Here is a 72,089-nt window from a genome sequence, read left to right as displayed (position 1 = left end):
GAGAGAGAAAGAACAGACACTGGACATTACTGAACACATTCTGCGGAAATTTACAATGGATCGGTTTTCATCTGAAGATCAGGAGTGCTAGGGTTTGTGAACCGTTGCTAATCCAACATCAGACAAGGGTCACACTGTCTCTAACTTGCCCTCTTCAATGTGGAGTTAAGACGCTGTATTCGGACCGAGATTCTTCGTCTGGACTAAGCGGGGCCCCGATTCCCGACGGGTCTCAGAGGGAAAGCAGAAACAAGCTAGTAACCTGAGGCTGAGTTAATGGATTAATTTTACAGCACAGTTCAGTTCGATATCACACGTTAGCAGATCCGTGAACACTGGTTCAGGTGATCAGACCCAATCACTGACCAACAGACAGTAGGATCGGACTATGACAGACTTCGTAACGAGACGTAAAACACATGACCAGGGGTTCTCTCTGATCAATAACTCAGGAACTGGGAACTGCACCATGTAAAACCCTCCGAGGTACAACTTCCCTGGAAGGTGCTGCCCCCAGCACTGGGAAAAATTCCATTTAAACCCACCCTGTCACACCTTTCTATGGAGCTGCCTGGACCCAGCAATGGGACTGCTCTGGAAAAGGCTCCACTGATATCCTCCCCGTCACACCCTCCCGGAGAGCTGCTTGTCCCCAGCACTGGAGAAACTCTGTACAACGTCCCGTTAAAGGCAGGAACAACGTTCGAGTCGGTACCGTGAATGAGAGGAGAGGCAGCGGTTTAGTTCCGCTTGTCGTTAAATATAAAATATCAAAATGTTGAACTGACAGGATAGACACCTCTGACGGAGGTGTACTCAATGATCATCGTTAAAAGCTTGTTAAATGATCAGAAACAGCATCACACCAGTAAACACTCAGAGATACCGAACATGAATTGCTCTGCTCACTCACCAGGAACTCCAATGACGGCAATCAACACGAACAGTATTTTCTGCACACTCAGGTACCTATGGACAATTGAGGACATTGTATCTGCCCAGTAATCCGTCTGTGCCACAGGTGATCTCTCGGAATGACATGTCGAGGCAGCACTTGCCTGGGGTTTTTAAAACCATTTAGCGACTCCACAGGGACAGATTTCGACAGATTTAGAAATAAACATGTTGTAATTATTTACAAACCATTTACGTCAGACACGTGAAATCCCCGCGGTGACAGAATGTGATTAAATTAAAGATTTAATATTTAGATAGGTTGTTTTACGCAGAGAGTGGTGAGAGAGTGGAATAGGTTACCGGCGACGGTGGTGGAGGCGGAAACGATAGGGTCTCATAAAATTGTTCTGCTTGCGTCATAGAGCTTAGAAGAATAGAGGACTATGTGTATCCCTAGGTAGTTTCTTTGATAAGGACATGTTCGGCACAGCTTTGTGGTCCGAAGTGCCTGTATTGTGCTCTAGGGTTTTCTATGTTTCTTTTCCATGTTCTCTGGACGGTGAAGACAGTGTAGTTGTGTGTGAGTGTGTGTGTGTGAGTGTGTGTGTGTGTGTGTGTGTGTGTGTGTGTGTGCGTGCGTGCGTGCGTGCGTGTGTGTGTGTGTGTGTGTGTGTGTGTGTGTGTGTGTGTGTGTGTGTGTGTGTGTGTGTCTATCTACCTGTGTGAATGTGGGTGTCCGTGTCTGTTTGCTCCTCAACAACATTAAAATCCCTGGCTCTGATCACCACACTTTGTGTGGTTATGTGTTACTGTGCTTCTGACGCTATGTGTGGGTAACCCATTGTCTCCGCCTGACCCTGCCTGAATGAACATTTGTCCGTAGACTTCGAGATCACTTTATAACCTTGTTTCGGTCCCTTCGCATCTGTGTCCGCAAACTGCGCATGCTCTGGAACTCTGATTTCAAACACTTCACAAAATGGCTGCCTGAACCATTAAAAAAAAGCAGAGGTAAAAATTCAAATTAATTTCATGATCAATATATGAACAAATGAGACAATCTTGAGAATCGGTACGGCTCCAACTCAGCAGACACCCCCACATGCACATTGGATTATCCCAGAGCAAGTATCATTTCAAATAGTTCACAGAACGGCTGCGTCCGCTTGAGTTAACAGCAAGAAGTAATTTCATTCCAAACTGCATTTATTATTGAAGTAACAATGATTAATATAACTAATACAACTGCGTAGGGAGTTCCGGGAGTTAGGTGCGAAGCTGAAGAGCATGGCCTCCAGGGTAACAATCTCAGGATTGCTACCTGTGCCACGTGCGAGTGAGGCAAGGAACAGAAGGATTATACAGATGAATACGTTACTGAAAGGATGGTGCAGGAGGGAGGGCTTCAGGTTTTTATGATAATTGGGCTTTGTTCCAGGGAAGGCGGGATCAGTTCCGAAGGGAAGGTTTACACCTGAACTGGAGCGGTACTAACATTCTTGCAGGGAAGTTTGCTAGTGCTTCTTGGGGGGGGGGGGGGTTAAACTAAATTTGCAGGTGGCGGGGATCCAGAATGTGAGACAGGATAGCGAGATGAAGAATAAAGGACAGGTGGGGACTACACGGTTCCGGAATATTAAGTGAATAGTAGAGAAAGGTGAGGCGGAATAAGTGTTAAGGAGGACACATGTACAGAGGGATGGTCTAACGGAACATGGAGTTAAATGTGCAGAAAGAATAAGTAAATTTAGGAAGGACAACAAAATTCTAGGGGCGTATAGCCCGATGGGAGTTCGGGGAGCTGGGTTAAACACAATAGGCAGCGATTCAAACTGAGAGAGGAGAAATGGGGTAAAAATTCTATATCTGAATGCATAAAGTGTCAGAAATAAGGCGGATGAGCTTGAAGCCCAGGTGCGAATGGGTAACTATGATGTTGTTGGAATAACGGAGACATGACTGCAGGGAGATCAGACCTGGGAAATGAATGTACAAGGGTATACGTGCTGTCGTAGGGACAGAAATGTGGGCGGAGGGGGTGGGGTGGCCCTGTTGGTGAGGAATGAGATTCAGTCCTTTGCAAGGGGGGACATAGAATGAGGAGAAGTGGAGACTGTGTGGATAGAACTGAGGAAAAGTAAGGGCAAAAGGACCCTAATGGGTGTTGTCTACAGTCCACCAAACAGTAGCATGGATATTGGGTGCAAGTTGAATAGGGAGTTAACATTGGCATGTGGCAAAGGTAATGTCGCAGTAGTTATGGGGGATTTCAAGATGCAGGTGAACTGGTAGAATCAGGTTGGTGCTGAACCCCAGGATAGGGAGTTTGTACAGTGCCTATAGGATGCATTCTTGGAACAGCTTGTACGAGAGCCGACCAGGGACAAGGCTATTCTGGATTTAGTGTTATGTAATGAACAGGATTTGAGAAGCGATCTTGAAGTAAAGGAGCCATGAGGAGGTAGTGACCATAATATAAGTTTTTAATTTGAGAACGATAAGGGCAGCTTGCAAGTGTCTGTGTTGCAGTTGAACAAAGAAGACTATGGAGACATGAGGGAGGAGCTGGCCAAAGTTAACTGCACGGATATCCTAGCAGAAAAGACAGTGGAGCAGCAATGGCAGGTATTCTTGGGAATAATGCACAAGGTGCAAAATCAGTTCATCCCCCGGAGAAGGAAAGATTCAAAGGGGGGAAAGGGGCCACAGTGCTTGACAATGGACGTCAGAGATTGCATAGCATTAAAAAAGGAAGTATGACAGAGCTAAGGTGAGTGGGAGGACAGATGATTGGGACCTTTTTAATGAACAACAGAACTTAACTAAAAAGGCAATACGGGGAGAAAAAATGAGGTACGAACACAAGCTAGCCATGAATATAAAGGAGGATAGCAAAAGCTTTTTTAGGTATGTGAAGAGAAAGAAGATAGTTATGAACAATGTTGGGCCCTTGAAGAATGAATTGGGTGAAATTGTTATGGGAAACAGAGAAATAGTAGATGAATTTAATAAGTACTTTAGATCTGTCTTCACTAAGGAAGACACAAGCAATCTCCCAGATGTATGGATGGGCCAAGGACATAGAGTAACTGAGGAAATGAAACAGATTGACATTAGGAAGGTAACGGTGATGAGTAGACTGATGGGACTGAAGGCTGACAAATCCCCAGGTCCAGATGGTCTGCATCCTAGGGTACTAAAGGAGGTGGCCCTGGAAATTGCGGATGCATTTGTAATCATTTTCCAATGTTCCTTAGATTCAGGATCAGTTCCTGAGCATTGGAGAATGGCTAATGTTATCCCACTTTTTAAGAAAGGAGGGAGGGAGAAATAATCACACATCTCTATTGTCTGATATTCCGGTGTTCATGTGTTCTGCTGCTGTCTTCCATGTTGAAGACTAACGCAAAATAACATTGACTTGATCTGCTATTTTTTGTTCAGCTTTGCTCCCTCTCCAGCATCATTTTACAGTTGTCTGGTATCCACTTTACCTCTCTTGTACGTTTTGTGAGGAATATCTGAAAAAAGGGATTTCTGGTTTCCTCTTTCATGTTACTGCCTAGATTACCCTGATATTATATCATCGTCTCTGTTCTCACTGCTCTGTTTTCTTTGCATTCCGCATTGAGATGGGGGAGAGCGTCATGACGCGGCAGGGCCAGAACCAGAGGCGTGGAATGACCTGGGATTCAGGAGGTTGAAGTACGAGGGCAGACTGAAAATGTCAGGGTGTGGGGGCTGGAGGACAGGACAGGTAAGTTCAGATCACAGCACTGCGGGGTTTACTTGTCTCTGCGCTGGTCTGCAATAAACGGGCTCCTGAATCGGCTACAGTGATGCCTGGTTCGGTGGCTTTTAACTCACTATCGAGAACTTCAGTTCAATATGTTATGTGCTGACTTTTGTTGTCTACAAGATCTGTTTCTTTTTTCTGCACATCGGGTGTTTGACGGTCTTCTTTCTTTAATAAGTTCTATGTGATTTCTTTGTTTTGTGGCTGCCGGTATGGAGACGAGTCTCAAGGTTGTATGCAGTATATATACATTGATAATAAGTGTACTTTGAACTTCTGAACGTCGATACTGTCGAGTTATAAAAGCTTTCCATTCCTCGAGCTTTCTACAAATAGTTGCTATATTCTATGCCCCTTCTTTTGTTTTGCCTCATCCTCCCTTTAAAATACTTCTTCTTCGGGTTGTATCTATCCTGCGCCTTCTGAATTTCTTGCAGAAGGCGTAGCATTGACGCAGAGGTACAACGGTACCTAAAGGTGTTGAGACAGGTAAATAGAATGAAGGCATCCAGTGGGATACCTGTCGATATTAGGAAAGTACTGAACAGAACTCTTGGAAGGACTTCTTAAAACATGAATTGTTTGAAAAGCTTGAAAAGTGTAAACTTCTGGTGTCATGTTTAATTGCTCTGGAGATTCATCAGAATGTATGGGGTGGGCTGAGGTAAAAGGAGAGACCGCATTGGTGGGAACAATGTTCTCCTGGAGCATCCAACGTTGAGAGGTGATCTTAAAGAAGACAAGGAACAGGAGGTGCATCGATAATATAAATGTAGACCGCCTTTTCAAGCACAAGGGGACTCAAGGGGATAGATTTTACGTAAGAGAAGAAAGACTAAAAGGGTCATTTTATCCACAGACAATGATGGGGATGTGGAAGGAGCGACTATAGAAAGTGGTATGGTTGAGTTCAGCTAGAGGGTTTAAAGGATATCTTTACAGGCTAATGGATAGTACCTGATCGCAGGGTTATGGGCTAGACGCAGGCAAATGGAGCGAATTCAAGTGGGCATGGACCATCTGGAAGGAACCACACTTTCTGTTCATTGGTACTCTGTGATTCCAGACAGAGGCCTGAATAACAAGGAGAGTTTTAAGAAGAGTGTGAGGTTTAGAGGGGATCTGAGGAATAATTGCCTCATAAGGTTACCATCAGGAACATAATGACGGAGGACATGTTGCAGGCAGGTATGTAAAAACCATCTCTTTGAACATTTGAATCACCAAAGCAGAGAAGGCAATAGACCAAACGCTGAATTGGAGAAGGCAGATAACTGGGATATAATAATGAGCTGAAATCCCTGTTTCACTACTTATATGCCGGTTTCTTAGCTCTTACACAGGCCTTTTAATCATAGTTAAAGTCTGTAAAGTTTTATGAGCTTTTTTTTCATTTCGACGCCTTGTGCAGGTGCCGGTGGGCAAGTTATACACGGGTTTCTGAGATAGAGATTGGGATCCCGCAAGACAGTATTTCTTATTTCTTATTATAATTAATACTATTTTCTCTAAGATAGGTACAGGGGTGGGGAAATCACTACTTAGATGATGGAGTTTTATGGATTGGAGTTAGAAATGTCAATTTAACTGTATATAGGATGCCATTAGCAATTAATCAGTTGGCTAATCGATGGGACTTAAGCTCTCAGTGGCAAAAAAATAAAGTCGAGTGTTTTATAAACAGGATTAATAGAAGACGTGTCAGTGGTGAGAAGTGGCAGGTGGATGCACAATGAGCTGACATGGAAGCACCGTATCAGTAAACTAATTGATAAATATAAAGGAGCAATAAATATTCTCGGTGTCTCTGTGGATATTCTTCGGGTGCGACATGAAAATCTCTGCTGACCATTTACATTTGTTTCATTAGATCATGTCTTGATTCTGTGGTACATGGATCAGCTTCATCTCCAACTTTCAAATGTTTGGCTGTGATACAAGCACAGGCTTTAAGATTCTGTTGTGGTGCAGTAAGGCCGTCTCCTGTTTCAGGTTTACTGATTGATTTTGCGGAGATTGACTTTAATGTCAATGTACTGGATTAATTTGAAGGAGCAAATAAATGATCATCCTGTTGGAGGTGTGTCGGAGGACAGTTGGGAACATCACAAGAAGAGTGTTATAGTTTTGTGTGCTTGGGTTCTTCTTACACTGGGAATGTGGGTTCGTTGAATTATGCAATATGTTCCACTGTGGCATTCCCGGTAACCCCAACTTGTTTGTTTTTTAATGCCTTTATTGATTTTGGGGCACCCGATTTAATAAAGTCTCAGGATTTTGTTATGCCTGAGAATCTGTTAGTTCATTGGTATATTAAGGAAATTTATTGTGATATGTTAACCATTTTACAGAAGGATCAAAATATAATTTAACTGGACTGTTGGTGTGGCTGTTTTTGTGCCCAGATTACAGGTAACGATAAAGAAACAAGATTGACCGATTTCTGGAGAACAACATTCTCGATGTCCACAGGGAACAGGGAGAACCCAAAGGGTTCGATGGCGTGGTCCGGTGTCTCCTCCATCAACCAGGGATCCACAAAGCACAAAACGTTACTTTATTTTGTTTCCCGCAGGTGAGAGATTCTGGCTGTCAGTTCACACAGCTTGTTCTAATCACGCTGGGAATATGGGTTTGTTGGATTATGCAATGTGTCCCACTGTCGCGTTCTTGGTAACCCCACATACTTTTTCTCAAACTTTTAGTTTATTTTAGGTTACACAACTTAATGAGGGCTCAGGATACTGTTCTGCTTGACAATCTTAGTTCGGCAGTATATTGTGGAAAATTATTATGATATGTTAAACATTGCTGCAGAAGAATCAAAAGATAACTTAACCGGGATGATGGTGTGGCCGTTTTTTGTTCATGAATTACAAGTAACGATAAAGAAACAATTTACCAACCATTTATCAGTATATATAGTAGAATTTGTTTCCATCATTTGAGGCTTTTGTTCATGTAAGTTGCCATTTGTTCAGATGCCTGTTCGGTTTTGATGAGTCTTAAAACAGGTAGTTCTTGCAGTAGGACAGATTTACTGTTGGAATCTAATCAAACATTATTTCAGACGCAGAGTATTGGTTTATATTTCCACTTTTTATGGGTCCCTGCACACTGCGGATCAGTAACAAAAGCTGTTAAAATTCCAAATAGCACATCAGAAATTGAGGGGTTGTTGGATTAATAATTAAATCAAGATTGGTGGGATAAAGGGCATCAATGGAGACACCTTTACAGAATACATACTTGTTTATGGAAGTTTGTGGATGACACAAGAAGGTAAGGAATTACATTGACACGCCTTAGAATTTGACACACTATGCTTAATTACTGTATGCCTTTGTTCGTGTTGGGAAGCATCATTCTGGGTATGTAGATCTCATTTTAAAAATGTCAATAATTTTAATTTAACTCACTCTATCGTGTTTTGTTACGTACAATCTATAGGACTTTTCGGGGGGTAACTTAGGTTTCATTTGAAAAAGGAAGCAGTGAGGGTTTTCTGTCCCAATTCTCTACACCACACTCCAGTCCAGTTCGTGTCCGGAATGCAGCTTTAAATTGGAGTGTCCGCCGTTGTTTATACAAACCCCGCCCTCGTTCTCCACGTCAGCCAATTATTCAAAGAGAAGGCGGAGACTGGTGATTGACAATGGATTAGCCAACCAGCATCCGGCTAGACCGTCGTCATCAAAGTGGTCCTGACGAAGGGTCTCGCACTGAAATGTTGCTTCCCGACTTGCTGAGTTCCTCCATCTTGTTTGTACGTGTCGACTAGATCTCCGCCACTTTCTGGCAACGTCGGGCTGCGAGTTCGGTGGGCGGGAACGGGAATTGATGGGCATATCTGCAGACCAATGGTCGAGCGGTATTCACGAGTAATTCTGTGACTGCCATTTGACAGATCCAATGAGATACCGAGTTTCCAGGCTGGTGTTCTGCCGCGTCCCACACACACACACTCGTATCCTCCCGCAACTGCCGGTCGGTGGGACAATCCGCCCGGGAATAAACATAGAAACCTCCGGCACAAAACAGGAGGTTGCTGTGCCGAACATGTCCTCACCTTGGAAACACCTGGGAGATGAGGCGGTGAATGTGAGGAGCTGGAGCCCGGACCGGAGACACTGCGGCCGCCTCTGCCGTGTGCTCAGGACGCGGCTTTATTAATGAACTGAAGCCCCGAGGTGACCGGATATTTCACCGGCTCATCACCTGATAACGTCTGACCGGCGCAATGCCCACGGTGAGAGATTGTGATTACATTAATGAGTTAATATTTAGACCATATGTGGTCTGTCCGAACAAAGGTGACTGATCAATTGAATATGCTGCCACTGTAAATCTGCTTTGAGACTCTTCACAGCTCCAAATTAACAGACTCTCCCACATGCACATTAGATGCACCCAGAGCAAGAATCATTCATTTCAACCGGTTCTCAAAATATCTGCCTCCAACTTGAAAAAAAATGGCAAGAACAGAGGTCGAAGTTAAGGTTGCATTTATTATTAAACAATATGCCAATGAAACAACCTCGAGATTCAAAACACATCAAAATCCAACGGGATTCCCATATCTGCAAATCTGTGTGCACTGCCACATCTGTGCACTTCCGCAAACCCCAACTCAGGGTCCGTCCCCCCCCCCCAATCAGTGTGCATCGACAAATCCATGCTGATCCCAAACCTGCCGGCACCCCGAAATCCACGCACATACACATATCTGTGCGCACCCGAAAATCGCTGACTTCCCACATGCACATTAGATGATCATAGAGCAAGAATGATTTCAAACACTTCTCAAAACAGCTGCCTCCACCTCAAACCTAATGGCAAGAACAAAGTTGAAATTTCAAAGTGCATTTGTTCTTGAAGTTTCTATAACTGATAAGGCCTTAAGATTCATTACACCCCTAAATCGAAGGATTCCCCAAATCCGTGTGCAACCCCAAATCCGCTGAGACACCCAAATCTGTGCACAGCCCTAAATACTCCCAAATCCCCGTACACCCTCAAATGCCCAGAGCAGTGTGCACCCCCAAATTCACCGACACTCCAAAATCCATATTCACCAACATGCCCTGAAACCTTCGTACATTTGCAAATCAAAGTGCAGACCCATGTCCATGTGAACCCCCAAACCCGCTGACATCCCCACAAGCACACCAGATTATCCCAGAGCAAGAATCATTTCAAACAGTTCACAAAATAGCTGCCTCCATCTTAAAACGTTGAAAATGCAAACTGCATTCATTTTTAAAGTATTTCTGTATGTCTGAATCTCTGTGTGTTCATATGTGTCCGTCTATGTGTCTGTCTGTCTCTTTGTGCGTCTGTGTGTGTTTGTGTCAGAGACCAGTTCGCAGACGGCGCTCGGTCTTTGTCGTGACGGCGTAGCTACTGAGAACACACGGCTATCCCATCTACTCCACTTTCCCTCCCACCCCCCCCCCCGCCTATTTTGTAGCACACAAAAAGGGAACAAACTGGCCTCTCCCGGAAACCACACCCCTTCGTCTTCTGAGAGAACATTGCTGCTTTCCAAACAATGAAGAATTACACAACATCTATAATTCACTGTGTAAGTCAACCGTCATCACAGTGCGGGGTGGGGGATGTGGGGACGGGGGGGGGGGGTGGTGAGGAAACAGGCGACAGAAAAGGGGGAGGGGAGTGTGGAGGAAAGAGATTGAGGCTATATATATTTAGTCTCTCTCTCTCTCTCCTCCACACTCCCCTCCCCCGCCTCTTCTGTAGCACACAAAAAGGGAACAAACTGGCCTCTCCCGGAAACCACACCCCTTCGTCTTCTGAGAGAACATTGCTGCTTTCCAAACAATGAAGAATTACACAACATCTATAATTCACTGTGTAAGTCAACCGTCATCACAGTGCGGGGTGGGGGATGTGGGGACGGTGGGGGGGGTGGTGAGGAAACAGGCGACAGAAAAGGGGGAAGATTACGGAGGAATGTGTGGAGGAAAGAGTGGGGCAGTGTGGATGAGAATGGATGAAGAGAGGAGGACAGGGAGAAAGAGATTGAGGCTATATATATTTAGTCTCTCCCTCTCTCCTCCACACTCCCCTCCCCCGCCTCTTCTGTAGCACACGAAAAGGGAACAAACTGGCCTCTCCCGGAAACCACACCCCTTCGTCTTCTGAGAGAACATTGCTGCTTTCCAAACAACGAAGAATTACACAACATTTATAATTCACTGTGCGAGTCAACCGTCATCACAGTGCGGGTTGGTGGATGTGCGGATGGGTGTGTGGCGGGGAAACGGGTGACAGAAAAGGGGGAAGATTACGGAGGAATGTGTGGAGGAAACAGTGGGGCAGTGTGGCTGAGAATGGATGAAGAGAGGAGGACAGGGAGAAAGAGATTGAGGCTATATATATTTAGTCTCTCCCTCTCTCCTCCACACTCCCCTCCCCCGCCTCTTCTGTAGCACACAAAAAGGGAACAAACTGGCCTCTCCCGGAAACCACACCCCTTCGTCTTCTGAGAAAACATTGTCACTGTCCAAACAACGAAGAATTGCACAACATCAGACAATTCACTGTGCGAGTCAATCGTCATCACAGTGCGGGGTGGGGGACGTGGGGACGGGTGGGTGCTCGGGAAAACGAGCTGCAGTAAAGGAGGAATTGGGGTGAGGGTGAGAGGTAGGGGAAGCGTTCGGTAGAAAGGGTGAAAGAGATTATAAGGGGAGAAGAAGGGGAGTGAGTGAATGAGTGGGTAGGGTAGGGAGGAATGTGCTGAGAACAAGGGTGTGTCAGTGGGGAAGGGAACAGATGAAGAGAGGAGAGAGAGTGTGTGTGGAAGAGAAGGAAATAGGTGAGGTGGGAGGAGGAAGAGAGAATGAGGGAGTGGGAGACAAGAGATGGAGAGAAAGAGACAGTGAGGAAATGGGGAAGCAGAGGTGGCAAAAGTGGGAAGGGGTGAAAATGGGGGCAGGAAAGTGGGGAGAGTTTGAGCCAAAGAGGAGGAAAAAGATATTTTACAACTTTACAATCCCTGGCTCTGATTGCCACACTTTGACCATGGATGTCCAGTATCAATTTACTTTTGTCCCCAGCAGGAAATCCTGAAAGCACATCGTTTGCTTCCCGACAACAGCCCCCACCAATTCCCTTTCATCGACACTTTAAATGGAGTCAGAGAGCACTTTTACAAACAAACAAACACTTTTTCCCACTTAGTCCGTACCGAATTATTATTTTGCCGAGTCCCATAACCGCAGCTGGACCATCGCACTCAATACCCCTGATCCAAACTTTTCTACAATGAAATCCATAACTTCTACTGGCAGCTGTTCCTCATCCTCACCACCCTCTGAGTTAAGGAGATCCCACTCAGGTTCCTCTTAAATATTTCACCTTTCACCCTTAAACTGCAACTTCCAGTTCCCATCTCACCCAACCTCAGAGGAAAAATCCTGCCTCCATTTACCCTGTGAACAACACTCATAACGTTATATAAATCTGCAAAATCCCCCTTCATTTTCCAAAACTAAAGGCAATAAAGTCCTTACCTTTTACTAAAGCTCAAGTCCTCAAGTCCCAGCAAACGTATTGTAAATTTCTCTGCACTCTTTGTATTTTGTTGATAATTTTCCTTCAGGCCGGTAACAAAAACTACACACAATACTCCAGATTAGGCCTGACCAACGTCTTATACAACTTCAACATAACATCTCATCTCCTGTAGTCAGTACTTTGATTTATGAAGTCCAATGTGCCAAAAGCTCTCATTTCGACTCTATCTACCTGTGACGCCACTTTCAAGTCATTATGTATCTGTGTTCCCAGATCCCTCTCTTCTACCGACTCCTCAGGACCCGACTGCTCACCGTGTCTTCATGCACCCGAAATCAATGCACACCGCAAATCCAGTCCTTTGAATATGAAACAATGTTTGATGAGTTTCCAGCAGTAAATCTGACCTACTGCGAGAATGACCTGTTTTAAGACTCTTGAAAACCGAAAGGGAATCTGAACAAATTACAACTTTGCATGGAAAAAATTCCTCACCCACTGTAAGCACGAATTGATGACAAGCGATTCTGTTGTAAATCCTGATAAATAGCTTGTAGGTCGTTTCTTTATCGTTACCAATAATTCACGCATAAGACAGCAACATCTACAATCCCAGTGAAATTATATTTTGATCCTCTGGAAAATGGTTAAACTTTGGCAATAATTTCCTTAATGTACACTGAACCAACAAATTCTCAGACTTCATTAAATCGTGTATTCTATAATCAAATAAAGGCATTGACAGAAACAAGGTGGGGTTACCAAGAACACGACAGTGGGATGTTTTGCATAACCCAACAAGCACATATTTCAAGCATGATAAGAACCCAGGCAACGAAAACTAAAAACAAACTAACCTGTCAAGCCAAACGACAAAATAATCCTGCACAGGAATAAAACTTAAAATGTGCAGGTTTCCTGAACAGATATAACATCGGAAGAATCTGACAAACCAGAAATAAACTGCTGAAAGTGTTGACCATGTAAAATCAGGCTTCTTGCATTTCACTTCAATATTTCAATCCCATTACATATCTTCACAAGTAGACTGGGATGCAGAAACCCCCACAACTCAGAGCTTCATTTACAGCTTCCCACAGAACACCAGTTACACCAAGATACCTTTCTGCAGCTTTCACAACAATTTTAATTTCCTCAGTAGGGTGAGATGCCTTAGCAGTACAATTCACCACATTAGTCATAAACATCACAAACTTCATTTTATCAAGCAGTGAGGTGTCTTTCATGAGAGAACTGTGATGCCGGCATATATCCACTGACGTCACAGTCTGTTCTCTGAGTGGGATCACTTTATCCAGTTTACCTGCTCTGCTTGCTGTACTTGCCCTTGAACAGGCCCTTCTGCTCACTGTGTTGTTCTGAACCAATTGACCTGGTCACTTAACGCAAATCTTTTTTAAACATTCTGAGTCAAGTTTTTAACATCATTGTCTTTTCTAATTGTTTTTTTTTCCCAACAGCAGCTATGCAGAGAAAAGACAAAATTACACTAAATCGCAAAATACCTCAATACTGCAAAAAGTTCCAATGAGGATGTGTTCCCCCTTTCTCCTGAAGTGCATGCCCACTGGCCTTGGACATTTCCTCCTTAGAGAAAAAATCCCGGCTCTCCACTCTGTCTGTGCCTCTCACATTCCTGTAAACGTCTGTCAGACCTCCCTCAGCCTCTGCCACTCCGGAGAAAATTCCCCGAGATTGTCCGGTCTCACTTTATCCAGGCAGCATCCTGTTAAGCCTCTCCCTCTCACCATCCAAAACCTCCGCATTATTCCTGTCTTCAAATGCAATTCTCCAGATGTGGATAAACTAGAGATTTATACAACTGCAACATAACTGCCTGACAATGGAACCACTATCTGGGAGTTATGATCTCGGATTCCAAGATCCCCCTGTAGATCAACACAGTCCAATCTCGCCCCATGAATATAACAGCAACGAGATAATGCTGAGGCTTTATAAGACTCTAGTCAGGCCACACTTGCAGTATTGTCAACAGTGTTGGGCCCCACATCTCAGACATGATGTGTTGGACAGAGTCCAGAGGAAGTTCAGAAAGATGATTAAGGGAATGAAGGGGTTAAAATATGAGGAGCACTTGGCAGCTTTGACCCTGTGCTCACTGGAACTCAGAAAAATGCGGGGCATCTCATTGAAACCTACCGAATGTTGAAAGGACTGGATAAGGTGGATGTGGAGAAGGTATTTCCTGTGGTGGGGCACAGCCACAAAGTTAAGGGGCCACCTTTTCAAACAGAGGTAAGCAGCTTATTTTTTTAATTAGCCAAGAGTATTGGATCTGTGGAATGCTCTGCCACAGACTGCGGTGGAGACCGAGTGTGTGGGTATATTCAAGGTGGAAGTTGATCGTTTCCTGATTGGTCAGGGGATCAAAGGATATGGCGGGAGGTCAAATATCTGGAATTGAGTGCGATCTGGGATCAGTCATGATGGAAAGGTGGCTGACTCAATGGGCTGAATGGCCTAACTCTGTTCCTATGCCTTATGGACTTATGAACAGAAGCCCCCTCAATCATGATGAATCTCCTCTGCACTCTTCCAGCACAAAACAACCTTTGTACGGAGTGCTAAGCGGAACTGAATGCAACTTTTCAAGAACGTTATCATGTCAGGCAGCATCTGTTGAGGGGATTAGAGTCGATGGTTGGGACAGAACCCGTCACTTACGGCACTAACACAGGCCTTTCGGCCCAACCTTTTCATGCTGTCCTCCTGTCCATTTAAACTAATCCCTCTGCCTGTCTTTGACACAGAACACAGAAATCTACAGCACATTACAGGCTCTTCAGCCCACAATGTTGTACCGACCATGTAACCTACTCTAGAGGCTGCCTAGGATTTCCCGATCATATAGCCCTCTGTGTTTCTAACCTCCATGACGCTATCTAAGAGTCTATTAAAATATCCTGTTGTATCCACCTCCACCATCGCTGCCGGCAGTGCATTCCACGCACCCACCACTCTGTGTGTAAGAAACTTACCCCTGACATTCCCTCAGTACCGACTTCTAAGCAGCTAAAACTACGTCCCCACGTGTTAGGCACTTCAAGCCTTGGAAAATGCCTCTGGCTATCCACATGGTCAAAGCCTCTCATCATCTTATACACCTATATTAGGTCACCTCTCATCCTCCGTCGCTCCAAGGAGGAAAGGCTAAGTTCACTCAATCTATTCTCATAAGGCATGCTCTCCAATCCAAGAGCAACATCCTTGTAAATCTACTCTACACTCTCTATAGTACCCACATCCTTCCTTTAGTGAGGCCACCAGAACTGAACACAGGTCTCCCAAGTGGGGTCCAACTAACCCCATAGCCCTGCCGTGTTGGGGTACAATTACTTATGTACAGGTTTGGAGAAATATAGCTTCAACATCACCTCACAGCTCTTGAACTCAATCCCACGGTTGATGAAGGGCATCACACCAGACCCCTTCCTAACAACACTGCCAACCTCCACAGCAGCTTTGAGTGTCGCATGGACATGGACCCCAAGATCTCTCTGACCGTCCACACTGCCAAGAGTCTTACCATTAATATTATATTCTTTGTTCAAATTTGACCTGCAGAAATGAACCTCTTTATCTGTGTTGAACTCCATCTGCGCTTCCCAGTTCTGCATCCAAGGCAAGGAAATAGATTGCTGAGCCTCTGGCGAAGATCATTATGTCCTCATTGTCCACGGAAATTGTACCGGAGTATTGGAGGGAGGCGAATGTTGTCCCCTTGTTCAAAAAGGGTAGTAGGGATAGTCCCGATAATTATAGACTATTGAGCCTTACATCTGTGGTGGGAAAGCTGTTGGAAAAGATTCAGAAAGATAGGATTTATTGGCATTTAAAGAATCATGGTCTGATCAGTGACAGTCAGCATGGCTTTCTGAAGGACAGATCGTGTCTAAAAAGCCTGATGGAGTTCTTTTAAGAGGTGACCAGGCATATAGATGAGGGTAGTGCAGTGGATGTGATCTACATGGATTTTAGTAATGCATTTGATTAAGTTACACACGGTAGGCTTATTCATAAAGTCAGGAGGAATGGGAACCAGGGATGTTTGACCAGGTGGATTCAGAATTGGCTTGCCTGCAGAAAGCAGAGAGTTCTGGTGGAGGGAGTACATTTGGATTGGAGGGTTGTGACTAGTGGTATCCCACAAGGGTCAGTTCTGGGACCCCTACTTTTTGTGATTTTTATTAACGACCTGGTTGTGGGGGTAGAAGAATGGATTGGCAAGTTTGCAGAAGACACAAAGATTGGTGGTGTTGTGGATAATGAAGAGGATTGTCAAAGATTGCTGAGAGACATTGATAGGATGCAGGAGTGGGCTGAGAATTGGCAGATGGAGCTCGACCCAGAGAAGTGTGAGGTGGTACACTTGGGAAGGACAAACTCCAAGGCAGAGTACAAAGTAAATGGCAGGATACTTCGCAGTGCAGCGGAGCAGAGGGATCTGGGGCTACATGTACACAGATCCCTGAAAGTTGCCTCACAGGTAGACAGAGTAGTTAAGAAATCTTATGCGTTGTTAGCTTTCATAACTCGAGGGATAGAGTTTACGAGTTGCGATGTAATGATGCAGCTCTATAAAACTCTGGTTGGGCCACAGGGAGTACTCTGTCCAGTTCTGGTCACCTCACTATAAGAAGGATGTGGAAGCACTGGAAAGGGTACAGAGGAGACTTACCAGAATGCTGCTTGGTTTAGAGAGTATGGATTATGATCAGAGATTAAGGGAGCTAGGGCTTTACTCTCTGGAGAGAAGGAGGATGAGAGGAGAAATGATAGAGGTATAGTTGATATTAAGGGGAATAGATAGAGTGGACAGCCAGCGCCTCTTCCCCAGGGCACCACTGCTCAATACAAGAGGACATGGCTTTCAGGTAAGGGGAGGAAATTCAAGGAGGATATGAGAGCATGATTTTATACTCAGAGAGTGGTTGGTGCGTGGAATGCACTGCCCGAGTCACTGGTGGAGGCAGATACACTGGTGAAGTTTAAGAGACTACTAGACAGATATATGGAGGAATTTAAGATTAGGGAGGCAGAGTTTAAGGGTCGGCACAACATTGTGGGCCGAAGGGCCTGTACTGTGCTGTATTATTCTGTTTTCTATCTATTTCTCGCTGGAATCTCTCTTTTAGTTTAATTGTTTATTGAAGGCACGACGCAGTACAGAAAACGTAATGCATTACATTTTCCTCCATTTTGCTTTGATACCTTACCCCAAAACACCACCACAACGTCATCAGTGGGAGTTGTGGTCATTGTCCTCGCTCGCTCCCTGTCAAAGCATGTTTCGTCAGCCACCACCGACGTCACCGAAACAGACCCACCGAGGCGCGAAGGAGAATCACACCCGTCCTTGTGGGCGCCGAGGCCGGCGACACCGACAGAAGCGACTCGCTGATCTCCGGCATGGCGATGGAGCGGAAGAGGAGGGGCTGGTCATGGGCCGATTTCCTTCAGCCTATCGCAGCTCAAACTTAATACTAACCCCTGCTGTCATTGGCTGCAGTGCCTGTCGCTCAAGTGGGAACTCAGAGGGTGATTAGTTTATGTGAACGTCAGTCAGCCTTCCAGTCTTTATGAGTTTGGATTTGGATTTATAACGGGACAGGAAGCAAATTGGGAGAAATGTGAGTTTTTATGTGATGGTGCATCAGTCTCCGAGCGACATTATCAACAATAAAAGGGCAAAGGCCGTGGTGAGGAAGTAGGTGATTTACTGGAGGTTATATGGAGATAATATTGGAAGGGATATCAAACTTGGAATTGTTTGGGATATGATTTAGAAAATGGGGGGATTTGTGGGGATCATAATATTCCAGTGTTGATTATTGAGGGCAAAATGATTGTTACTGAAACAGGGAAGGTTGTGTTACTGGCTGGGTCATTTGCTGAGATTCATAATCAGGATAATTTAAGTGAAGAAATTAAACAATGTAGGGATATGTTTTTCAGTGAATACTCTGATGTGCTGGAAGTCAGCTGCAGCAATGATAGTATCACTGATGGAGAGATTTCTTTGTATGAATTTAAGAAGTGTATTAATAATGCAGGTCTGCTGTCTCCAGGAAAGAGTGATATTTGAAATTGTAATTGTATATAATTTGCATTTGTAAAATATTAAATATTTGAATTGTGCATCTACGTTCCTCATGGAAAATGGAAATAGTAGTGCCTGAAAACCTGGCAGATCCCCATTTGATCCTTCTAGTTAAGGGCCTATATCGTAAAAGTCTCATTTATGTAACCTTATGGAATGTATAGTAATCAAGCGCTTGAGTTATATTTTGGAAAGAGTGGTGATAAAGTGTTTTATTGGAGTGGATTTTGGAAGTGTGAAATGACATTAGATTCAATTTTAGGTTTGGAAGATGATATTCGGAAAGCACAATTAAATAAAGATGTTGTAATAGCAATATTTCTTGAGACTGAAAAGGGAAATGATATGGAAGAAAGGTCTTTTGATTAAATTAGGAGTAAGGGGGACATTGTATAATTTTTCTGAGTTTTTGTTTTGTATAGACTGTCCAAGTAACGGTTGGCATGTTTGTGTCTATGAGATAGAGAATGGAATCCCACAAGGCAGTATTTGTAGCCCTTCATTATTTAATATTATGATTAATGATATTTTCTCTGAGATGGGAAAATGGGATTCCCTGGGTAAATCACAATATACAGATGACTTAGCTTTATGGATTAGAGGTATTAACTGCAATTTACAATTAATAGATCAAACAGTGGGCAGATTGATGAGGATTGCAAGCTTTCAGTCGTTAAAACACCCTACGTGGTTTACAAACAGCATTAATAGACTTGCGCTTGATTTTAACTTATAGGATTAATGTCTCGAGGAAGTGTCAGTGGTAAGATTTCTCAGTATGTGGATGGATAATAAGCTGACGGGGAAGCACCCATCAGTAAAATAATTGATAAATGTAAAGGAGCTTTAAATCCCCTCAGATATCTATGTGGGTATTCTTGGGTGCAGAACGAAAATCTTTGTTGACAAATTATATTTGTTTAATTTGATCTGTTCTTGATTATGTCTGTGTGGCTTGTGGATCACCTTCATCTTCAAATTAAAAGTGTTTGTATGTGATACAATTACAGACTTTTAGATTGTCTTCTGGTGCGGTAATGTTGTCTCCTGTTTTGGCGTTACTGATTGCAATGGGACAATTGCCCTCAAAGTAACAGAGGTTCAAGTTGTTGTCAACATACTGGATTAATTTGCGGGTCAAGGAAATGATCATCCTGTTAAAGGTGCGCTGGAGGACGGTTGGGGACATCACTAGAAGAGTGTTTTTTGTTTTGGGTGGCTGGGTTCTTACCACGCTGCGAATATGGGTGTATTTGATGATACAACATGTCCCACTGTAGCGTACTCTGTAACCCCACATTGCTTTTTCCAATGACTTCAGTTGATTTTAGTTTTTACACGATCAGATTCGGTTCTGCCTGAGAGTCTGTTGGTCATCAGTATATTAATGAAAGTTATTATCATACAGTAACCATTTTTACAGATGAATCAAAAGATAATTTAATTGGGGATGTTGGTGTGGCTGTTTTTGTGTGCCTGAATTGCAGGTAATGATAAAGAAATTACTTATAGCCATTTATCAGCATAGAAGGCTGAATTCTTTGCCAACAGTTTAGGCTTACAGTGGATGGAAGAAATTGGTCCTTATAATTTGCTCAGAATATATTTTGGTTTTGATGAGTCTTAAACAGGTCATTCTGGCAGTAGGTCAGATTGACTGTTGGAAACTTGTCAAACGGTATTTCATATATAAAGTTTGATTTATATGTCTGCACATGATGGGCCCTTCATATCACACTGTTGAGGGAAATGATGATGTTGACTGTTTAGCTCCAAAAGCTGTTAAATGTTAAGCTGTGGATATAGACCTTCCACATAGCAAATTAGAAGCTAAAAGGTTGGTAGTGTTAAGAATTAGGGGCTTATGGCAAGACGTAGGATAATGGACGTAAAGACAGACACCTTTCCAGAATACATAAACCTGTTGGGTTTATAGAAGAAGGGCTTAAAACAAGTGAAGGAATGATATTCACATGACAGAAATATCCACACTATGCTTACTTATGCCTTGTAACTAATTGGAAAACTTCATTCTGTGTCGTGTACATTTTGTCATTATGAAACCGTCGAAACACATACTATTTCAATGTGAAGCGTACAAGGCTGAAGAAAAATCTAATGCAGTCTTCAGTACAATCTTTGCGAGGGTAGATAGTTTTCAAATAAAAGCTATTAAATTATGGGACTGACTTTAAATCAATTCACAGTTTGAGCTGGAAAAGGCACGTAATAATTGTGTTAAACGTAAGGAAATAACATAAAGGGTAGCAAAGGTGAGTGGGCTGTTGGATTACTGAGATGCTCTTTTTATTTATTTATTATTTTTTTAGAAAATTACAAAGAATAAACGTAATGAAAAATTAGTAAGTAAAAGAAAAATAATATTAATCCTCCCCCTCCCCACCTTAACCCTTATCTAAAGAAAGAAATAAAGAAGAAAATTGTCTCGATATTGGAGGATACCCTCATGATCCATGGAGTTCAAAATAATTTTAATATTTATTCTTACTTTCCCCAATTGCATTATAATTTTATCTTCAAAGGACCTATATATTTAATCCCATCTTTTGTAAATATGGGAGCCAAATTTTGAAAAATATATCATATTCATTTCTTAGATTATATGTAATTTTTTCAAGTGGAATACAACTATATTTCATTATTCCAATAATCCATAGTTAAATATAACTCAGATTTCCAAGCAATTGCGATAACTTTTTTAGCTACTGCCAATGCAATATTTATAAACTTTTTCTGATACTTATTCAATTTAATTTTCGGTATTGTCCCTTCAATATCTCCTAATAAAAATAATATTGGACTATTTGGGAGTTGAACTCCAGTACTTTGTTCCAATAAAAGTCAGATATATCGAAAATGGTTGAATTTTAAAACAAGACCAAGTAGAATGTAAAAAAGTACCAATTTCTTGATTACATCGAAAGCATTGGTCAGACATATTTGAATTTAATCTATTTATTTTCTGTGGTGTTATATATAATTGATGTAAAAATTATATTGTATTAATCTAATTAGAACATTTATTGTATTTATCATACTATCAGAACATAATCTTGACCATCTTTTTCCAACAATTTTAACATTCAAATCGGTTTCCCATTTTTGTCTTGATTTATGAATTCCAGATTCAGTCTGTTTTTGAATCAAATTGTACATACAAGATGTAATTTTTAAAATTTTTCCTTTTTGAATTAATATTTCTATTTCACTTGGTTTTGGCATCAACATTGTTTGACCCAGCTTTTCTCGTAAATTGACCTTTAATTGAAAATAAGAGAAAAGAGTGTTGTTTGATATTTTATATTTATTTTTTCATTGATCAAACGACATCAATATACCTCCTTCAAAACAATTACGTATATATTTAATCCCCTTTTGGAACCAATTATGTAAAAGTTTATTATCCATTGTAAAAGGAATAAGCCTATTTTAAATTAAAGTTTGTTTTTGCTAATAAAGATCTCTTTATCTTATCATCCATATTTACCTTATTCCATAAATCAATCAAGTGTCTTAATATAGGAGATTCTTTTTTTTTCCCGTATCAATTTGGATTCCCATTTATATGTAAAATCTTCTGGTATGTTTTCTCCTATCTTATCTAATTTTATTCTAATCCATGCCAGTTTTTTTTTCATCAAAAAAAGATGCAATAAATCTAAGTTCATTTGCTTTATCATAATTCCTAAAATTTGGAAGTTGTAACCCTCCTAAATCAAATTTACATCTCAATTTTTCCAATGATATTCTTGACATCTTTCCTTTCCAAAGAAATTTCCTTACATATTTATTTAGTTCTTGAAAAAACTTCTGCGGTAATTGTATTGGTTAGGTTTGGAATAAATATTGCAATCTATGGAATATATTCATTTTTAAAGCATTAGCTCTACCTATTAATGTTATTGGTAACATCATCCATTTATCAAGATCCTCTTTTATTTTTTTTAATAAGGGCAAATAATGTTATTTATATAAATTTTTTACATCATTGTCAACTCTGATACCTAAATATTTTATCCCATTTATTGAGCATCGAAATTGAGTTACTAATCGACATTGATTATAATTTCCTTTGGTAAGGGGTAAAATTTCACTTTTATCCCAATTTAATTTATACCCTGATACTTTCCCGTATTCTTCCAATTTAAAAGATAATCTTTGCAAAGATTGTAATGGGTTTGTTAAATAAATCAAAACATCATCAGCAAATAAATTAATCTTATATACTTCTTGATTAACTCTAAAACCGCCAATATCTGAATCTGTTCTAATTAATTCAGCTAATGGTTCTTTTGCCAATACAAATAAAGCAGGTGATAACGGGCAGCCTTGTCTAGTTGACCTCGTTAAGCAAAATGGTGTTGAAATCTGAGCATTTGTAACTACTTTAGCTTGAGGATTAGTATTTAAGGTTTTAATCCATTGTATAAAAGATTTTCCCAGCTCATATTTTTCCAATACCTTAAACAAAAAATCCCATTCCAATTTATCAAATGCTTTTTCTGCATCCAAAGCAAATGCCACACTCATTTCCTCTCTTTTTTGTGCCAGATGAATTATACTAAGTAAGCAGGTTAGATTATCCATTGATTGTCTGTTTTTAATAAAATCTGTTTGATCCATATGTATTAATTTTGGTAAACATTTAGATATTCTATTAGATAAAATTTTTGCTATTATCTTATAATCTGTATTCAACAAAGAAATAGGCCTATATGATGTTGGTTTTAGAGGATCTCTTTTTTTGGCAATACAGTTATGATCGCTGTTAAAAAAGATTGTGGGAGTTTATGCATTCTTTCCACTTGGTAGATTAATTCCATAAAGGGAGGAATTAATATATCTTTAAATTTTTTTTATAAAATTCAGGAGGAAAACCATCTTCTTCTGGGGATTTGTTACTCTGAAGTGATCCTAAAGCTTCTTCAACCTCTTTTAATGTAAGGGGCATATCTAATCCTTTCTGTTCTTCCAAATTAAATTTTGGAAGGGTTATTTGTGATAAAAATTTATCTATCTCAGTAATCTTATTTTGTGATTCTGATTGATATAGTTCAGTATAAAAAAAATTAAAGTTTCATTAATTTCTAAAGGTTTATCAGCAACCTTATTTACACTTGTTCTAATTGCATTTATTGTTTTAAAAGCCTGTTCTGTTTTCAACTGCAAAGCAAGAATTTTATGTGATCTTTCACCTAATTCGTAATATTTCTGTTTAGTTCTCATAATTACATTTTTGTACGATACGTCTGGAGGGTATTATATTGTAGTTTTTTATTAACAAGTTGTCTTTGTTTTTCTTCTGTCATATATCTTTGAGATTCTTTTTCTAACTTTATGATATCTTTTCCCAATTTTCCTTCTTAATTTTAGATGTATAACTTATAATCTGACCCCTTAAATATGCTTTCATCGCTTCCTATAATACAATTTTATCCTCAACTGAATGTAAATTTGTATCCAAAAAAAATTGAATCTGTTTTTTCATAAAATCACAAAAATCTTGACGTTTTAATAAAATTGTATTAAATCTCCATCTAAGTTTTATGTCTATTTGAATAAAATGAATAATCTCTTTCTCTTGGATTAATTTTTCTCCATATATCAATCAGGTTTAAATCTTTCATTAATGATAAAGTTAGTTTTATTACTTTTAATTTTGTAACATCTGTAGTTGACCTTTCCAAAACTGGATCTTAACAAAAATTAAAATCTCCGCCTATTAATATTTTATCATTTGCGTCAGCCAAGTTCAAAAAATCTTCTTGTATGAATTTTGCATCATTTTCATTTGGTGCATCAATATTCATAAAAGTCCATAATTCTGAAAAAAATTCACAATGTAAAATCACATATCTCCCCACAGAATCAATTATTACATTTTGTATTTTAATTGGTAAAGATTTATTAACCGAAATTGCAACTCCTCTCGATTTTGAATTAAATGAAGTTGCTATAACATTTCCAACCCAATCTCTATTTAATTTCTTATGCCTGTGAACTTACTGAACACATCCTTGCCAGAAAAAAAACTTATCCCAATCCACTCTTCCTGGATCCTTTTTCATTTCCACAAAATTGGCCGTTCTCCAATTTTACCAGAACATTAAGCTGCCAGTTCTGCCCCTCACTAATAGCAGTAATGACGTTATCCCACGTGTCAACCCAAGCCCTAAACTCATCTGTTTTACCGACAATACTCCGTGCATTGAAATAGATGTACCTGAGAATATGTATATCATCCGCTTTTTTTTCATTTCCGTTTATACATGCAGTCCTCTCATGTTCCTTATCCTCCTGCACCTCACTATCTGCTCTAACACTCTGGTTCCCCTCCCTCTGCAAATCTAGATTAAATTCCCCGGAGCAGCACTGGCAAATCTACCCGCAAGAATGTTATTACCCCCCCCCCCCCCCCCGCCCAGTTTAGGGGCAAACCGTCCCGTCTGAACAGGCCCCACCTTCCCGGGAACAAAGCCCAATTGTCCTCCTGCACCATCCCCTTAGCCACGTATTTAGCTGCACTCTCCGCACATTTATATTTACAGGGACTTTACTCCTGGCGCCGGTCCCGGGACCCGACCCGTTTACAGACCTGGAGCGGAACCGGAGCAGATTCTCAGCCACTGATTTACACCCCAGGTCCGGAAGAAAGGATAAAGTTTCCCCGTGAATTTATTCCCAGTGAATGTGTGGAGATGGGACTTGGTCTCCGCGTTGTAAAATGAAACTGTCCCGTACTCGTAACTGAGATAAACTCCCACCCTCCCGGGGATGGGACCGGCAGCGAGACGGGACTCGGGGGAGGGGGGACCACCGAACACGTCACAATCCCGATATAACACGTCATAATCCCGCCCGATAACCCAGAATCCGGTCTCCGGTCTCAGTCTGACCGGTCCCTTCCTCTCCACAGACTCTGCGGCGACTCCCAGACACCAGCGCCGAATCCCCGTCACCTCCACCTCCCAGTAATGTCTCCCCGATGTGAATCCCTCCGATCCCAGCACACAAGGCCAGTCTGTGAATCTCTTCCCGGTGTCAGGGAGATCCCTCCGGTTCCGGGTCCGTCTCACACTCTTCCGATCCTCAGACACCTCGAGCCGAGGATTCGCCGTTTCCACATCCAGGGTGACAGAGACTGGGGGGGGGGGGAGAAGCAGAGAATTAGAGAGACCCCGGGGATCGGGGGGAGAAGCAAAGAATTAGAGATTCCCCGGGGATCGGGGGGAGACTCGGACAGCGCGGCCCCGGGGATCGGGGGGAGACTGGGACAGCGCGACCCCGGGGATCGGGGGAGACTCGGACAGCGCGGTCCCGGGGATCGGGGGAGACTCGGACAGCGCGGTCCCGGGGATCGGGGGAGACTCGGACAGCGCGGTCCCGGGGATCGGGGGAGACTCGGACAGCGCGGTCCCGGGGATCGGGGGAGACTCGGACAGCGCGGTCCCGGGGATCGGGGGGAGACTCGGACAGTGCGGTCCCGGGGATCGGGGGGAGACTCGGGCAGCGGGGCCCCGGGGATCAGGGGAGACTCGGACAGCGCGACACCGGGGAGCGGGGGGAGACTCGGACAGCGCGTCCCCGGGGATCGGGGGTGGGGGCGGACTCGGACAGCGCGGCCCCGGGGATCGGGGGGAGACTCGGACAGCGCGACCCCGGGGATCGGGGGGAGACTCGGACCGCGCGGCCCCGGGGATCAGGGGAGACTCGGACAGCGCGACACCGGGGAGCGGGGGGAGACTCGGACAGCGCGGCCCCGGGGATCGGGGGAGACTCGGACAGCGCGTCCCCGGGGATCGGGGGTGGGGGCGGACTCGGACAGCGCGGCCCCGGGGATCGGGGGGAGACTCGGACAGCGCGACCCCGGGGATCGGGGGGAGACTCGGACCGCGCGGCCCCGGGGATCAGGGGAGACTCAGACAGCGCGACACCGGGGAGCGGGGGGAGACTCGGACAGCGCGGCCCCGGGGATCGGGGGAGACTCGGACAGCGCGACCCCGGGGATCGGGGGGAGACTCGGGCAGCGCGGCCTCGGGGATCAGGGGGAGACTCGGGCAGCGCGGCCCCGGGGATCGGGGGGAGACTCGGACTGCGGGGCCCCGGGGATCCGGTGGAGACTCGGGCAGCGCGGTCCCCGGGGATCGGGGGGAGAGTCGGATAGCGCGGTCCCGGGGATCGGGGGGAGACTTGGACAGCGCGGCCACGGGGATCAGGGGGAGACTCGGGCAGCGCGGCCCCGGGGATCGGGGGGAGACTCGGACAGCGCGGCCCCGGGGATCGGGGGGAGACTCGGACAGCGCTGCCCCGGGGATCGGGTGAGACTCGGACAGCGCGGCCCCGGGGATCGGGGGGAGACTCGGAAAGCGCGGCCACGGGGATCGGGGGGAGACTCGGACAGCGGGGTCCCGGGGATCGGGGGGAGACTCGGACAGAGGGGTCGCGGGGATCGGGGGGAGACTCGGACAGCGGGGCCCCGGGGATCGGGGGAGTCTCGGACAGCGGGGCCCCGGGGATCGGGGGGGGGGGAGACGCGGACAGCGCGGCCCCGGGGATCGGGGGGAGACTCGGTCAGCGCGGCCCCGGGGATCGGTGGTAGACTCGGACAGCGCGGCCCCGGGGATCGGGGGGAGACTCGGACAGCGCGACCCCAGGGTTCGGGGGGAGACTCGGACAGCGCTGCCCCGGGGATCGGGGGAGACTCGGACAGAGGGGCCCCGGGGATCGGGGGGAGACTCGGACAGCGCGTCCCCGGGGATCGGGGGTGGGGGCGGACTCGGACAGCGCGGCCCCGGGGATCGGGGGGAGACTCGGACAGCGCGACCCCGGGGATCGGGGGGAGACTCGGACCGCGCGGCCCCGGGGATCGGGTGGAGACTCGGACAGCGCGGCCCCGGTGATCGGGGGGGGAGACTCGGACAGCGCGGTCCCGGGGATCGGGGGGAGACTCGGACAGCGCGGTCCCGGGGATCGGGGGGAGACTCGGGCAGCGGGGCCCCGGGGATCAGGGGAGACTCGGACAGCGCGACACCGGGGAGCGGGGGGAGACTCGGGCAGCGCGGTCCCCGGGGATCGGGGGGAGAGTCGGACAGCGCGGTCCCGGGGATCGGGGGGAGACTCAGACAGCGCGACAACGGGGATCAGGGGGAGACTCGGGCAGCGCGGCCCCGGGGATCGGGGGGAGACTCGGACATCGGGGCCCCGGGGATCGGGGGGAGACACGGACAGCGCGGCCCCGGGGGGTCGGGGGAGTCTCGGACAGCGCGGCCCCGGGGATCGGGGGGAGACTCGGTCAGCGCGGCCCCGGGGATCGGGGGTAGACTCGGACAGCGCGGCACCGGGGATCGGGGGGAGACTCGGACAGCGCGACCCCAGGGTTCGGGGGGAGACTCGGACAGCGCGACCGCGGGGATCGGGGGGAGACTCGGACAGCGCGGCCTCAGAGATCGGGGGGAGACTCGGGCAGCGCGGCCCCGGGGATCGGGGTGGAGACTCGGGCAGCGCGGCCCCGGGTATCGTGCGGAGACTCGAGCAACGCGGCACCGGGGATCGGGGGGGAGATTCTGACCGCGCGGCCCCGGGGATCAGGGGAGACTCGGACAGCGCGACACCGGGGAGCGGGGGGAGACTCGGACAGCGCGGCCCCGGGGATCGGGGGGAGACTCGGGCAACGCGGCACCGGGGATCGGGGGGGAGATTCTGACCGCGCGGCCCCGGGGATCAGGGGAGACTCGGACAGCGCGACACCGGGGAGCGGGGGGAGACTCGGACAGCGCGACCCCGGGGATCGGGGGGAGACTCGGGCAGCGCGGCCTCGGGGATCAGGGGGAGACTCGGGCAGCGCGGCCCCGGGGATCGGGGGGAGACTCGGACTGCGGGGCCCCGGGGATCCGGTGGAGACTCGGGCAGCGCGGTCCCCGGGGATCGGGGGGAGAGTCGGACAGCGCGGTCCCGGGGATCGGGGGGAGACTTGGACAGCGCGGCCACGGGGATCAGGGGGAGACTCGGGCAGCGCGGCCCCGGGGATCGGGGGGAGACTCGGACAGCGCGGCCCCGGGGTGGAGACTCGGGCAGCGCGGCCCCGGGGATCGGGGGGAGACTCGGACAGCGCGGCCCCGGGTATCGTGCGGAGACTCGGACAGCGCGACCCCGGGGATCGGGGGGAGACTCGGACCGCGCGGCCCCGGGGATCAGGGGAGACTCGGACAGCGCGACACCGGGGAGCGGGGGGAGACTCGGACAGCGCGGCCCCGGGGATCGGGGGAGACTCGGACAGCGCGACCCCGGGGATCGGGTGGAGACTCGGGCAGCGCGGCCTCGGGGATCAGGGGGAGACTCGGGCAGCGCGGCCCCGGGGATCGGGGGGAGACTCGGGCAGTGCGGCCCCGGGGATAATAAATCAGCCATTCTTCTGAACTCCGGTGAGTACAGGCCCAGAACCATCAAACACCCCTCATATGTTAACTCTTTCATTCCTGGAATTATTCTTGTGAATCATCTGCACCCCCTCCAATGCCAGCACATGATTTCCGATAGAAGGGACCCAAAACTGCTCACAATACTCCCAGTGTGGTCTGACCAACGCCTTATAAAACCTCAGAATTACATCCTTGCTCTTGTACTCTAATCCTCTCGAAATGAAAGCAAACATTGAGTTTGCCAATCTTACCACTGACACAAACAGCAAGTTAACCTTCAGGGAATCCTGCACAAGGACACCCAAGTCCGTTTGCACCTCTGATTTTTGTATTTCGCCCTGTTTACAGAATTGTCTATGCCTTTATTCCTTCGATCAAAGTCGTACCTGCCTATGTTTGTACCTGTCAAACTCTACCTGTACTACAAGATCCCTATTCCGTATACTGGTGCATTCAAATAAGACCATAAGACAAAGCAGCAGAAGCCGGCCATTCGGCCCTCGAATCTCCTCCGCCATTTTATCATAAGCTGATCCATTCTCTCATTTAGTGCCACTCCCCCACCCACTCACCATGACCTTTGATGCCCTGGCTACACAGATACTGATCAATCTCTGCCTTAAATACACCCAATGACCTGGACTCCACTGCCGCAACAAATTCACAGATTCACCACCCTCTGGCTAAAAAAATTTCTTTGCATCTCCGTTCTGAGTGGGCGCCCTTCAATCCTTAAGTCATGCTCTCTCGTACTAGACTCCCCCACCATGGGAAACAACTTTGCCACATCCACTCTGTCCATGCCTTTTAAAATTCGACATGTTTCCGTGAGGTTCCTCCTCATTCTTCTAAACTGCATGGAGTTCAGTCCAAGAGTGATCAAATGTTCCTCACATGTTAACCCTCTCATTCCCGGAATCATTCTGGTGAATCTGCTCTGAACCCTCTCCAATGTCAGAACATCCCTTCTTAAATAAGGAGCCCAAATCTGCACACAGTATTCCAAGTGAGGTCTTACCACTGCCTTATAGAGCCTCAACATCACATCCCTGCTCTTATATTTTATTCCTCTAGAAATGAATGTCAACATTGTATTCACCTTCTTCACCACCGACTCAACCTGGAGGTTAACCTTAAGGGTATCCTGCACGAGCACCCTCAAGTCCCGTTGCATCTCAGAACTTTGAATTCTCTCTCCACTTAAATAATAATCTGCCCGTTTATTTCTTCTGCCAACGTGCATGACCATACACTTTTCAACATTGTATTTCATTTGCCACTTCTTTGACCATTCTCCAAATCTATCCAAGTCTCTCTGCAAACTCTCTGTTTCCTCAGGTGGGGGAGTTTCCACCTACCTTTGTATCATCAGCAAACTTAGCCACAAAGCCATCTTTTCCATAATCCAAATCGTTGATATACAACGTAAAAAGAAGTGGCCCCAACACGGACCCCTCTGGAACACCACTTTTAACTGGCAGACAACCAGAATGGGATCCATTATTCCCACTCTCTGTTTCCTCCCAATCAGCCAACGCTCTATCGACATATGTAACTTTCCCGTAATTCCATGGGCTCTTATCTTGTTTAGTAACCTCATGTGTGGCACCTTGTCAAAGGCCTTCTGAAAATCCAAATACACAACATCCACTGCATCTCCCTTGTCCAGCCTAATTGTAATCTCCTCAAAAGATTTCCATGGGTTTGTCAGGCAGGATTTTCCTTTAAGGCAACCATGCTGAGTTTGGCCTATCTTGCCATATGCCTCCAGGTACTCCGTAACCTCATCCTTGACAATTGACTCCCACCGATGTCAAGCTCACAGGTCTATAATTTACTTTTTGCTTCCTTGCCCCTTTCTTAAATACCAGAGTGGCATTTACAATCTTCCACTCCTCCGGAACCATGTCAGAATCTATTGACTTTTGAAAGATCATTGCTAATGCCTCTGCGATCTCCACAGCTACTTCCTTCAAAACACAAGGGTGAATTCCATCTGGTCCTGGAGATTTATCTACCCTGAGACTATCCAGCTTCCTGAGTACTTTCTCTGTCGTAATTGTGACTGCGCACACTTCTCTTCCCTGACACCCTTGAGTGTCCGGTATACTGCTGATATCTTCCTCAGTGAGGACTGATGAAAATACTCGTTCAGTTCCTCAGCCATCTCCTTATCTCCCATTACTTTTTCTCCAGCATCATTTTCTATCAGTCCTATATCCACTCTCACCGGTTTTTTACTCTTTATATACTTGAAAAAGCTTTTGGTATCTTCTTTGATATTATTTGCTAGCTTTCTTTCATAGTTCATCTTTTCCCTCTTAATGGCCTTCTTAGTTTCCTTTTGTAAGCTTTTAAAAACTTTCCAATACTCTGTCTTCCCAGTAATTTTTGCTTCCTTGAATGCCCTCTCCTTTGCTTTTACTTTGGCTTTCACTTCTCTTGTCAGCCACGGTTGCATCTTTTTCCATTCGAAAATTACTTCTTTTTTGGAATATATCTGTCTTGCACCTTCCTCACTTCTCGCATAAACTCCAGCCACTGCTGCTCTGCTGTCCTTCCGCTAGTGTCCCTTTCCAGTCAAATTTGGCCAGTTCCTCTCTCATGCCACTGTATTTTCCTTTACTCCACTGCAATACCGACACATCGGATTTCTGCTTCTCTTTCTCAAATTTCACAGTGCACTCAATCATGTTACGATCACTGCCTCCTAACAGTTCCTTCACCTCAATCTCTCTAATTACCTCTGGGTCATTACACAATATCCAATCCAGTTCCTCTGATCTCCTAGTGGGCTCAACAACAAACTGTTCTGAAAAGTCATCTCGCAGACATTCTTCAAATTCTCTGTCTTGAGATCCAGTGTCGATCTGATTTTCCCAATCCACTCGCATGTTAAAATCCCCCACAATTATCATAACACTGCCCTTCTGGCAAGCCTTTTCTATTTCCTGTTGTAATTTGTAATCCACATCGCTGCAGCTGTTAGGAGGTTGGTAGATAACTGCCATCAGGGTCCTTTTACCCCTGCGATTTCTTAGCTCAACCCATAAAGATTCTGCACCTTCCGATCCTATGTCACCTTTTTCCCATCCCCCTGCCAAATTAGTTTAAACCCTCCCTAACAACTCTGTTAAACATTTCTGCTATGATATTGATCCCCTTCGGGTTCAGGTGTAACCCATCCTTTTTGAACAGTTAATACTTCCCCCAGAAGAGATCCCAATGATCCAAGAATCTGAAGCCCTGCCCCCTGCACCAGTCTCTCAGCCACACATTCATCAGCCTGATCCTACTATTCTTGCCCTCGCTAGCACGTGGCACAGGTAGCAATTCTGAGATTACTACCCTGGAGGTCCTGCTTCTCAGCTTCATTCCTAACTCCCAGAAATCTCTCTTCAGGACCTCCTCCCTTTTCCTCTCTATGTCATTGGTACCGACATGTACCAAGACAGCTGGCTGCTCGCCCTCTCCCTTCAGAATATTCTGGACCCGATCCGAGACATCCCGTACCCTGGCACCTGGGAGGCAGCACACCATGCGGGTATCTCTACCAGGCAAACAGAATCTCCTGTCTGTTCCCCTGACTATGGAATCCCCTATGACTACCGCATTCCTCTTCTCCCTCCTTCCCTCCTGCACAACAGCGCCAGGCTCAGTGTCAGAGACCCGGTCATTGTGGCCGTCCCCTGTCAGGTCATCCACCTCAACAGCATCCAAAACGATATACTTGTTGCTGAGGGGGGCAGACACAGGGTGCTCTCCACTACCCTGCCATTTCCCTTCCCTCTCCTGACAGTCACCCAGTTTTCTGACCCCTGTAGCCTAGGGATGACTACCTCTCTGTAGCTCCCGTCTATCACCACTTCATTTTCTCTAATACGCAGTAGGTCATCAAGCTGCTGCTCCAGATCCCTAACACGGTCTCCGAGAAGCTGAATCTCGGTTCACCTGGTGCAGATGTGGCTATCAGGGAGGCTGGAGGTCTCCCAGGATTCCCACACCTGACACCCTGAACAAAGCACTAACCCTGCAGACATGCTACCTAATTCTACAGGAATGAAACAAAGAAAGATAGGTCTACTGACCCACTTACTTCGCCAAGCACACAAACTTTTTAAACGGTTAACTAATGTGCCCTGCTGTTCCCCCGTCCGTCCAGGCCGATTTGCCAAGGGGAGAAAAAGAGTCGGTTCCTCGCTCTCGCCTCTTTCCGTTACCGCTTAAGCCCGTTGAGCCAAAGCCCTACACTCTGCTGCCACCCACTCCGCTGCCCGCGGTATAGGGTGGTCATCTTTTTAAACTCTCCGCGCTGCCCTGCGCAGTCCCGCCGTCCTTGTACACAAAGTTTTTTTTTAAACGGTCTTCCTTCAGAATTTAGCTCCCACACCGCCCTTCTTGTACCAATCTCAAAAAAACACCTTCAGTCCTGTATTCATCAGCCTATTCCACACTGTCCACATGAACTTAAGCAAGGCCTTTGATGTCGATGATAGACCACACTTGGAGTATTGTCTGCATTTCCGGTTCCCGAATATGGGGAGGATGTCATTACGCTGGACGGGGGGCTTCAGGAGGATGTTACCAGGACTGGGGGCTTGAGTTAAAAGCAAAGAGTGAGTAAGCTTGGGCTATTCAGCTGTAGTGTAGGATGTTCAGGTATGACCCCTTATCAAGGTAAATAATTCTAAGGAGCTTAAATAACGTTCTTTTTCCAAGAAATGGGAGTACAGAACCAAAGGCCTCAGATTGAAAGTGAGATGGGAAATCGGGTAACATTCTCAGAGAGAGGGAGGTTGGTGAACGGAATTTGCCCTCAGACGCTGTAGAAACAGGTAAAAATAACATATTTTAAAATAAATACACAGATGGGAAATGGTTAGAGGGATGGGGGGGGGGGCAAACACACACAAATGGGCCATGCTCAAGAAGACATCTTAGTCTTGCAGATTGATGAAGTGGGCCGTGAGTTCAACATCCATCAAACCCTCCCAGATCATCCTCCTGAGGAATCTCACCCTGGAGTCTGTCTGTGAAGTGTTGATGTGACGTCACGTCAGAGGGCAGCTCAGTGACACAGAACAAACAGACTGGGTAAGGACGGCAGATTTCAATCCTAAATGGGAATTTGTGCCTGTTTCTGTGGCTGTGTGTCACACTCTGATAGTATATCGTGTGTGTGTGTGTGTGTGTGTGTGTGTGTGTGTGTGTGTGTGTGTGTGTGTGTGTGTGTGTGTGTGTGTGTGTGTGTGTGTGTGTGTGTGTATACACATTGAAGGAGAGTGTGCACATTGAAGAATTTGTATGTTTCAGTGTGTCATCACATGTCTGGTGTGTGTTGACAATGTGTCACACGTGATTGAGTTGTTTAAATGAATAAATGACTGTCTCTGAAGAGACTGGTTTCCAGGTTACTGAGGGAAATAACAACGTACATTGCTGAGGCTCTGACTACAATCTGCCTGTCCTTCCTGTGTATGTGTGTGAGGGAGCTTTGCCAGGCCGGTTATGCTGTGTGTGCTTCTCCCGAGATGAAATCTTGACCCATGTCAATGCTTGTTGGTGTGTCCGAGCTCATTCTCACAATGCTTCAATGTAGTGGTCAGATCACCATGAGACATAGGAGCAGAATTAGGCCATTTGCCTATCGAGTCTGCTCCACCATTCAATCATGGCTGATCCTTATTTTCCCTCCTCAGCCCCACTCCCTGGTCTTCTTCCCGTAACCTTTGATGCTGTGTCCAATCTAGAACCTATCATGCTCTGCCTTAAATACGCCCAACAGATTTCACAAATTCAACAGCTGCTGGCACAAATTTCTCCACATGTTTTAAATAGATTCCCCCTCTGTCTTGAAGCTGTGCCCTCTTGTCCTAAACTCCACCACCATGGGAAACATCCTTTCCACATCTACTCTGTCTAGGACTTTCAACATTCGAAAGGTTTCTAGGACTTTCAACATTTGAAAGGTTTCAATGAGATTCCCCCTCATCTTTCTAAATCCCAGCGAGTACAGACACAGAGCTATCAAACGTTCCTCGTATGATAACCCTTTCATTCCTGGAGTCATCCTTATGAAATGAACCTTCTGCAATGCCAGCACATCTTTTCTTAGACGAGGAGCCCAAAATTGTTCACAATACTCAAGGTGAGTCTTCACCAGTGCCTTATAAATCCTCAGCATCACATCCCTGCTCTTGAAATGAATGCTATTTAAACCGATTGAATTCAATGCTAACATTGGATTTGCCTTCCTCACCACTGACTCTACCTGCAAGTTACCATTTAGGAAGTTCTGCAGAATGACTGCTAAGTCCAATTTCGTCTCAGATTTTTTTGATTTTTCTCCCCATTTGAAAATCTGCACATTATTTCTACGACCAAAGTGCAGGACCATGTATTTTCCAATATTGTATATAATTTGCCAATTTCTTTCCCTTTCTCCTCATCCAAGTCCTTGTCAGGACTAACTGTTTCCTCAACACTACCGGCCCCACCGCCAATCTTCGTATCATCTGCAAAGCCTGGAAACAAAGCCATCTACTCTAGGACAAGAGGGTATGACTTCAGGATTGAAGGACGTCCTTTTAGAACTCAGATGCAGAGAAATTACTTTAGTCAGTGTGTGTGGAGAATCTGTGGAATTTGTTGCGACATGTGGCTGTGGAGGCCAAGGCATATTTAAGGCAGAGATGTACCGGTTCTCATTTAGCCAGGGCATCAAATGGTATGGGGTGAAAGCAGGGGAGTGGGGATGACCGGAAGAATTGGGTCTTCCCATGACTGAATATTGGAGCAAACTCAATGGGCCGAATGGCCTATTTCTGCTCCTATATCTTATTGTCTATTCCATCAGCTAATTCTTGATATACAGCATAAAATGAAGGTGTCCTAACACCTGTGTCCCTGTGGAACAGGACTCACTGGCAGCCAACCAGGAAAGGTTCTGTTTACTCCCATTCGCTGTTTCCTACCAATCAGCCAATGTTCTAACCATGCCTGTAACTGTTCTGTAATACCATGGCCTCTTAACCTGGTTACCACCTTCATGTGTGGCACTTTGTCAAAGGCCTTCCGAGATTCCAAATATACAACATCCACTGCATCCCCTTTATCGATCCTGCTTGTAATCTCCTCAAAGAATCCCAACAGGTTTGTCAGGCAGGATATTCCCTAACGAAGCCAAGCTGACTTGTCCTATCTTGTCCAGTGTCACCAAGTATTCCATAACCTCATACTTAACAACTGACTCCAATTTCTTCCCAACCACAGATGTGAGGCAAACTGGTCAATAATTTCCTTTCTGCTGCCTTCCTCCTTACTTAAAGAGTCAAGTGACATTTGCCATTTTCCAGTCCTCTGGCACCATGCCAGGGTCCAATGATTTTGAAAGATCATTTGGAATGCCTCCATAATTTCTACTGCGACCTCTTTCAGAACACGGGTGCAGTTCATCTGGTCTGGGTGACTTATGTATCTTTAGGGCTTTCAGCTTTTTGAGCAGCTTCTCCCTTGTAACAGTAACTGCACTCACTTCTCTTCCCTCGCACTCTTCAACACCGGGCACAGTGCTGGTGTCTTCCACGGTGAATACTGGTGCAAAATATTTGGCTTATCTGCCATCTCTTTATCCTCTGTTATTATCCATCCAGCCTCATTTTCTAGCTGTCCTACATCCACTCTCATCTCTGTTTTATTTTTTCACAATACTTGAAAAATAATTTGATATTGTTTGCTATCTTGTTTTCCAAAGATAGGTGTGTAAAAAGGGCCAGAAGGATCATTGGATACCAGAGTCACCCCAACCACAAACTGTACCAGTTGCTACCATCCGGGATACGGTACCGCAGCATAAAAGCCGGGAGCAACAGGCTCCGGGACAGCTTCTTCAACCAGGCCAGTTCAATTCAAATCAATTTCTTGTTTATTTTTTCCCACCCAATCATCCTTTTAGTTCCCCTCTGTAGATATTTAAAAGCTTCCCAATCCTCTCCCTTCCGAATAATTTTTGTTTAGTTGTATGCCCTCTCCTTTGCCTTTACATTAACTTTTCTTCTCTTGTCAGCCATGGTTGTACTATTTCGCCATTTGAGTATTTATTTATTTTTGGAGTACATCTATCCTCATTTTCCCAGAAACTGACACCATTTCTGCTCTGCACTCATCCCTGCCAGCATCTCTTTCCAATTTGCTTTGACCAACTCCTTTCTCAGACCACTGTAATTTCTTTCATTTCTCTGAAATACTACAATGTCAGGCTTTACTGTCTCCTTACCAGATTTCAAGTTGAACTCGGTCATGTTGTGAGCTCTGCCTCCTAAGGTTTCTTTTAACTGCTCCCCTCTGGTTCAATACATAACACCCAATCCATTAGAGCTGTTCCCCGAGTAGGCTCAATGGCAAACTGCTCTAGAAAGCCATCACATTGCATTCAACAAACTCACTCTCTTGAAATCCTTTACCAACCTGATTTCCCCAATTGCCCTGCATGTTGAAATCTCCCATGATTATCATAACATTGTCCTTTTCATCAGCCTTTCCTATTTCCAGTTGTAATCTGTGGGCCTCAACCCACTGACTGTTGGGAGGCCTGTATATGACTGGTGTCAGTGTCATTTTTACTTTTGCAGTTCCTTACCTCAACCCACAAGATTCAACATCTTCCAATCCTATGTCACATCTTGCTACTGATTTACCAGCAGAGCCACACCACCCCCTCACCCGACCTTCCTATACCACCAATACATTGTGTAACCTTGGACATTCAGATCCCAACTACAACCATGATTCCGCGATGGCCACAACAACATCACAACACCAGTTCCTCTGGTTGGATCCAAACTTATGCACTGGTGTGTTAGTGCATTCGCCTGGGATTGGAACACAGTGGTTCATCCGCCAGTCCCGTGTATTGGTTGTATTGTGACCCTGTGCTGGTGTGTCCAGGGGTCTGACATCTCCAGCTGACCATGTGACAGTGATGCCTCTCAGTCAGTGGGGTTGATGTGGAATAAACTTCAGTTCCCCTGCACCCCAGTATTGCAGACAATCTTTGCCTCAAATTGGAACTAAATTGATCTTCATAAACAAGGAGAAATGAATCTTTGTAAGTTTTACCTCGATTAATAGCATCAAGCATTTCTCTCAGCACTGTGTTCAACAAATAGAGGTGATCGTATTTTTCAACCGGTAGGGTCTCATCTGTCACTGACAATTCCTGGACATCGTCATTAATCCTGTAAATATTAAACTGCTGGTTATAAATTGCTATTCTGAACTATTTTCAAATCCATTCAGGGTTTCAGTAAAGAGCCTGTCCTACCTTCTGTTCCGACGAGCTTCTTCCTGAAATAAATAAAACACAAATCTGATTAGACTTGCACTTACTGTCCACATCCTGAACTTCATCCAAATCATTACAAGGAGTTGAAAATTCCAACTCCCACAGTCACTCACACACACGGACAATACAGAACCATGGGGTAAATTACAGGGAAAGTTTCTGAATGTGAAACCATTACTGAGAGGAAGAAACTTACAGGGAAGACAGGACAGGCTGTGCATTTTCATCTGGATATGACGTCAGTGTGATAGGATGGAGGAATTTAAGATCAGTGATCTATGTGATTATGTGCGGGTGGAGGAAGTATCTCTATTTATGGGGAGACTCGTGGGGAGATGTAATTCCAGATGGATTTTAACAAATTCCACAAGAAATTTAGTGAGGAGGATGTGAAACTTGCTGCCACAGGAGTGGATGAAATGGAACAGCAGAGTGACTGTAATGGGGAGGCTGGATAAACACGTGAGGGACCAGGGAGTTCAGGGCACTGTTGCTGGCTGCGGTGAGTAGGTGGCAGGAGGATTGTGAAGCAGGGATACTGATAGAAGATGGACCTAATGGCCTGTTTATGATAGAGAATGGGATATAATCCCATGCAAAATATATCCAAAAAATAAAGAGACATTGAAAGTTTCCATAATCTGATGGAAACCGGATATGGAGGATAAGTCTGAGTTGTGGGTCAAATTCTTTGTTCTCACTGATTGACAGAGAGACCCTCACACCAACTGCAACAGACACACTCACAGCCTGTGACTGGAACCGGGTGTTAATGGGAGTTTCAGAGGATATTTAATGCGGTAAATAAGGAAACAGTCAGCAGCTCTGTGTTATGATCGGAGTAAATAATTTCAGAGAGATTTGCATTTTGTCCTGGGGTGTACAGAAGTTGTGGAAGCCCAGTTTTAGGACAATAGACAACAGACAATAGGTGCAGCAGTAGGCCATTCGGCCCTTCTAGCCAGCACAGCCATTCACTGTGATCATGGCTGATCATACACAATCAGTACCCCGTTCCTGCCCTCTCCCCAAATCCCTTGACCCCGCTATCTATAAGAGCTCTATCTAACTCTCTCTTGAATGCATCCAGAAACTTGGCCTCCACTGCCTTCTGGGGCAGAGCATTCCACATATCCACCACTCTCTGGGTGAAAAAGTTTTTCCGCATCACTGTTCTAAATGGGCTACCCCTTATTCTTAAACTGTGGCCTATAGTTCTGGACTCACCCATCAGCGGGAACATGCTTCCTGCCTCCAGCGTGTCCAATCCCTTAATAATCTTATTATTATGGGACAACAACAACCCTGAATAGATGCAACAATTGTCTGGTGAGAAACAGTTTACTGCCATTTGTAAATGCTGTGTGTAGGAGCAACACGTCTGTTTTCTGTCTGCATTGTATTCTGTGTTACGTGTTTATTATGGTAACTCGTCACCATTGGGGACGTGGTAAAAGCGAAGGGAAAAGGTTACGTATCTGTACATTGTTCTGGGCAGTTTTGAGCTGGGGACGGGCGGATGTCATTCTGTTCTTGACCGCTGTGTTGCATCTTACTTTACAATGAATTACCCTGAAGTTTCATCGCTTCAAGATTGTATTTTACTAATGAAGGACTGAAAGCGTATCTTCGACATTTTGAAATGTCATTATTGGAGTGATGGCAGGGCGCGTCATGCAAGTATAACAACTTGTGTGAGGTCGCCAGCAGCGGCAATTGATTTGTTAGAATTGGCCTTGGTGCTGTGTTTATTTCAAATATACCACTGTTCATTTCGTGCCCTTTGACAGAAACAAATTGAAATATAATCCCTCACCTTCAGAAATATCACACCATCTTTCTGATCCATCTGTTCCTTTAACTTAGTGATTTCCTCCTGAATACTCCTTATATTCTCTTGAAGTGCTAGAAGATTTTTCTCCTTTGGGTTGAGAATCCTCTTCTCTTCTTCCCTGAGATCCCTGAGTAAGCTCTGCTCTTTCTCAGTGATAATCTGGCGCAGTTCAGCAAACTGGGATGTGATGTGGGACTGAACACTGTGTGACTGTTCCTGTCGAAGGAAAGGTGAAGATTAATATACTGCATTGCTGTGCTCTGTTTCCTTTTGTCGTTCAGTTCGGTCTATTGGAGTCCATGCTACTTCTGAGAGCATTCCCGTCAACACCATTCCCTCACGTTTTCCTGAAACCTACTCTCACATATTGAACCATAAACTCCCATCTGATTCACACACACCTTCCCCACCTTTTCAGGGTTAACGGTAATTAGCCATTCATCCAGCATGTCCCTGGGATGTGTCGGAGTCTCTCGTGGTCACAGGGAGAGCATGCAAACTCCACACAGACAGCAGCAGAGGTTAGGATCGAACCCAGGTCACTGGAGCTGCGATACTCGGCTATTCTGCATTAAATGGAGCAAAACTCGACAGTAATATCAGAAATTCCGCTCAGGAAGCCTCACCCGAACTCCGGAAATCTTCTCTTTCTGTTGCTGCTCCTTTTCCTGGAAGTCTGATTTCTTTTTTGTGAGAGAGTCTAAGGAAGATTTTAGCTGATCCTGGAAGTCAGAGAGTGAAGGAAATAGAAACAAAGATGCATCAAAAGAAACAGGTGATCAAACCCGATTATCACACAAAATGACGGAGGAACTCAGTGAGTCAGGCAGCATCTATTCAGGGGAAATAAACAGTCGGTGTTCCGGGATGAGACCCTTCTTTGGGACTGGGAAGGAATGGGAGAGAAGCCAGAATAAAAAGGTTGGGGATGAGAACCAGCTGACAGGTGACGGGTGAGACAACGTGAGGGGGAACGTGGGGGAGGGTGATGAAGTGAGAAGCTGAGAGGGGACAGGTGGAAGAGGTAAAGGGCTGGAGAAGAAGGAATCTAATACGAGAGGACAATCGACCGTGGAAGAAACGGGAGGAACTAGGCTGTTTGCGGCCCTGAATGGCGACAAGGGGGTGGTTAGGAGTCAGGTGTTGCAAAGGACAAAGGAAATGTGTTAAGTGTTAAATTAACGTTAGTTTTTACCTTATAGTTTTTAACAGCCTCTTTAATCAGCACAAATCGATGCTCTCTGTGTTCCTGCGCAGCTGCACAGATCACACAGATCAGTGTCTTGTCCGTTTCACAAAACAGCTTCAGCTCTTCCTCATGTTCCTCGCAGTGACGTTTACTTTCCTTCCCTTTCGGATTCAGGTTTAGATTTCGAGCTTTTTCAGCCAGATTTGCTAAGGCCCGATTCACCCTGAGGGTGCGGTCAGTAAACTCCTCTCGACATTCCGGGCAGGAGTTTTTCTGCTCCCTTTCCCAACACTGTGTGATACAAGAGCGACAGAAGTTGTGTCCACACTCCAGTATAACCGGATCGGTGAAGAAATCCAGGCAGATGGGACAAATTACCTCCTCGGTCCAACTCTCGGCCGGTCCTTTCGAAGCCATGTTAACTCCAGCACTTCCTGATTCAGAATGCTTTCACTTTCGGAGAGCTGCTGATCCCCTGCAGTACCGGGATTGTCCACTACGCGCGCTACAGACTCGGGGAATCACACAACACACACACAATGCTGGTGGAACACAGCAGGCCAGGCAGCATCTGTAGTGAGAAGCACTGTCGACGTTTCGGGCCGAGACCCTTCGTCAGGACAGCTGGTGTGGTATAGTGCGTCCGGTTCTCCCGGTGTGGCCTTTTGTATATTGGTGAGACCCGACGCAGACTGGGAGACCGTTTCGCTGAACACCTACGCTCTGTCCGCCAGAGAAAGCTGGATTTCCCAGTGGCCACACATTTTAATTCAACGTCCCAGTCCCATTCTGATATGTCTATCCATGGACTCCTCTACTGTCAAGATGAAGCCAAGAGAAACAACGCCTGGGTAGCCTCCAACCTGATGGCATGAACATTGACTTCTCTCACTTCCGTTAATGCCCCTCCTTCCCTTCTTACCCCATCCCTGACATATTTAGTTGTTCGTCTTTTTTTTTCTCTCTCCCTCTCCCCATCACTGCCTGTTCTCCATCTCTTTCCAGTGCTCCCTTCCCCTTTCGTTCTGCCTAGGCCTCCCGTCCCATGATCCTTTCCCTTCCCCAGCTCTGTATCCCTGTGGCCAATCACCTTTCCAGCTCTTAGCTTCATCCCACCCCCTCCGGTCTTCTCCTATCATTTCGCATTTCCGCCTCCCCCTCCTACTTTCAAATCTCTTAATATCTTTCCTTTCGGTTAGTCCTGACGAAATGTCTCGGCCCGAAACGTCGACAGTTCTTCTTCCTATAGATGCTGCCTGGCCTGCTGCGTTCCACTAGCATTTTGTGTGTGTTGCTTGAATTTCAGCATCTGCAGACTTCCTCATGTTTGCTCAGGGAATCAACGTGGTTTTGCTGGATGTGTTCAGTGGAAATTCTGGCCTTTTCTATGTTGAGTGTGGGATCAAAAACACATTAAACAGACAACAGATACGAAAACGCATCCATGGACTGTCTAAGCCCGGCTACGAGCGGAGGACGGTTGGCCGTATGGCTGGCAACCCCATCTTGTAAAATTCCAGTGCGACAAAAACGTCAGCTGAATCTCCATAGGCCTCATCCATGCGGTCGGAAGGACATTCCCCTGGAAGACGGTTGAAGTCCTGAGATGAAAGGAGAAGCCATGTGCCCCCTGGGGTGGTTCACTACTACCATAACTGTGAGGCTTCCTCAGCCAACCCGGCCTCTCCCTGTCCAGTGTAGAGGACCCCTGTAGTTCCAATGGTGTCCCTGACGTCTGGAATGTGTCAGTAGGCAGCATTCCTGTACGACTGGGCTTCGCAAACTTTTTTTAATGCCAAGGACCAATACCAGTAACCGTGGATCTCAGGTTGGGAACCGCTGCTCTCCAGACATCTCGATGTGATGGCAGGCCAACAAGTTTCGGGCGTCTTTCCCCGAGTTGATGATCTTCCAGCAGCATTCGCTGTCTATTTTCCAGAGCATCCTGGGAACAGCCCAAGGATCAGTGGGCCTTCTGTCACACACAAACACACACAGCTGGGCTCAGACATACAACACTCTCACATTCCTCCCTTTGTGACACCCTACTTGCTCCGTAGCCCCCGGTATGAAGCTCAAACTGTTGCAACACCTGCCCTTTAAATTCATGGCTGAGGCTGTGTTGTGTCTGTTCACTGTTTGAGTTTGATATTAAATGAAGAGCATTGAATGGGAAGGAAGGTTTGAATAGAAGAATAAAGATCTCCTCTGAAGGTATATGGGGTCCTGGTGAGAGCGTACATGGAACACTGTGCACAGGTCTGGTCTCCCTCCCGGAGTCAGCCTGTGGGATGAAGAGAAGGTTTCAGAGATTGATTTGGGGGGTGCGGTAGTGTCCTCAGAGAGATTACATTGACTGGGCCTGTCTCAAAATTGGAGAAATAAGAGGTGGTCTGAGTGAGACAGACACAGTCTGACAGGGTATTGACAGGGTGGGGCAGGAATGGCGTTTTTCTTCACTGGGTGTTGAATAAGGTCACAGACTCAGAATCCGATGTCGCCTGACAGGTCGCAGATGAGGAGTGCAGCGAATCTTTGGATTTTTTTCCCCACAAGGTTTCTAAATTCACAAGGAATATTGAAGGGCGGAGCGAAGATGGGAACATTGCAAGAAAGTGTCCCTGAGGTCAAAGATCAGCCATTATCGGAGTGAAAGGCCGAACTGGCGCAACGGGCCGAAAGGCAACCCCTGCTCCTGTTTCTTATTTCCTAAATCACGAGTTTACCTTTGCGCCTTGTTCTCCCTTGGCCTTCAGCCTGTCGGATTGCACAGGGGAGCGGTGAGAGCTCCGGAGATCCACCAACAGCCGCTGCGGTTATTTCATGCTGTTGTTATTTTATCGGTGTTTCTCTGTTTTTGCACAGTTTGTTACCTTCAGCACTCTGGCTGATCTTTCACTGCCTGCTTCTGTTATGGTTACTATTCTATACTTTTTCTAAGTATGTCCGCAGGAAAATGCTTCTCCGGGTGGAACGTAGTGATTTATCTGGACTCTGATAATAAAAATTACTTTGAAATTTGAGTTTCGGGGATTTTCCTTTAATTCTGTGAACAAACTGTGACTACATCTCCAGCTCCCATCAGCAACCCGTCCTCTCACACACACAGCCAATCAGCGATCTCCGCTGGGAGAGGGATGCTCTCATTGGCTGAGGGGTGGCAGTGGGCGGGACGCTGTTTGGGTCCGGGACCGAGTGGGCCGGAGACCGGGAGCTGCGCCTCGGGTTTCGGCTGCACCACCAGCGGGTCGTGAATCCTTTCGAAGGCAGAGCTGAAGCGACCGGCGGAGATTCCGTGAGATGTTTCAGCTGCACGGAGGGCGCCCGGCCTTTCCCCGTCGAGGATCGGGGCACGTTGTCTGGAGTTGTCTCCCAGCCCCGTCCCTTCCTGCTGGGAGACGGGAGCTGCCCCGCAGCGGCTGCCGGTGGATCTCCGGAGCTCTCACCGCTCCCCTGTGCAATCCGAACGGCTGAAAACCAAGGGAGAACAAGGCGCAAAGGTAAACACGTGCTTTAGAAAATTACGAACAGGAGCATGTCTGGCCATTCGGCCCGTTGCGCCTATTCCACCCTTTCCTCAGAGTAGTCCTTTTTAAATCTTTTTATTGAGTTTAAACAAACATAAATGAAACACGAATACAAAGAGCTTGAGAGTACATAATTAATAGGTTAAGGTATAAATACAAATAGATGATAATAACCTCCCAAACTCATAGGTGTTACAAAAAATGGAGAAAATAAATGAAACAAATCCTAACCGACATGGGCCATTGCATTATATCAATTATACACAGTAACGTCAATAACTCCGCACCTCCAACCAAATAATTAAGGATATTAAAAGTAAAGTTTTGGAAAAGTAAATTTAGCTCATATGAAAATGTTGAATAAATGGTCTCCAAATTTCTTGAAAATTAACTGAAGGGTCAAAGACAACACTTCGAATTTTTTTCTAAACTCAAACAAGAAATAGTTTGAGAAAACCACTGAAATATAGTTGGAGGATTAATTTCTTTCCAGTTAAATAGGATAGATCATCTAGCCATTAATGTAACAAATGCAATCATCCGCCGGGCTGAGGGGGGAATAAATGACTATTATCCACCATTGGTAAACTGAAAGTTGCAGAAATAGGATGCGGTTGCAATTTGATATTCAGAACTGTTGAAATAATACCAAAAACATCTTTCCAATAATTTTCCAAACGGGCAAGACTAGAACATGTGGGTCAATGAAGCAACTTCAGAATGACATCTGTCACTGGTTGGATTAACATAAGAATAAAATCAAGCGAGTTTATCCTTGGACATGTGAGCCCTATGAACATCCTTAAATGGTATCAGGCATGTTTAGCACAAATAGAAGAAAAATTGATTAATTGTAAAATGTTCTCCCACTGCCCTGTGGGTATAAGAAAATGAAGTTCTTTTTCCCATTCCTTCTTAATTTTTTCTCATAGTCCTGGCTGTATTTTCATGATCGTATTATAAATGATGGCTACTAAACCCTTCTGGCAAGGATTCAGAGCCAGATTTTTTTCTGTAATGTCCATTGGACATAATTTCAGAAAAGACTAACATTCAAGAAATTTCTAACTTGCAAGTATCTAAAAAAAAAGAGTTTTAGGCTGGATAGCTGTTCAAAGGACATAAAACTGTTATCCAAAAATAGATCACGAAAACATGTTATACCTTTTGTTTTCCATAACACAAAGGCTGGGTCCATAAAAGAGGGCTGGAAAAAAAAGTTAGATATCAGAGGGCTTGATAAGATAAACTTATTCAAGCCGAAGAATTTACGAAATTGAAACCATATTCTTAATGTATGTAGATTAGTTATTTGTTTATTTTGTTTAGATAAAGCAAAAGGAGGCAAAAATCCTAAAATAGAAAACAATGAGAAGCCTTGTACAGATTTACACTCCAAATTTACCCATTGTGGGCAAGGTACTACGACCAATTCTCGTGTCCAAAATATTAACTATCGGATGTTAACTGCCCAGTAGTAAAATCTTAGGTTTGGCAAAGCCAAACCACCTTCCTACTTAGTCTTCTGTAAATATTTCTTACTTAATGTAGGATTTTTATTCTGCCACATGTATTAAGATATTTTGCAATCAATAATATCAAAAAAAGTTTTAGGAACAAAAATTGGTAATGCATGGATTAAATATAAAAAATTGGGTAATACTATCATCTTGTTAGTATTAATTCGACCAACCAATGACAGAGATAATGGGGACCACCTGGTAACAAGTTGCTTGATTTGGTCAATTAAAGGTAAAAAAATAACTTTAAATAAACCCTTATGTTTCTTGGTAATTTTAATACCCAAATAAGTAAAATGATCCGTGACAACTTTAAATGGTAAGTGTTTATAAATTGGAACTAGCATATTTAATGAAAATAATTCACTCTTATTAAAATTCAGTTTGTAGCCAGAAAAGCTACTAAACTGAGCAAGCAAGGATGAAATAGCAGGAATAGATCTCTCAGGGTCAGATATGTATAGTAGCAAATCATCAGCATATAATAATAACTTATGTATCTTACCCACGGGTAATACCAAAAATATTAGGTGATTCATAAATGGCAACGGCTAAAGTTTCCAAAGCAATGCCAAATAATAGAGGACTTAAAGGGCAGCCTTGCCTCGTACCAGGGGACAACTGATAAAAAGATCTTTGATTATTGGTAAGAACCGAAGCCAAAGGTTTATAATACATTAATATAATCAATGATATAAATTTCAAGCTGAAATTAAAATTCTGCAACGTATTAAATAAATATAATCATTCAACTCTATCGAACGCTTTTTCAGCATCTACGGAAATGACATTCTGGTATTTTAGATGAAGAAGTACAAATTATATTAATTTATTTTCTAATGTTAAAAGATGAATAACAGGTTTTAATAAATCCGGTCTGATCTTCAGAGATAATTTGAGGTAATACATTTTCTCATGTAGTGGCCACAATTTTGGAAAAAATCGTAGAATCCGCATTCAGCAAGGATATTGGCCGATAGGATGCACATTCTCCCACTTTACATAATTACTGGAAGGACATATTTACTACTATTTCCTCAATTTGGAATATAGATTTACAACCTCATTTTATTACTGCAATTTTTGGCATACCAAATGAAGAGGGTAATCAGTTTTCCCCTTCAATCAGACAAATGATTGCTTTTGTAACATTAATGGCCAGAAGGTCTATATTACAAAATTGGAAAGAAGTAAATCCTCCTACCACGTTTCAATGGCTTTCTCAAACTATTTCTTATCTGAGCCTGGAAAAAATTAGAAGCACTATTTTTGACTCATCAATTAAATTTGAAGAAACTTGGAGACCGTTTATTCGACATTTTCATATGAATTAATTTGGCCCTTTCCAGACCTACTTTCTGCTTATTCACGTTCTGGTATGGAGTTCCGGAGTTTGTTGACACTATCATATACTTATAAACTGTTATTATTGCCCATGTTAGTTTAGTTTAGAGTTTTATTTTTCTTAATATATACTTTTTTTTCACATATTTTCAAATTTTTTTTCTCTTTTTTAATCGTTATTTTTGGTTTTTTTTCCATATATAATCATATGGACTTGATTGATTAAGGTATTTTCTTCTGTTGATGTTTAATAGGATATTGTTATCTTATTATCAACGTGATTTCAAGTTTATTGTATTCATAATTTACTCATTATTATGTTATGCTTTTTTGTGTATATGTGAAAATCAATAAAAAGATTGAAAAAGAAAGAAAAAGGATGCACATTCAGTGGGGTCTTCAACTTTTTTTAAGAATTGGTGAAATGGAGGCATCATAAAAAGATTGTGGTTATTTACTTACAGTTAACGCATCTTTAAAAATTTTACAAAGCCAAGGAGTGAATGTAGAAGAAAAGGATTTTAAAAATTCAGCAGTATAACAGTCTGGACCAGTGGCTTTAACTGAATTCATTGAAAAAGGGAGTGGGTTCCCTTTTCCAGACCCTGCCCGGGGACGTGCCTCTCCTCAGGGTTATATTTTGAACCTCTCGGACAGGGACAGGGACTGGGTTCCCCTTTCTAGACCCTGCCCGGGGACTTGTGCCACTCCTCAGGGTTATATGTGGAACCTCTCAGGCAGGGACAGGGAGTGGGTTCCCCTTTCTAGACCCTACCCAGGGACTCGTGCCACTCCTCAGGGTTATATATGGAAGCTCTTGGGCAAAGACAGGGAGTGGGTTCCCCTTTCCAGACCCTGCCCAGGAACTTCCGCCACTCCTCAGGGGTATATATGGAACCTTTCTGACACAGACAGGGAGTGGGTTCCCCTTTCCCAGGCAGATGCCTGAAGGTGACCGGGAGCCACCAGAGGGTCTGATGTAATACAAGCCATGTCATGGTGGGTCGCTGAGGTAAGGGAACCCATTTGAATGACAGCCCGACTGCACGCGGATTTTGAGAATTTACCCGGTAACTACAGAAAAAAGGAGAATCCCTTGCGTACTTTATAGCTCGTTTTAAGGATATGTGAGAGTCCAATGCCGGCAAACCCCTGGACAGATCAGTATGTCCAGCTGGCAGTGCAGACTTTTCTAAACTGTCTCAGGCCGAAGCTGTGTCAGACCTGGCCCCGGGTGACATAAATTCTGATGAATAGGGAGCGCAGTTGACTCTTTAAAGGGACTGTGGAAAAGCGAGAGTGTGCACAGGGAACTGGTAGTGAGGAGATGGAGTTCGGGTACTGGCGAAGAACCCAGAACGGGTGTCAGGATCGTGCGGACGGTGCAGATGAAGAGGACACTTGGCTAAGGACAGAAACGGGGTTTGTAGAAAGAGGGGACATTGGGCCAGAGATTGTCGCACTGCATTCACAGACAAGAATAATAAGCGGCAGGAACAGAGCCTGGATGACAGTGATACTCGACAGAGTACCACATTTACTCTCCACAATCGCTTTGGTCCTGGATAGGACAGGCCAGAGGGGACAGATTACAGTGATACTCGACAGAGTACCACATTTACTCTCCACAATCCCTTAGGTCCCGGATAGGGCAGGCCAGAGGGGACGGTGATACAGGCAGCTGTGATCTGGCTCACCACACAGACAGGCTCTTTTCTTACTGCTGCAATCAGGTAGAAGGTACAAGACACTCAGGACTCGCCCCACCAGGGTCAGGAACGGTTACTACACCTCAACCATCGGGCTGTGGAACAACACAGGATAACTGCACTCACTGGTCCATAGAGAGGCTCCCACAACAAATCATCGTACTGGGACTGTATCAAAATGAGTGAAATTGGAGGTGGTTTGACTGAGACAGATCACATTCCTGTCTCAGAATTAGAGAAATAGAATCTCACAGGATATTTACAGCGGAAGAGCTGGAATGAAGTTTCCCATAAGGTGTGGAACCAGCGCTCGGATTCTGTGACACCAGTTCCTCAGCACAGCCAAAGGAAACATCATTCCTGCCTCTACCCTGTCAATACACTGCGAGACTGTGTCTGTCTCAGTCAGACGGCCTTTTATTTCTCCAATATTGAGAGAGACCCGGTCAGTATAATCTCTCCGAGGACACTACCTCACCTCCTAAATCAATCTGGGAAATCTCTTCATTCCCTTCATCCCACAGGCTGACTCCGGGAGGGAGACCAGACCTGAGCACAGTGTTCTATGTACGCTCTCACCAGGACCCCGAATACCTTCAGAGGAGATCTTTATTCTTGTATTCAACCTTCCTTCCGTTTCAATGTTCTTCATTTAATATCAAACTCAAACAGTGAGCAGACAGAACACAGCCTCAGCCATGAATTTAAAGGGCAGGTGTTGCAACAGTTTGAGCTTCATACCGGGGGCCACGGAGCAAACAGGGTGTCACAAATGGAGGAATGTGGGAGTGTTGTATGTCTGAGCCCAGCCGTGTGTGTTTGTGTATCAGAATCAGTTTTAATATCAGCGGCGTATGTGGTGAAATTTGTCAGCAGCAGATTGCATTATTTAATAGTAAAACCTACGGATTACAATAAGCATGTATAAAATTATATTTAAAGTGTAGTGCAAAAAGCGAGGGAAAATCCTGAGGAAGTGTTTATCGGCTCATTGTCCATTCAGAAATCTGACAGTGGGGAAGAAGCTGTTCCTCAACCGGGGAGTGTGTCTTCAGGGTCCTGTACATACTCCTTGATAGTAGAAATGAGAAGAGGTCATGTCCTGGGTGATTGGGGTCCTTAATGATGGATGTCACCTTTTTGTGGCATCATCTTTTGAATGTGTCCTGGATGCTGTGGAATCCAGTGCCCATGAAGGAGCTGGCTAAGTTTACAACTTTCTGCAGCATTTTCCGATCCTGTGCAGTGGCCTCTCCACACCAGGCAGTGATGCAACCAGTTAGAATGCTCTCCACAGTACATCTGTAGAAATGTGCAAGTGTCTTTAGTGACAGACCGATTCCCCTCAGTCTCCGAATGAAATATAGCCGATGTTGTGCCTTCATTGTAACTACATCAATATGTTGGGCCCAGGATAGTTCCTCAGAGATGTTGACAGGCAGGAAATGGAAACTGCTCACCCTTTTCACTTCTGATCCCTCGATGAGGACTGGTGTGTGTTCCCTCGACTTCCCCTTCCTGAATCCACAATCAATTCCTTTGTCTTCATGATGCTGAGTGCAAGGTTGTTGCTGTGACACCACTCAACTTGCTGATCTATCTCACTCCTGTACTCCTCCTCGTCACCGTCTGAAATTCCACCAACAATAGTTGGGTTGTCAGCAAGTTTATAGATGAGCCTAGACACACAGACGTGAGTGCAGAGAGAGTAGAGCAGTGGGCTGAGCGCGCATCGTTGAGGTGTGCCAGTGTTGATTGTCAGCAAGGAGGAGATGTTATTTCTGATTCACACAGTCTGGGGTCTCAATAGACAATAGACAATAGGTGCAGAAGTAGACCATTCGGCCCCTCGAGTCTGCACCGCCATTCTGAGATCATGGCTGATCATTCACTATCAATACCCAGTCCCTGCCTTGTCCCCATATCCCTTGATTCCCCTATCCATCAGATATCTATCTAGCTCCTTCTTGAAAGCTTCCAGAGAATTGGCCTCCACCGTCTTCCGAGGCAGTGCATTCCACACCTCCACAACTCTCTGGGAGAAGAAGCCCTTCCTCAACTCTGTTTTAAATAACTGACCTCTTATTCTCAATCCATGCCCTCTGGTACTGGATTCTCCCAACATCTGGAACATATTTCCTGCCTCAATCCTATCAAATCCTTTAATTATCTTAAATGTTTCAATCAGATCCCCTCTCAATCTCCTCAATTCCAGCGTGTACAAGCCCGATCTCTCCAATCTCTCTGCGTAAGACAGCCCTGCCATCCCAGGAATCAACCTAGTGAATCAACGCTGCACTTCCTCAATTGCCAGAATGTCCTTCCTTAAACCTGGAGACAAAACTGTACACAATATTCCAGGTGTGGTCTCACCAGGGCCCTGTACAAATGCAAACGGACATCCTTGCTCTTGTAATAAAGGCCAACATTCCATTTGCCCTCTTCACTGCCTGTTGCACTTGCTCATTCACCTTCATTGACTGATGAACTAGGACTCCTGGTCTCTTTGCATTTCTCCCTTACCTAACTCGACACCGTTCAGACAATACTCTGCCCTCTTGTTCCTGCTTCCAAAGTGGATAACTTCACATTTACTCACATTGAATGACATCTGCCAAGTATCTGCCCACTCACCCAGCCTATCCAAGTCTCCCTGTATTCTCCTCACGTCCTCTTCTCATGTCACACTGCCACGCAGTTTAGTATCGTCTGCAAACTTGCTGATATAGTTTTCAATGCTCTCATCTAAATCGTTGACATAAATGGTAAAGAGCTGTGGTCCCAATACAGAGCCCTGTGGTACCCGACTAGTCACCTCCAGCCAGTCCGAGAAACACCCATTCACTGCTACCCTTTGCTTTCTATCTGCCAACCAGTTTTCTATCCATGTTGAAACCCTGCCCCCAATGCCATGAGCTCTGATTTTACTCACCAATCTCCTATGTGGCACCTTATCGAATGCCTTCTGAAAATCTAGGTACACAATATCCACTGGTTTACCCTCATCTAACATCCCTGTTACACCCTCAAAAAACTCCAACAGATTAGTCAAGCATGATTTGCCCTTGGTAAATCCATGCTGGCTCGGCCTAATCCTATTACTGCCATCAAGATGTGCCACTATTTTGTCCTTAATAATGGACTCAAGCATCTTCCCCACGACTGACGTTAGGCTAACAGGGCGATAGTTCTCCGTTTTCTCCTTCCCTCCCTTCTTGAAAAGTGGGATAACATTAACACTCTCCAATCTTCAGGAACTGATCCTGAATCTAAGGAACATTGGAAAATGATTACCAATGCATCTGCAATTTCCTGAGCCACCTCTTTTAGAGCCCTCGGATGCAGACCATCTGGACCAGGGGATTTATTAGCCTTCAGTCCTACCAGTCTACTCATCACAGTTTCTTTCCTAATGTCAATCTATCTCAATTCCTCTGATAACTTATGACCCTGGCCCATCCATACAACTGGGAGATTGCTTGTGTCCTCCCTGATGAAGACAGATCTAAAGTACGCATTAAATTCTGTTGCCATTTCCCTGTTTCCCATAACAATTTCTCCCAATTCATTCTTCAAGGGGCCAACATTGTTCTTAACTATCTTCTTTCTCTTTACATAGCTAAAAAAGCTTTTGCTATCCCCTTTTATATTCCTGGCTAGACTGAGCTCATACCTGATGTTTTCTCTCCGTATTGCTTTTTTAGTTAAGATCTGCTGTTCCTTAAAACTTTCCCAATCATCTGTATTCCCACTCATTTAGCCCTGTCATACTTCTTTTTCTTTAATGCTATACAATCTCTGACTTCCTTTCTCAACCACTGTGGCCCCTTGCACCTCTTTGAATCCTTCCTTCTCTTTGGAATGAACTGCTTTTGCATCTTTTGTATTATCCCCAAGAATATCTGCCACTGCTGATCCACTGTCTTTCCTGCCAGGGCATCCGCCCATTTAACTTTGGCCAGCTCTTCCCTCATGGCTCCGTAGTCTCCTTTATTTACTTGCAACACTGACACCTCTGATCTGCCCTTATCCCTCTCAAATTGTAGATAAAAACTTATCATGTTATGATCACTACTTCCTAATGTCTCCTTTACTTCAAGATCACTTATCAATTCCTGTTCATTACACATCACCAAGTCCAAAATAGCCTCGTTCCTGGTTGGCTCAAGCACAGGCTGTTCCAAAAATACATCCCTCAGACACTCCACAAACTCCACAAAGTCCTCCTGGTGAGGATCCAGTGGCAGAAGGAGGTACAGAGGCCCAAGTTTTGGAGCTTGTTGATTACAATTGAGGGTCTGACTGTGTTGAATGCTGAGCTGTAATCATCAGCCTATCTTGTGTATTGCTATTGTCCGGGTGATCTGATGCTGATTGTGAGCCAGTGAGAATTGTTGACCGATTGTAGCGATTGGCAAATTGCAGTGGATCCCTGCACACAGACAGGAATTGATTGACCATGACCAACCCCTCAAAGCACTTCATCACAGTAGTGAGCGTCACTGGGCGATGGTTGTTGAGGCAGGTCACCCAGGTATTTTGGGGCACTGGTATAATTGTTGACGTTCTGAAACGCGCCCGTGTGTGTGTGTGTGTGTATGTCTACGTGTGTTTGCATGCTTGAGCAGAGAGACAGAGTACTTGAGGCTTTCCAGTTCGATGCAGGAATATTTCCAGTAATTGGTGTGCCTTGAAAGACGGGTCACAGTGTTGGGCCGACTATTCAGATCAGAACAAAATCATTTACCCAGCAGACTGAGCTCTCAGCCCGCTCTTGTGTTTCAGAGTTATTTACAAATTGAAATGTAAAATTTAAAATGTGCAAAGTAAATTTATTATCAAAGTATAGGCACATCACCATGTATAATCCTGGGATTTGATTATGTTGTAAATTCAGTGAACTCAGGAACCATTATAAAATGAATGAAAGATCGCCCCCAACAGGACAAACAAAATAACCATGTGCAGAAGACAACAAAATTCAAATACAAAAGAAATAAAACCAAAAAATAACCCAGAAATAAACATCAAAGACATGAGATGAAGAGCTGTTGATTGTGTCCATTCGTTGTGGGAATAGCAAAGTTTAGGGATCTGGTCTCAATTTAGAATTTTTTTTGGTTTAGCGAATTTTTCATTATCATCTCCCAATCTCCTTAATTATTTTTTTTAATCCCTTCCATGACTGACAAAGTCTTTAAGGATTGGATGAACTAGGTATTAAGTGTTTTTGGGACTTGTTTATCTCAGGATCTCTTGCATCATTTGACCAATTGTCAAATCAATTTGCTCTCCCAAAATCACATTTTTCCAGATACCTTCAAATTAGAGATTTTCTACGTTTCCAATTAGCTACTTATCCTATAGGTCCTGATAAAAATTTACTGGAAGATCTTTAAATTTAACACCTTTTGTTAATGGTTCTATTACCAGTATCTATAACTTGTTGATTGATTCTAGACAAGACTTTTTAGATAAAATAAAAAAAACGCTTGGGAGGATGACCTAAATTGTCAGATTTCTGATGATAGATGGAATATAATTTTTAAACAGGTTAATAAATCATCTTTCTGTGCTCGTCATTCTCTTCTACAATTTAAAGTGGTTCATAGAGCTTACATTTCTAAACAGAAGCTGTCCAGTTTTTACCCGAATGTTTCCCCACTTTCTAATAAATGCAACTCTGCTGATGCCTCTTTAATTCATATGTTTTGGTTTTGCCTTACAATTGAAAAGATTTGGCGGGAAGTATTTCATACCTTCTCCCAACTTTTTAGGATCCAATTTGACCCAAATCCCCTTACTTCCTTGTTTGGTATTATTGCAAATGAAGACATAACTTTAAATACTCCTAACCTACAGGTTTTAGTTTTTACCTCTCTTTTAGCAAGAAGAGCAATCTTGCTTAAATGGAAGGAGTCTACCCGTCCTACACATCTTCAAAGGCTACGTAATATTATGTCGTATTTAAATTTAGAAAAGATCCGCTGCTCAGTCTTAAATTCGAAACAATCTTTTTATGATATTTTGGGACCTTTCCTAAATAACGTTTCCAATTTATAAAGTTTAACAGTGCACAGACTTTGATGTATATTTTTATCTTCTCTTCTTAAGTGAATATGTTTTTTTTTCTAATCCATTGTCATCCATCAGCTTTTCTCTTTGGTAGTTGGTAGGGGGTTGACTTTTTATATATATATATATTTATTTTATGATTTGATCTGTCTTTAAATTTTTGATTACCGAGTGCTATACCTTTATGTGTTATGCTATAACATCTTGATCAATATTATTACAATATATGAATGTACACAAGTTATGATGAGATGTATCTATGTGTTGCACTCTGTAAATCTTTTTTTTTCTTCTGAATAAAAATATTGTAAAAAGAAAGCAGGACCCGTTGGTTGAGTGTAATAACTGTTCCTGAACCTGGGGTTGATGCTCCTGAGACTCATGCACCTTCTTCCTGATGGCAGCATTGAGAAGAGAGCATGGCCTGGGTGGTGGGGGTCCTTGATGATGGATGCTGATTTCCTGCGACAGCACTCCACAGAGATGTGCTCAGTCGTGAGCAGAGTTTTACCTGTGATGTGCTGGGCCACATCCACTATGATGTGCTGGGCCGTACTACTGAGGACAGAGAGTTCCTGCTTTCTTGTAATTGCACTTGTGTCCCGGGCTCGGGACAGATCCTCTGAAATGTTCACACTGTGGAATTTAAAGTTGCTGAACGTCTCCACCTTTGAGCCCCGATGAGGATTGCCTCATGGGTTCCTGTTTCCTCCTCCAAAGTCCAGAACCAGCTCATTGCTCTTGCTCTCATTGAATGAGAGGCTGCTCTTGGACCATAAGAAGCAGAATTACGCCATTTGGCCCATCAAAACTGCTCTGCCGCTTCGTCATGGTAAATCCATTATTCCTCCCAGCCCCATTTTCCTGCCTTCGCCGCTTATCCTTTCATGCCCTGACCGATCGAAAGTCCATCAACGTCTGCCTTAGCAAAAGGAAAAGCAGCATCCGTCATCAAGGCAAGATGAGATGAGGCACCTCCCACTACATACCCATCCATTTCTGTCCCTCCGCCCTCCCCACTCTCTTGCCTACAAAGCTCACTTTCACTCCTTACCATTACCTACCCAGGACAGTTTACAGTGCAGGCATTACAATAAATAATAAACAGGACAGTAGGGCAAGGGGTCAGTCCAGGCTCTGGCTATTGAGGAGTCTGATAGCTTGAGGGAAGAAACTGTTACATAGTCTGGTCGTGAGAGCCCAAATGCTTCGGAGCCTTTTCCCAGACGGCAGGAAGGAGAAGAGTTTGTATGAGGGGTGCATGGGGTCCTTCATAATGCTGTTTGCTTTGCGGATGCAGTGTGTAGTATAAATGTCTGTAATGACGGGAAGAGAGACCCCGATGATCTTCTCAGCTGACCTCACTATCCGCTGCCGGGTCTTGCGATCCAAGATGGTGCAATTGCCGAACCAGGCAGTGATGCAGCTGCTCGGGATGCTCTCAATACAACTTCTGTAGAATATGATGAGGATTGGGGGGGGGGGGGTGATGGACTTTCCTCAGCATCCGGAGAAAGCAGAGACGCTGCTGGGCTTTCTTTGCTTTGGAACTGCTGTTGAGGGTCCAGGTGAGATTCTCCGTCAAGAAATTTGGTGCTCTTAACGATCTCCTCTGAGGAGCCGTCGATGCTCAGCGGGGAGTGGTCGCTCCGTGCCCTCCTGAAGACAACATCCATCTCTTTCGCTTTGCTCACATTCAGAGGCAGGTTGTTGGCTCTGCACCAGTCCGTTAGCCGCTGCACCTCCTCTCTGTAAGCTGACTCGTTGTTCTTGCTGATGAGACCCACCACGGTTGTGTCATCGGTGAACTTGATGACGTGGTTCGATCTGTGTGTTGCAGCACAGTCGTGGGGCAGCAGAGTGAACAGCAGGCTCAGCTACTGTATGAGGTTGGTGGTGGTGCTGGGAGATCCCCAGTGTCAAGATGGTTGGTGATGGTGTGGGAGACGATGTCCTGGTGTTCCTTACTGGGGTCCAGTTCGAGGGGTAAGTAGGAGGAGGTGTCTGAGAGTTGGCGATGGGCCTCTGCAAGGAAGGGGTCAGTCCGACAGACTACTACAGCACCTCCGCTATCTGCAGGTTTGATGGTGAGTTTAGGATCAGTGAAGTGGGGGTGGAGAGTCCAACGTTCAGACGGAGTGAGGCTGGAATTGGAGAGAGGACGTTGAAGTCCAGACGGTTAATGTCCCGTCAAAAGACTTAGTGGGGTCCTGTTCAAATTCCTGTGGCTTCTTTATGCCCCTTCCGATGTCAGCACATCTTTTCTTAGACATGGGGCCGGAAACTGCTCACAATGCTCCACGTGAGGCCTCTTTGTAAAGCCTCACCAATGCGTCCTTGCTTTTCCTCTCGAAGTGAATGTCAACATCACAGAGAACTTCCTCAACATCGACTCAACCTGCAAATTATCCTTCAGGGAATCCTACACGAGGATTCAGAAGTCCCTTTAATTTTTTATGTTTAACTTTACCTCCCTTAATCGAAGGATTCTGCAGAGAGTGGTGTGGACAGCCCAGCGCATCTGTAGGTGTGAACTTCTCATGATTCAGGAAATTTACAAAGACAGGCGGATAAAAAGGGTCCGCAGGATCATGGGGCACCCGAGTCACTACAATCAAGATCTATTCCAGCTGCTACCATCCGGGCAACGCTACCGCAGTATAAAAGCCAGGACCAACAGGCTCCAGGACAGCTTCTTCCACTATGCCATCAGACTGCTTAACTCACACTGATTTGAGTGTAATTCTACGTTACGCTGACTGCTCTGTTTATTATAAATTACTATGATTGCACATGGCACATTTCGACGGAGGCATAACGTAAACATTTTGTGAATGATGTGAGGAATAAAGTCATTTCAATGCACCTTTCTGCGACAGATCATAGTTCAATAGATTCTGCAATATTGCTTTATACATTATTATTGCTCATTGATACAGTATCATTGTGTATAATATTATTCTCTGCTTTATTTTTAGCAGAGTCTGCACACTGCTAAGTGTGATTTAAAATAATGCTACTGTAACGAAAAATTTCCCACAGGATCAATGGTTACTATTGTTATTATTATTATTATTATTATTCCCCAGCCCTATATCTCTTTCACCAATCAGCTTCACAACTCTTGACTTTACTCCACCCCCTCTCCCGTTTTCACCTATCACCTCGTCTCCCCCCACATTCTGAATCCCTCTCTTCCTGTCCAGTCCTGAAGAAGGCTCTCTGTCTGAAACGCCGACTGTTCACTCCTCTCCATAGTCGCTGCCTGACCCCGGGTTCCTCCAGCATGTTGTCTGTGTTGCTTTGGGTTTCCGTATCTGCAGTCACACCATAAACCAATGCGCATGCGTGGTCGGTGCGGCCGATTCCCGAATATCGCGCATGCGCTAAGTAGACGAGAGGCGCTGAACTAACGGACGCAGGTAAGAGCGAACTCCGGGTGAACTTATTCACCGGCGTCTGAAACGCGACCAAAGTACAATTACTGTGATTTCCAGCCACACTAGTGCTGCACCCCACGACAGTCCTGGTCCTCTCCCTCTCTCTGAGCCCCATGATCCGTACCCGGCCGGGGGGAGCTTTCGACTCGTGGGCGACGCCGCCGCCAGTTTTGCGGCGCATGCGCATTCCTGGATCTTTCGATGGCGGACAGGGAGGTTTCTCTACGTGAGGGCTTCTGGGTAAAGAGGCAGCCATGGCCGTTGGTACCAGTGTTGCCTCGTACAGTCGAAGGAAGTGTGAGCGAATGTATCTCCCAAACACTACCGAGCTCCAGCTATATAAATTCGAGGATTATGAACTCTGAACAAAAATATAGTTACCAGTTTATCTCAGTTAAAGAGTTTACCTTCCATTTAGATTCAGATTCAGTTTATTGTCATTTAGAAACCACAAATGCAATGCAGTTAAAAATGAGACAACGTTTTGTGAGATATCACAAAAGCACATTACAGAACAGACTACACCAGAAAATCCACGTAACGTTTGGCAATCCCCAATCCAGAGTCCGGAGAGGATGCTGCTTATTAATATCGCGCTCAGATCTTAGCACGTTCCCCGGAAAGTAGCTCCAAATCACCAGACAAAACAAGACCAAAAACCTAAAGATACAAGACCTGCACAAAACCACATAATTACAACATATATTTACAACAGAGCAAACAATAGCATAATTGATTAAAAAAAAACAGACCATGGGCACAGTTAAAATAGTCCAAAGATGTTAAAAGACTATAAATTCGAAAAGAAACCAGCACACAGTTTCCACAAGTCCTCAGGGTCCCGACAGCCTTGCCATCCCACGCAGGCGGCAGAAGGGAATACCTCCGCTATACTTCCACAGCGCCGCCCGACTCAGCCTCGCAGATGCAGCACACAATGAAAATGCTCCAACCGCTGCGGACTCCGAGTCCGTTGAACTAGTGAAAATGTCAATTCGTGCTGTATGGAAATAAAACCTTCCGTCAGATTCAGTTCACTCTGGGTTGATAACGATATGAAACACCTTTGCCTCGATGACAAGTGACTTCTGGCTTTCAGATCACAAAGGTGCCGCACTCCAATGAGAATAACCACTGCCCTCCACTATATATTCATTGGCATTGCCATCGATGGGTTCATCACTGTCAATCAGCAGGTGGGGGGGGGGGGCCATCCAAGTAATTAGTAAATCTCCAGGATCGTACATGTAGTAAAATGTTATCTTTGTCGTCTTGTGCATCATGACCAGAACTTGAAATAATGTCAAAGGACAAATTGAGCCAAGTCATAGATTGATTGAAGTCAGAAACAGCCCAATCTCACACAGACAGGAATACAGTCCGAGAATTTGATGGTCAGTCAGAGTGCCTGTTCCGTGCCTTGTTAGAAGATGGAAGTGTCCCTGCTTCCCACACCCCACCAGAGGAGCTATCTGCTACCCCGTCTGTAATCTCTGCTGTTCTCACTAAGCAACTGAAAAGAAGGGGGCAAAAAAATCTCTACCTTCAGCTTAATTATACCTTCTCTGACTGAAGGCTCCTATCACTGACAGCTGAAGCCTCAAAATCTCCACTCCGACTCTATTCACTCTGACACTGACCGCTCCACTCGCTCCTGCCCAACTTTCAGTTCTTGCTGAGCAAACCCAAATGCTGACTGGCCGCGGCTCAAAGGTCCAACGGAAAAAAAAAACTGCTGCGAGGCTCTGCCTTTAATCCTTGACTGAAGACCATATGCCATTGAATCATAGAAAACCTACAGCACAATACAGGCCGTTCAGCCCACAAAGCAGTGACAAACATGCCCTTACCTCAGAAATTACCTAGGGTTACCCATCGCCCTCTATTTTTCTTCGAGCCTCCTATGTCTCAAAATCAGCAAAGTTTCCTGAAGGGAATATCTTGCCTGACAAATCTGTTGGCATTCTTGGAAGAACCACAAGCAGGATCGACAAAGGAGAATTTGTTTCCTCAAGTGAAACTCGTGCTGGAAAAGCAACACGAATGAAGAAATAGATGTTGTATACTTGGATTTTCAGAAGGCCTTTGACAAGGTGCACCACACTAGGCTGCTGAATAAACCCACGGTATTACAGTGGAGACTCCAGCATGGGTTAAACAGTGGCTGTGCCATAAGGTGGGCGTTGGGAACAGACCCAAATGCAAGACACAGACACTGAAGTGCTAGGGAGAGGACTAGGTGTATCAAGCAAGAAGTGGGGAAGAAACGACACTGGACAAGACTAGGCATTGGCTAGGACAAGGGTAGGAAGGTGAGGCCTGGACGAGGAACTAAGAACTGGGAACGAGGAACCTGGACAAGGATTCCAAGCCAGAGATTGGACAGGGACCCGGATCCTGGGTCTTGACTCGGGCTCGGACTCCGGATCCAGACGAGGACTGGACGTGGCAAGGTAACAGGACTGGGAACCTCCTCGGAGCCTCGAACATGGAGTGGAAACCTCCTTGGAGACTTTGACCCGGACTGGACTTGACTCGAAGCCTGAGACTTGGACTGGACTTGGGACACGGAACGACAAACAACAACAGTCCACTCGAGTAGCAGCAAACAGTCTTCCTACTGAGCCTTGGACTCAAGCAGAGGAACACAGAACACAGAGTCAGGACCCCTCCTTGGGGATAGGACGTAGGGCCGGGGCTTTACACAGAGTCAGGACCCCTCCATGGGGACAGGACGTAGGGCCGGGGCTTTACATAGTCAGGACCCCTCCTTGGAGACAGCACGTAGGGCCGGGGCTTTACATAGAGTCAGGACCCCTCCTTGGGGACAGGACGTAGGGCCGGGGCTTTACATAGAGTCAGGACCCCTCCTTGGGGACTGGACGTAGGGCCGGGGCTTTACATAGAGTCAGGAACCCTCCTTGGGGAAAGGACGTAGGGCCGGGGCTTTACATAGAGTCAGGAACCCTCCTTGGGGAAAGGACGTAGGGCCAGGGCTTTACATAGAGTCAGGACCCCTCCTTGGGGACAGGACGTAGGGCCGGGGCTTTACATAAAGTCAGGACCCCTCCTTGGAGACAGCACGTAGGACCGGGGCTTTACATAGAGTCAGGACCCCTCCTTGGGGACAGGACGTAGGGCCGGGGCTTTACATAGAGTCAGGACCCCTCCTTGGGGACTGGACGTAGGGCCGGGGCTTTACATAGAGTCAGGAACCCTCCTTGGGGAAAGGACGTAGGGCCGGGGCTTTACATAGAGTCAGGACCCCTCCTTGGGGACAGGACGTAGGGCCGGGGCTTTACATAGAGTCAGGACCCCTCCTTAGGGACAGGACGTAGGTCCGGGGCTTTACATAGAGTCAGGACCCCTCCTTGGGGACAGGACGTAGGGTCGGGACTCATACACGGACACTAAACACGGGGACACAAAGAGACAGTTCCAAGCTCATCTATAAACAGTTCCTTCTGTTGGCATGACAAGGCTCCAGTCTCACTCTAGCGGTTAAACTTGATGGTGATTCAGGCGATGACGCAGGCGAGGTTGCAGGCAAGGCTTCAGGAGTGGGTTGCTGAAAGAAGGGGAAGGGATGTAAGGGAAGGGAAGGGAACAGTCCAGGGAAGGGTAACGGCAAAGCCGGCCTGTCTTACCCAACGGAGGCGAGGACAGGGAGGGACAGAATCAACCACAGGGCAATGGCAAAGACGGCCTGACCTACCCCACAGTGGCGAGGACAGGATACTGACAAGACCAACCCGAACCTACAGTCGAACCCAGGGCCACTGATATTCCAGCCCCAATTTGAGAATCAGTGCCTGTGATTAAACAATGAAACAATGGACAGCCAGAAGACCCGGAGTCCAGAGTCCACGGACCGGACCGTGAACCAGAACGCAGACGTCATGGACTGGACCATGACAAGCTGAATGGTAGGAGGCAAAGACTGGGAATAAAGGGAGCCATCTCTGGTTGGCTGCCAGTCACTAGTGGTGTTCCTCAGGGCTCTGTGTTCGGACTGGTGATTTTTGTAATATTCCAATAGTTTGGAAGACAGAATTGCTGGCTTTGTTACAAGGTTTGCAGATGATATGAAGACATGAGGAGGGGCAGGTAGTTTTCGGTAGAGAGGGTGCAGAAGGACTGAGATAGATTTAGAGAATGGGAAAGAAAAACAGCAGATGGGATACAGTGCCGGGAAGTGTATGTTCATGCATTTTGGTAGAAGAAATGAAAGTGTTAACTTCTTCGAAATGGACAGAAAATACCGAACAACTGAGGTGCAAAGGGTCACGGGGAGTCCATGTTCAGGATTCCCTGAAGGTTAATTTGCAGGTCGAGTCTGTGGTGTGGAAGGCAAACGCAACGTCGGCATTCATTTCGAGAGATCTACAATCTATCAGCGAGGGTGTAATTCGGGAAGTTGGTCGTCACTGGTGAGGCCTCACTTGGAGGACAGGTCTGGGCCCCTGATCTTGGAAAGGACGTGCCGAAACTGGAGAAGGTTCAGAGTATGTTCACAAAAACAGATTCCAGGATTGAATGGATTGTCATATGAAGAGCGTTCAATGGGCCTGAGCCTGGATCAGCAGAGGAATTAGGGCTGACCTCATGGAAACTTATCAAACTGTGGAAGGGCTTGATAGAGTGGATGTGGAAAGGATGCTTCCTGTGGTGGAAGAGTCTGCGACCAGGGAACAGAGCTTCAGAATAGAGGGGTGTCCTTTTAGAACGGAGATGACAGAGAACGGACAGAGAGTGGTGAATCTGGGGAATTCCGTGCCACAGGCAGCTGTGGAGGCCAATTCTTTATGTACATTTAGGGCAGAGGTGGACAGAACCTTGATTGATCCGGGCATGAAGTGATACAGGGACAAGACAGGAGATTGGAGTGGAGAGCAAATTTGGATCAGCCATGATAAAATGACAGAACAGACTCGATGGGGTAAACAGCCTTATTCTGGTCTTAAGTCTTATAGTCTGACGGTCTGTCCCCAGTGTGAACTCGCTGATGTAGCTTCAAGTCAGATGACTAAGTGAATCCCTTCCCACAATCTGAGAAAGTGAATGGTTTCTCCCCAGTATGAACTAACTGGTGTCTCTGTAGCTTGGATGACCGAGTGAATCCCTTCCCACATTCAGGGCAGGTGAATGGCCTCTCCCCAGTGTGGATTCGCTGGTGTGACAAAAGGGTGGATGAGTGAGCGAATGCCTTCCCACAATCTGAGCAGGTGAACGGCCTCTCCCCAGTGTGGATTCGCTGGTGTGACAAAAGGTTGGATGACTGAGTGAATCCCTTCCCACATTCAGAACAAGTGAATGGCCTCTCCCCAGTGTGAACCAGCTGGTGTCTCTGTAGGGTGGATGAGTGAGTGAATCCCTTCCCACACACAGAGCAGGTGAACGGCCTCTCCCCAATGTGAACTCGCAGATGTATTTTCAAATCCGATGACCCAGCAAACTCCTTTCCACAGTCTGAGCAGGTGAACGGCCTCTCCCCAGTGTGAACTCGCTGATGTATTTTCAAGCCAGATGATCGAGCGAACTCCTTTCCACAGTCTGAGCAGATGAACGGTTTCTCCCCAGTGTGAACTAACTGGTGCCTCAGTAGGCGAAATGACAGAGTGAATCTTTTCCCACAGTCTGAGCAAATGAACGGTTTCTCCCCAGTGTGAAAGCACTGATGTGTGTTCAGTTGAGATGACCGAATGAATCGCTTCCCACAGTGCGAGCAGGTGAATGGCCTCTCCCCAGTGTGAACTCGCTGATGTACTTTCAAGTCAGATGACAGAGTGAATCTCTTCCCACATTCAGAGCAGCTGAACGGTTTCTCCCCGGTGTGAAATCGTTGATGGACGCTCAGCTGAGCTGCACGAGCGAACTCCTTCCCACAGTCTGAGCAGGTGAACGGTTTCTCCCCAGTGTGAACTCGCTGATGTTCCTTCAGTTGAGATGACCGTGTGAATCCCTTCTCACATACTGAGCAGGCAAACGGTTTCTCCCCAGTGTGAACCAGCCAGTGTGTCTGTAGTTTGGATGACTGAGTGAATCCCTTCCCACACTCAGAGCAGGTGAATGGCCTCTCCCCAGTGTGAACCAGCAAGTGTCTCCGTAGTTTGGATGAGTGCATGAAACCTTTCCCACATTCAGAGCAGGTGAACGGACTCACCCCAGAATGAACTTGCTGATGTACCTTCAGGTCAGATGACCGAGTGAATCCCTTCCCACATTCTGAGCAGCTGAACGGTTTCTCCCCAGTGTGAGTTTGCTGATGTTCCTGTAGTTGAGATGACCGAGTGAATGCCTTCCCACATTCTGAGCAGCTGAACGGTTTCTCCCCAGTGTGAACCAGCTGGTGTCTCAGTAGGTGAGATGACCGAGTGAATCGCTTCCCACAGTCTGAGCAGGTGAACGGTTTCTCCCCAGTGTGAACCAGCTGGTGTCTCAGTAGGTGAGATGACCGAGTGAATGCCTCTCCACATTCTGAGCAGGTGAACAGCCTCTCCCCAGTGTGAACTCGCCGATGTACCTTCAATTGAGATGATGAAGTGAACTCCTTCCCACAGTCTGAGCAGGTGAACGGCATCTTCTCAGTGTGAACTGGTGACGTTCGTTCATTTGAGATGACTAAATGAATCTGTTTCGACATTCAGAGGTGGGGAAAGGCCATGGCACCATGTGAATTTGCTGGTGTCTCTGTAGTGTGGTTGATTGTGTCAGTGCCTTCCTGCACTCTGAGAAACGTCTCCTCACTGGTGAATTTTTGGATATATCTTCAGCATCAATGACAGAATGAATTGCTTCCCGCTGTCAGAACAGGTGGAGCATCTCACTGTCGTGTGAACTTGCTGATGTATCTTCAGGCTGGTTGACTGAGTAGTTCCCCTCCCTCACACAGAGCAGGTGAATGGCCTCTCCCCACTGTGAACTCACTGGCGTGTCTGTGGGTAGGCTGTGAGTGAATCCCTTCCCTCACACAGAGCAGGTGAATGGCCTCTCCCCACTGTGAACTCACTGGCGTGTCTGCGGGTAGGCTGTGAGTGAATCCCTTCCCACACTGAGAGAAGGAGAATGATATCTCACTGCGATCAATCATCTGGCAATTCAGACAGTCAGATGTTTGAATCCCTTGTACAATCAATGAGTTGAAGAACTGATCTCCACTGAACAAATGCTGGTATGTTCTCAGCACCCCGGTTCCTGTGGATAACACGGAGTTACAAAAGAAAACTTCCCTTCAGACACAGATACAACTCCAACTGGATCAACAACAATGCAAAATACATCAATGGGAGAAGGACAATATCCATCCGACCTAATCTCAAACACATTTACTGAGGTCGCCTTCACTGCTTCATTAGGCAGAGAAATCCACAGATTCACCACCCTCAGGGAAAAGCAGTTCCTCCTCATCTCCGTCCCACATCCCCTAATCTTGAGGCAATGTCCTCTCGTACTAAGCCTCACCTACCAGTGGAAGCAACTTTCCTGCCTCTGGCTTATCTACCCCTTTGATAACTTTACATGTTTCTGTAAGATCTCCTCTGAATGTGAGCGCTGGAATCACAATTTTACCCAGTTCAACTCAAGCTGGAGCAACTCAACCTGAGATATACAGTGGGAAGCGAGGGAGGAGATTGCTGAGCCTCTGGCGATGACCTTTGTATTACCACTCAGGAAGGGAGATGTACCAGAGAATTGGAAGACATTGTCCCCTTGTTAGGGAATGGAGTTGAGGGAACCCAGGAATTATAGACCAGTGAGTGGAGAGTGCCCCAGTGGCCATCTCCCTCAGTAATTGTTACCTCACTTTGGATGCGGTTGAGGGGAGATGACCTGACAGAGGACGACCACGACGATCGGGTCTCTGGCACTGAGCCTGGTTCCGTGGTGCAGAAGGGAAAGAGGAAGTTGAGGAATGCAGTAGTCATAGGATTCAATAGTGAGGGGAATGGACAGGAGGTTCTGCACGCCTGATAGAGATACGTGTGTGGTGTGTTGCCTCCCAGGTGCCAGGGTACGGGATCTCTCAGATCGGGTGCAAGGTATTCTGAAGGGAGGGGGTGACCAGCCAGAAGTTTTGGTACACGTTGGTATATATGACACAGGTAGACAAAGGGAGGAGGGCGTGAGGAGAGAATTCAGGGAGTTCGGTAGGAAGCTGAAAGGCAGGACATCTAGGGTAGTAACCTTGGGATTGCTGCCTGTGCCACGTGCTAGTGAGAGCAATACTGGCATGATTAGGTATATTATTGTGTGGCTGAGAGACTGGTGTAGGGGGCAGGGCTTTAGATTCCTTGATCATTGGGTTCTCCTCTGGGGGAGGTATGACCTGTACAAAAAGGACGGGTTACACCTGAACCCAAAGGGGTCCAATATCCTAGCCAGCACATTTAATAGAGCTGTTAGGGAGGGTTTAAACTGATTTGGCGTGGGGATGGGAAACGGAGTGATGGGGCTGAGGAAACGGGAAACAGAAATAAATCGAAGATAGCGTGCAACAGAGACTGTGGAAAGAACGGTCAGGAGATGAGGCTTAATCAAAGCCAGTGGCATGAGGAACAGGGCAACAGACATGTGGGGCAGTGAAAATAGAAAGCAACAAATCCTGGGCAGAGAGAGTTATTTGAATGTACAGAGCATGAGGATTAAAATGGGCGATCTTGAAATTCAGCTGCAAATTGGCAAATTGGACAATCTCTGAAACTTGGATAAAAGGTGGCTGCCGATGGGGGTTGAATGTCCAAGAATACACGGTGTATCAGAATGATAGGTGACTGGGCAGAGAGGGTGGTGTGGCTCTCTGGATAAAAAAAATATTAAATCATTGGAAAGAGATGACATAGGATTGTAAGGTGTGACCGTCTAACCATATAACAATTACAGCACGGAAACAGGACATCTCGGCCCTTCTAGTCCATGCGAACGCTTACACTCACCTAGTCCCACTGGCCGGCACTCAGTCCATAACCCTCCATTCCTTTCCTGTCCATATACCTATCCAAATTTACTTTAAATGACAATACCGAACCTGCCTCTACCACTTCCACTGGAAGCTCATTCCACACGGCTTCCACTCTCTGAGTAAAGAAATTCCCTCCTTAAACTTTTGCCTCAAACTCTCAAATCATGTCCTCTTGTTTGAATCTCCCCTATTCACAATGGAAAAAGCCTATCCACGTCAACTCAATATATCCCCCTCATTATTTTAAATACCTCTATCAAGTCCCCCCTCAACCTTCTATGCTCCAAAGAATAAAGACCTAACTTGTTCAGCCTTTCCCTGTGACTCAGGTGCTGAAAGCCAGGTAACATTCTAGTAAATCTTCTCTGTACTCTCTCTATTTTGTTGATATCATTCCTATAATTCAGTAACCGGAACTGTACACAATACTCCAAATTCGGCCTTACGAATGCCATGTACAGTTTTAACACTATATCCCAACTCCTATACTCAATGCTCTTATTTAAAAAGGCCAGTATAACAAACGCTTTCTTCACCACCCTATCAACATGATGGGGTCATGAGTCTCTACGGGTTGAGTTACGAAATGGGGAGGAGTATGGCAGTTGTATGCAGATCTCCATACAGCAGTCGGGATGTGGATTACAAATTACAGCAGGAGATAGAAAAGGCCTGTCAGAAAGGCAATGTCATGATAATCATTGGCAATTTTAACATGAAAGTGAATTGGGAGGACCTCGACAGAAAGAATTTGTAGAATATCTAAGGGATTGCTTTTTAGAACAGCTGGTTGTTGAGCCCACGAGGGGATCGGCTATGCTGGACTGGGTGATGCCAATATGATCAAATTCACATTGAAATTTGAGAGGGAAAAAATAAAACCAATGTGTCAGTATTTCAGTGGAATAAAGGAAATTGCAATGGATGAGAGGGGAACTGGCTGAAGTCGACTGAAAAGGGACATTTGCAGGAAGGACAGCAGAGCAGAATGGGTGGATTTTCTGCAAATAATGAGGGAAATACAAGACAGATATATTCCAAATAAGAAGAGATTTTCAAAGGGAAGAAGGACACTACTGTGGCTGACAAGTGAAGTCAGAGCCAAAGTAAAAGTAAAAGCAAAAGAGAGGGCAAACAAGGAAGTTCGAGCTAGTGGGAAGACAGCTTCACCAGCTTTTTAAAACTTGCAAAAGAAAACTCAGAAGGTCATTCGGAAGGAAAAGATGAATTATGAGAGGAAGCTGGTGACTAATATCAAAGAAGATACTGAAAGCTTTTTTAAATATATATATATAAAGAGTAAAAAGAGTCGAGGGTAGATTTAGGACCAATACAATATATCGCTGGACTTATTGTAATGAGAGTTGCTGAGAAGTAAGAGGAACTGAATGCGTACCAGACATTCAAGGGTATCAGGGAAGTGAAGTTTGTGCACTGACAATTACGACTCAGAAGGTGCTCTGGAAGTTTAATGGTCTGAGGGTGGATAAATCTCCAGGACCTGATGCAATGCACCCTCCGGTTCTGAAGAAAATAGCTGGAAAGATTGTGGAGGCATTAACAATGATCTTTGAAGAATCAATAAATTCTGGCATTGTACCAGATGACTGGAAAATAGCAAATGTTACTCCGCTATTTAAGAAGGGTCAGAGGCAACAGAAAGGGAACTATAGACCTGTTAGCATGACATCAATGGTTGGCGGTTGATGGAATCGATTGTTAGGGATGAGATTATGGAGTACCTGGAGGCGCATGACAAGATAGGCCAAAGCCAGCATGGTTTCTTGAAAGGAAAATCCTGCCTGACAAAACTACTGCAATTCTTTGAGGAAATTACAAGCAGGGTAGACAAAGGAGATGCAGTAGACGTGGTGTACTTGGATGTTCAGAAGGCCTTTGACAATGTGCTGCACATGAGGCTGCTGAGCAAGATAAAAGCCCATGGTATGACAGGGAAGTTATTAAAGTGGGTGGAGCATTGGCTGGTCGGCAGAAAACAGAGAGTGGGAATAAAGGGATCCTATTCTGGCTGGCTTCCTGCTACCAGTGGAGTTCCACAGGGGTCAGAGTTGGGACCACTGCTTTTTACAATACCTGTCAATGATTTTGACTATGATATGAAAGGATTTATGGCTAAATTTGCCGATGATAAAAAAATAGGTGGAGGAGCGGGTAGTTTTGAGGAAACAGAGAGCCTGCAAAGAGACATAGATAGTTTAGGGGAATAGCAAAGAAGTGGTAAATGTAATACAATGTTGGAAAGTGTGTGGTGATGCAATCTGGTGGAAGAAATAAGTGGACAGACTATGATTTCAATGGGGAGAGAATTCAAAATGCAGAAATGCAAAGAGACTTGGGAATCCTTGTGCTAGATGCACTAAAGGTGAACCTCCAGGTTGAGCCGGTTGTGAATAAGGGAAAATTCTAGAGGTATAGGATATAAGAGCAGTGATGTGATGTTGTGGCTTTATAAGGCACTCGGGAGACCACACTTGGAGTATTGTGTACAGGATTGGGCTACTCATTTTGGGAAGGATATATTGACATTGGTGAATGCTCAGCGAAGATTCACGAGAATGATCCCAGGTATGAAATGGTTATTGCGATGAAATCTTAAGTTTTATTCATTATGGACTGTGCCTTTAAGAATCACGCCTGTAAGAGAGAGAGAGAGAAGTACAGTGCAAGTAGAGGGAGAGGGAGTGAGGGGGAGAGAGAGGGGGAAAGGGGAGAGAGAGGGAGTGATGAAGGTAGAGCATTGGATGCAGTGGACGTGGCTTTCAGTAAGACTTTCAATAAGGTTCCTCAAGCAAAGCTCATTGAGAAATTAATGAGGCAAGGATCCAAGGTGACCTTGCTTTGTGGATCCAGAATTGGCTTGCCCACAGAAGGCAAAGGGTGGATGTAGATGCTGTATGAAGGACGGTGACCAGTGCAGTTCAGCAGGGATCTTTTCCGGGACCCCTCCTCTTTGTAACTTTTACAAATGACCTTGATGAGGAAGTAGTGTATAAGATGATGAGAGGCATGATAGTGTGGATAGTCAGAGGCTTTTACCCAGGTCGGAAATGGTTGCCACAAGAGGACACAGGTCTAAGGTGCTGGGGAGTAGGTACAGAGGAGTTGTCAGTCGTAAAGTCTTTTACTCAGAGAGTAGTGAGTGTGAGGAATGGGCTGCTGGCAACGGTGGTGAAGGCAGATATGATAGTGTCTTTTAAGAGACTTTTGGATAGGTACATGGAGCTTAGTAAAATAGAGGGCTAAGTGGGCCGAATGCCTGTATCGTGCTGTAGGTTTCCTACGTTTCTAGAAGGGTGGGTTTGTAAGTTTGTCGATTACACAAATGTTGAGGTTGTTGTGGATAGTCTGGAGGTTACCGCCGGACATCAATAGGATGCAGAACTGGGCTGAGAAGTGACAGATCGAGTTCAACCCAGTGGGTTCAGTAGGTAACATTTGAAGACAGAATACAACAATAATATTAGGACTCTTGACAGGGTGGAGGATCAGTGAGATCTTGGGGTCTGTGTCAATCGTGCACACAAAGCTGCTGGGTAGGTTGACAGTGTTGCTAAGAAGGCCTTCATCAACAATGAGACCGAGTTCAAATGCCAGAGGTAACTTTACAGATATAAGGACATAGTTGGACCTCACTTTTGGTACAGTGTTCAGTTCTGGTCCCCTCAATACAGGAAGGAAGTGGATACTATAGACAGAGGGCAGAGGAGATTTACAGATACAAGGCCTTAGTTAGACCTCACTTTTGCTGCTGTGTTCAGTTCTGGTCCCTCAATACAGGAAGGACGTGGATACTCTAGACAGAGGGCAGAGGAGATTTACAAGGATGTTGCATGGATTGGAGAATATGCCTCATGTGAATAGGTTGAGTGAACTTCGGAGCGAAGGAAGATGAGAGGTGACCTGATAGAGGTGAATAAGATGATGAGGGGCATTGATCGTGTGGATAGCAAGAAGCTTTTTCCCAAGAGTGAAATGGCTGACATGGGTGGGGGACATAGTTTTATGGTGCTTGGAAGTAGGTACAAGGGTGATGTCAGAGGTATGTTTTTCACACAAAGGGTGGGTACAATAGGAACTTTTCAGAGACTTTTAGATAGGTACATGGGCGATGTGGTAGGGAAATTGTAATTACACTGTGGATTTCTGTCTCTATATGAACTCCTCATCTTCTAACAAGGCACGGATCAGTTATCCTGGCTGACCATTAAATTCTCTGTATTCCTGTCTGTACGAGGATGTTTCTGCGTTCAATCAACCTATGACTTGGCTCAATTTGTCTCTGTCCTTTGGGATTATTTCAAGTTCTGGCCAT

The 72,089-nt window shown here is 45.4% G+C and overlaps 2 protein-coding genes and 1 long non-coding RNA gene across 4 annotated transcripts in view; 1 reads left to right on the top strand and 2 right to left on the bottom strand.

Annotated features, from left to right (window-relative positions):
• LOC132385875 (probable G-protein coupled receptor 139) overlaps nucleotides 1-15,941 on the bottom strand; it is a 17,480-nt gene extending 1,539 nt beyond the window's left edge. The window contains exons 1-3 of the mRNA XM_059958116.1: nucleotides 15,804-15,941; nucleotides 1,802-1,884; nucleotides 914-1,058 (exon numbers count right to left, since the gene is read on the bottom strand). Of these exons, the coding sequence (XP_059814099.1) occupies nucleotides 914-1,058; nucleotides 1,802-1,884; nucleotides 15,804-15,894 (319 nt within the window). The 5' untranslated portion in view covers nucleotides 15,895-15,941. The remainder of the gene's footprint in view (nucleotides 1-913; nucleotides 1,059-1,801; nucleotides 1,885-15,803) is intronic.
• Nucleotides 5,499-11,460, top strand: LOC132385878 (uncharacterized). The gene is made up of 3 exons (XR_009509326.1): nucleotides 5,499-8,942; nucleotides 10,164-10,277; nucleotides 10,454-11,460. It is a non-coding gene; the product is annotated as an uncharacterized LOC132385878 (long non-coding RNA).
• Nucleotides 15,942-24,854: 8,913 nt separating the features above from the next.
• LOC132385876 (nuclear factor 7, brain-like) lies at nucleotides 24,855-42,379 on the bottom strand. 2 transcript variants are annotated; one of them, XM_059958118.1, is made up of 7 exons: nucleotides 41,561-42,379; nucleotides 41,189-41,473; nucleotides 40,620-40,715; nucleotides 39,976-40,209; nucleotides 38,139-38,161; nucleotides 37,934-38,052; nucleotides 24,855-25,539 (listed from the first exon to the last, which is right to left on the bottom strand). In XM_059958118.1, exons 1-7 carry the CDS (start codon nucleotides 41,597-41,599, stop codon nucleotides 24,986-24,988), a joined length of 1,350 nt encoding a protein of 449 aa, XP_059814101.1. In that variant the 5' UTR covers nucleotides 41,600-42,379; the 3' UTR covers nucleotides 24,855-24,985. The 2 variants fall into 2 exon arrangements, with proteins under 2 accessions (XP_059814101.1, XP_059814100.1); XM_059958117.1 differs by having other exon boundaries at nucleotides 41,189-42,377.
• Nucleotides 42,380-72,089: the final 29,710 nt, after the last annotated feature.

This window comes from Hypanus sabinus, assembly GCF_030144855.1.
Source record: "Hypanus sabinus isolate sHypSab1 chromosome X2 unlocalized genomic scaffold, sHypSab1.hap1 SUPER_X2_unloc_31, whole genome shotgun sequence".
Taxonomy (NCBI): Eukaryota; Metazoa; Chordata; class Chondrichthyes; order Myliobatiformes; family Dasyatidae; genus Hypanus; species Hypanus sabinus.
Note: the sequence above shows the minus strand (reverse complement) of the source record. Positions and strands in the feature narration are given on the sequence as shown.

Excerpts from the sequence above, each read along its gene's own strand:
- LOC132385876 (XM_059958117.1), bottom strand. The coding sequence starts at position 41,599 with ATGGCTTCGAAAGGACCGGCCGAGAGTTGGACCGAGGAGGTAATTTGT. Across the intron at positions 40,210-40,619 it reads AGAAGATTTCCGGAGTTCGG|GAACAGTCACACAGTGTTCA; the intron begins GTGAGGCTTCCT and ends TTCCTTCGACAG. Across the intron at positions 25,540-37,933 it reads GCTTGATGCTATTAATCGAG|TCTCTGTCACCCTGGATGTG; the intron begins GTAAAACTTACA and ends CCCCCCCCCCAG.